Below are 72,089 nucleotides of genomic sequence, written 5' to 3'. Positions count from 1 at the left end.
CTAAACATACTGTTACTGAAGCTAAGTTTGTAATTTAAACTTAGTTTTAATAAATTTTGCAAAACTGCTTTCTTTTTATTTAAAATTGTTTTAATCTACTAAAAAATCTAGAAGAAATTCTAAAACTGTATAGATAAATCTACTATAACATTGCTAAATTTTTCATAATAAATACTTGGCCTTTACTCATTGCGAAGACGCAGTAAACACAAGCTACGATGCAATGAAACCTCGGTATCTAAACAGGCTGAAACAAAACAGGCCCGCCGTACAAAAACGAACTGTCATATATATATAGCAGAACTGTAGGGATAAATAAATTGTTGAATGCCATAGCGTAAACCAATGCATCCATTAACTCTAGTTTGAATGAATTTCGATATTGTCTTATTGTGTCAACTTCATCCATACGTTGGACGAAATAAGATGTATAAAAATATCCTCATCAGATGGCAGCACTGCTTTCATCGAATCAACTGTCATCCATATTCTTTTTTCAGTTTCATGTCGTACAAAATGTTTGCATTCAGAAACAGAAAAGATTTCAAAACTGGCAGTTATTGTAATTTCGATTGTGGTGATCGGAAGTAGCACGAAGAAGAATATTTAGGTGTTTCAATTTTTTATCAAAATGAATTTTTTTAATATTTATGTTTCACTTTTTAATATTACCAAATTCTATGCATTAACCAAACATGAAATTTTATTTTATAATGTTGCTTACCTAAATGCATTCAGTAAATGTATAAATTTATATGCAAGAAAGAAAGAACTATTGAGGTACTAATTTTATTTTAATATACACTACACTTTTTATTAAGAATTCTTTTATTATTATTAGTAGTAGTAGTAGTGTTAAAACTGTTTCCAACTTTTTTAGCTCTAAACATCAGAATAAAAATATAGGTTCATTTAAATTTCACGTATAAGTAAATATAAATGCTAATTCGAAGGGATTCTAGGAAGAGGATAAATAAATAAAGTATTAACCTTAATTAAAAATTATAATTAGCATAAATATTATAATTAATATAAAAAAATATTATCAAAAAAATTTTATGTGTACCTATGTGTGATTATGTATCTGAAATATATCATTCCATATTATTCTGAAATCTATCATTCTTTTAAGATTTCTCCCGAAAAATTCAATATTGAGTGTAAAATTATATTTTTATTTTAACATAATAATAATAATATGTATAGCTCACAAAAATGAAATATTTTAACTGTACAATGAGTTTTAAAACGGAAATACTTGTTTATGTATAAATGAAAGTTTCGTTGCTGAAAATATCTTATTCCCTTTCAGTATTATGTAATGGATTTACCTATACCTAGGCTTCTTATAATATTGTTTGCTTAAACTTGGACAAATTTTGATCAAACCAGGATAATTTGGGAAAAATACTCACAAGGGAGACTAAAATCTACTATAAAAAAGTACCTATGATTGAAAAATCTAAAAAAGAAGTTGTTAACAAAAAACAACAGAGGGTTAAAATATATCTTTCATAACTCCATTGATCATATCTTATTATTAGTATTTATCACTGATAAAAGCTTCCTTGAAAATTATTAAAAAGTGTTTCAATTTCGTTCACTTTCGTATTCCCTTTGTTATTTAATTTCGTATTTCACTTTGTCAGTGGAATACATATTTATAAATGAATAATCCTTTTTTAATTTATTAGCAAACATACGGTTCCTTTTTGCAAGTTTAGATATTATTAAATTTATTTAATCTACAGTACAAAATCGCAAATGACGAATTGCAGTTTGAATTTAATATGTGCGAAAATGAAGCTGCCAGTATAAGTTCCAATGTCACCAAGAAAAAGTGGAACAAGCTACCTAAAAATGAAATAAAAATATCTGGATCGCATAGCCTACATGCTGTTATAAATTATGTAAAAAAAAAATATCTAGATGAAGAAATAAAACATGCAAATTCATTAGGCCATATGCTACGGTTTTGGAGGAAGGCATCTATACAACATTAAAAGTACTTAGATTTTGATACAAGATGCTCAGATCGGCAACAGTATGTAACAGAGGGAATATTTTAATTATCAAATCGCCGTAACCCGAGGCAGCATTGATTTTTCATCTTATATATCTTATGTGTTAGACATTTTTAAGATTTTACCAAATAATTGGGACAGAATGAGAAACTGGTTGGGATGCATGGACAATATTATCAAACTGGCGTAAGTCCCAATCAAAGCATCCCCTGGTAAATCAATCTATGCCCACATGTTTGACAAAATAGAATGGTTATATACAAATATCGTCACTAGATGGCAGCATCATCATTAAAGAACCTGATTATGTCTACGTCAAAAAAAAAAAAAAAAAAAAAAAAAAAAAAAAAAAACGCATTTAGGAGCAGGAAATATTTCGGATAAAGTCGTTATTTATTTAATTTGGAAATTAATATAAGAACCATTTGCAACTTTGCAAGGACACTCGTAACGCTTGGTTCTTAATGAAAATGCTGAAAAAATTATAAAAAGCTAGCACTAATAAATATCATGAGGAAATTCCTACTAAATACAGGGGGAAAATGCATCATTTGTAAGGTTTTTTAGCCTAAAGGGGCGTTAGCCCAGAAGGCCTATCGGTCTCAAAACATTATTTTGCGTCGAATCTCTAAAAGCATTGAATTACTTTTCAGATTGTCAATTTGACCACTTTTCCAGAGTCAATTAAAAAGCATATTTTAGAGAAATCAGTAGATACTCAAATCTGATCAGGCAGTAAAATCAACAGGCAAATCCTGGGCTAACATTCAAAACACTTCGAAAAATTTTTGTAAAAAACGCCGCAAAGCGGCTGTGGCAAACTTCGGACTGCAAGCACGCCACAATTGCATGGCACATCATCTTAATAAAACTGGTATCCTTCCATCTAGTAGATGCCATTTTGTAATTCGGGCATCATGGATGCAGAGCATCTTATTATATGCCCAGAATTAGATAAAAAGTGTCAGAAACACGGTGAGATAAGCAAACTATACTGGAATGTCAGAGCTTTCATGAACTCCTTATAAAAACTAAATCTCCTTGTTGTTTGAATTTTTTATTTTTTACTTTTTTCCCCATGTTCATTTTTTATGGTTCTTACTTTAAATGTTTGTTCTTTGTTTGTTGATATATCATTCTTCTAGTGTGATACTTGATCTGTGTTATATATTTGGATTGATTCTTCCAATAAAGCATATGTAACAACACTTTTCAAATTGTTGCCACAAAATATTATCGCTTTGTATTATATTTAAAGAAATTAAATAATGAAGAATCTGCATGAATGTATGTATATTTCTCGCATTGTGAAAAAACAACGGTACCTAGAGCTATCAAATTTTGAATAACATAGTCCACCAACCGAATATGGGCACCTGGAAGCACAAATTTTGAATTTCCAATTTGATTTATTAGCAATTTCATATTTTGTAAAACTTTAACGAATTTTTGATTAATAAACTCGGTGATTTCAAAGCGAGCAGTGGCAACACTATATGGAGTAAAACATTATTATCTCCAGTGCGCGAGGTTGAGTATCAGAAATTCTAAAGATATGCTGTTTTTAAATAATTTTAGTCCAAAGGGGTGTTAGCCCAAATGCTTTCCAAACGTGTATGTGAAAAAAATGAAAAAAACGCCCCTTTGGGCATTATATAAGACCTCAAATCTTTAAGATTTTTTTTTTTTTTTTTTTTTTTTTTCAGTCATGCAAACACAAATTGTCTCATCAGCTTGAAATATTACTTAGTTTCGATGGGATTCATATTATTAATTTTAGATGTGAGGAGAAAATATGGCACAAATACACAGATACCTGCTTTAATTCAAATGAAAATCAATATGTCAATTTGAATATGTAGTATTGTTAACTAATAGCTATAAATTTCATAACGCAAGCGCATAAAGCTCAAGTTTTGGAAGTTTTTTTTGTACACCTTTCGTTTTATAAAGTGATTTACCTTGAAGACCCACTCAAGAAAATTATATTTCAATTATGTTTGGTCTTACGAGTCGTTCATTTCACTCAAAATCATTTCAAAATTGCGAAGCAAGCTGGATTGTTGGTGCTGCCATCTATGAACAATACTGATAACCATAAATATCTGATTCTTTGTGCTGAAATAAAACTTCATTTCTGTTGTAATTTTGCACTCTGTGTATATAAATTCAACATATATTTAAGAAAACGTTCTGTTACTCTAAAACTACCAAAAGCAGTCACGCGCAACGTTTTGCAGTAACATTTAAATCTGATCGAGATTTATTTTTAAAAATATAAGCGTAGTTTTATATTTGCGTTAAAATGCGACTAGCAGAAAAATTTTATTTTTTCTCAAAGTTAATGTTTCTTGATTATTTCATTAGTTCCTGCTTTATTTATTGCATTAAATAAACTTACAATGTGAAATATAAATAAATATGAAATAAAATTTTATTGCGTCCAGTATGCAAATGATTTATTTTAAATGAAGGATACCCAACGGGGTCGGTATGGACCACCAGAGGGTCGATAAAAATTTTAAAAACGCTCAATGATGATTAAACGGCCTTTTGAAAATCGATAACTGATTAAACAGAGCCAATTGATAGGCATAATAAAGATCCCTATGATTACAAAAAATATTAATAAAAATTGATAAATGATTATTTGTTGAAATAAAACTATATCATGAACATCTTGGGTTTAGATTCTAAAATTGATTTGTTTATAAAGAGATTAAACCAAAAAGAATCCCAATATTTTGTTTACTACTGTCCGTAACTGGAAAAGATTGAAGATATATTTCTTAGAAGATATTTTGCTATATATAGGCCACATGTAAAATTTTGCATCTTAATGTTCGCTTCCAAAACATTGAAGAGTTGAACATGTGAGCATGACTCATAGAGCAGCTGAACTGCGATGTATCTGATCTTGATATGATAATGCAAGAAGAGTTGATTGTATTGAAGGCGGAGGTTCAAGCACAAGTACAATTTAAAACACATAAATGTGCAAAGTTTTGAAATTTAACAGTCATCAGACAGAAGTATCCTAAAATAAAAGCTGTTACCGAACTAGTATGCTTGATATTTCCTTCTTTTTTCTATCTCTTAAGCAAAAACAGCTTCAAGCAAAAAGATCTTTTGCTTTTAAGTTATTTATGCTTAATTATTTGTATTCAGATTGTGTTGTAGGCTGTATATTATAGAGAAAATAATAAGAAAGTCGATGCAGAAAAGAGTTCTTTTGAAAATGTTCTATGCAAGAAAAAGTTTGGGAATCCCTGTTTTCAATGTTCTGAACTTTATTCTTTCAGTGCAGCTAAGGCGAAGAAAGTAAAACAACGATAATGTTACACAAAATATTAGTTCACACTTCTTACTGTATTTTCACTTTACAATTTATTATTTTTTCAAGTCAATTCTGTACAAAATAGACATAAGTTGAATTTTTCAGCTATTAAATTAAAAACTCACATAATTGAGGATTATTATCCTGAAAGCTGTGCTTTTATACAAGTTTAACAATTTAAAAATACAGAAGGTGATTACCCATATTTTAGAATGATTTCTTTAAAGAATATAAAAAAAGCAAATATTTCGCAATAAAATTTTCTGGAAACAGCTTATTTGAACTGAAATGTCGTTTGCTGCTGTTAAATTTATTCTTTTTTCATAATGTCGCATGTAAACATGCTGTACATTGCAGGATATGTTTTCGAGCTTTCCGAAGAGAAATATTCGTGTTCTGAAATTCAAAAACTTTGTGAAAGCCTACTATTAAAATTTCTAAATGCAAAACAAACAATTTTAATAATTGGTTTTGGAAAAACTGTCAAATATTGCTTTTACGTATAATGAAGACTCCAAAAGAATACACGAAGAAGGTAAGCGCTATTTTTAATGTTTCTAAAGTTAAATTGTTTCTTTAGACTGTAAAGTTAATTGTTTCTAAAGTTAAAAGTTTCGGCCATAAGAGAATAATCTGCCGAAACGGAAGTCAGTTGCAGAGTCTTTTAATACATCTGTAGCAACAATAAATAAAATAATAAACCGAGGTTTATAACTTAAAAAAGCAAAAAAATACTTCACCATGCTCTGCCGAGGATTTGGCTCAACACAGAACAGTTTATAGAAACCTGTATGAAAATTACTTAGCAGGATATAAATGGAAATACACTGCAACCCTCCACGAAGCATGAATTCACCTAAATGACTGCAGCCAAAATATATATATATATATTTATTTATTACCGAAAACGAAGAGAAAAATGTATATAATATTATAGTATTGGTTCCATCAACGTAAAAAACGTTAGAGAATTTATGATTGTCGCAGCGTTCTCTTATAGCGGGAAATTAAAAACACGAAGAGTGGAGACAAAGTTTAAAAAAATCCCAATTCAGCTATCAAGAGAAAGTTTTAAGACAGAAGAAATTAGATTTCTTTAATTGACTTTCAAAGAGGGAAATTTCCTCAAGAGAAAGCAATAAAAGTCATATTTCTGAAGGTACCTTTGCATTCCTTTCATAAATTAAGACTAGATAACAGGCATTAAGTACATAATTTTTAACATATTCCTGCGAAGTCCTTTGACATTTCATCTATGGATTGTTGCGTCTCTTCCGTCTCGTGAAAACAGCTCTTTGTAAGCACAAACCTACCCCGATTTTATGGACTCCGGAAAGTAAAGGAAGAGGAATGGAAATCAAATAACCAGGAAATTTAACGAAAAGCCCTTCTATCGCAGAAATCTCGATGCAGACTTATAGTTCACGAAAAAGGCTATCAAATCGAACATTTAAAAATAATTTTTACATTTTAAACGTCAATTAAACAGTCCCGAAGTCGTTCAAAAAGTGTAAAACACCCTCTATATTTCTTATTTTTTATAATTTTTTTTAAAAATCCGTGTTCTACTTTACCGTAAATTGTTTTAAAGATGAAAAATGAATTTCTATAGAGAAAAGCGGTTTGTTATTTAAAATGAGTGAAGGAATTAGCGTCTTAAATGTTATTCTGATATTTTATAATAAATCACAGAAAATGCTTCGCACTCTCATTCGTATTGTTACGAAATGTACAGGCGCGGTAAGATGGCTTCCCCGCAAAGCAGTTTTAGGGTTGCCATAAAATGGTAAAAGAAGGCAGGGTTGCCATATTTGGCGATAAATCGCCCATTTGGAGACAAAATTGGCGATATGCCGTGGGCGGATGGAGAACCTTCTGGAACGAATTCTTACCAGTTTAGCTCAGAATGTTCTCGAACACCAGACGAATGCTAAACCCTGCTGGTCCGCAGTCAGTGTGTGTGTTTCGTCTAGCGAGTCAGTCCGTACGGAGTCGATCGAGTTGACAGTCGGGCAGGTAGTGCCGAGTGGGCCGTCGAGTGCACCAAAGAAGTCTGTTAGTGTATCGCGGTTAGTACATCGAGAGAGCGTGATGAGCTCCAGGAACGCCTGAACCGAAGAGTCGGGAGCTGTGCTCGTGTGTCGTCGAGTGCATAGCGAGTTGTAGCGTGGAGAGTCTCGAGAGTACGTGGAGTTCCGAGAACGACCGAGAAGAGTCGGGAGCTTTACTTTAGTGCTTTGCTGTGAAGCTTTCTCCACCGTGATAGCCTGATAACCTGAAGGCTGTGTCGCTGATCGTGTCAGCGTGTTTATAGTAGTTCATCGACGACTGTAAAAATGTGTTTTGTAGCTGTCCTGACAATACTGGCCAATTAAGTGTGTTTCGATACTTCATCAAGTATCGTCGTTATTCACTCCAAATCTATGAACCTCGTACGAAAGTGAAGGAAGAAAATAACGTAACAACTGGTGTCAGAAGAAAAGAAAAACGCAACAGTATCTTACTTTTCATAACGCTAAACAAATTTCTTATGCATTGTAAAAACTGAAAATATTTTAAAATGAATAACATAGCACGGAAAACAGAATTAATTTGATTAAATCAGCTTACGTGGCACAATTATGTCTCTATCTTAATTTTAAAAAATTACTTGGGTTTTTAAAATAGAATACTTTGTTTTGATATGAGTTATTATTTATGTTTCGCACGAAAAATTAAATGTTATTATTAATTCAAGGATACCATATAGTTAAATTAAACAAATATTTATCATCTACTGTTCTAACATTTTGGTTTATTCTTGCTTATTATATTTAATTTGATTTATCCATTTTTTGAGACACATGTCGCAATTAAACTCTCGACGACTTTCTTTTACCTAATTTCCTTGATGATTCCTATATTTATGTTTGGAAAATTTTTGCGTTATGAATTTCGTTATGAAAAGACAAAATTACAAGAAGTTTGACCCTATTGGAATAAAAATGACTGGGATATTTAATTACAAAATATGCAATTTTTTATATCATTTTCAACTTGCATTTAGGGATCGTTTAATTCAGTTATGATAAATAATTCGACTCAACAAATTAAGTTTAGCAAAATATGCAGAAGTGTTTTAAATGACAAAAATATTCGTGTTTTGGCAATGCGAAATTTAAAACAAAATTAATTTTAGGCAAATAACGAAATCTTACTTTTAATGTTTAACTTTTAATCTAACTCCTGATTCCTATACTTATATTCAAGATAGTTTTATACTCTTTATGAAAAAATTAAAATGCAAGAAATTTGACTTCTTTTACGACAAAAATTGACCGGAGTATTTAATTCAAAATTTGCAATTTTCGATGTCATTTTCAGTTTGCTTTGAGAATCGGTTTATTAAGTTAGAATAATTCGTTATTAAATTAGAATAATATAATAATAATTAGAAGAGTTGTATGTCACACGTACAGGTATTTTTAAAGGATTTTTGAAAATTTATCTATTTCTAAAGATTTGAAATCCTCGTAGAAATTCCTCGTGAAGAAATATGTTCATCTTAATATGAATTCCTTCCTTCTCTTACTGATTATGAAAATAAATTATATAAATATCGAATTCAAGAATTTGTTACTCTTTTAATGAAGAATAAAAAAACAGAGCTTTGTCCGAAATAAACGACGAATAAAGATTTAAAACTTATTTTCTACTTCTTCAGTTGCTCATAATTTTATGATTTTATGATTTTGGAAATATTTTTTTAAGTTTTGCAAATTATGCAATTTTAAAATGATGTATAAGTTTCGTATAGCAATTATATTTGAATAAAAATACCGTAATCATTCAACTACGTATTTAAAAAGACAACAAACGAAACATAGTAACGACTATCTTTTAAAATACTGTACAAGTAATTCGTTGTCAAGCAAAACCAGACTATGATTGACACTTACTAGTGGGCGTATAACAAACGGCATAAGAAATAGTATCTTTTTTTTATCTTTCATTCTTTCATTTCTTTTAAAACTTTCATAAACTTCATTAAAACAGTATTTTGTTAGCTAAATTGTAGGTTTGTTTGTTTTAATTCCTTTATTTTATCTCGATTATTAAATAATGAAGAATGTATTCATGCATTTATATGTTCCTCGCATTGTGGGAAAACGGCGACTCCTAGAATCACCAGATTTTGTTCACACATAATACTCCATTCGAACATGTGAATTTCGAAGCCCGAAGTTTGAATTTAGAATTTGCTCTTTTATTTATTTCATGTTTTGGGTGAAACTTTGATTAACACATTCATAGATTTAAAGAATATGTTGCTACTTAGCAGAGATAATGATTTATATTTCAAATTTAACCAGAAAACCCAGCTATTTAGAAGAAATGTGTTGCCACTACCCGAAATAAAATGTTTTTATGTTCCACGTCCCAGCGTGTTGCCAATTTTGGCAAAGCGTATAATATTTCATTTTTCTTCTGTTACTGATTAAAAAACTAAGCGATTTAAAAGAAATAAATGTAGTTCATCTTTATCATTATTAATAACTAGATAAACGCGTGAAATTACATTAGCTAGACTAATTAAAATCGTTATGTATTTTTCCTCTTTATATTTAACTAGCCTAAATAGTTATTTATAATAACTTTTTGGGCCAATCGCCTAATATAACAACTATTTAGGGGAGGCTAATTGACTAAAAAATGTGTGGGTCTGCAAATAGTTATGACAAGGGTATTCTCACGTATTAAGAAATTAATGAATTTATTAAGCGACTTGCCTATAGATGGCGCTACGCATAGTTGATAATCTGTGGTTGTTTGAAGGACGTGTTTTGTTTACCTTAACCTCGATTACTAATTCAGAGCATGTCGTGCTCATCCTTGTCACGTAGCGTTGGGTCTGAGATTCATTTTGGAAAAGGTAAAACGCATGTTTCTAACAGCATAAATCAGTTGTTTCCTACCTGCTTTTCGCAGTTCGGCTGCCTTATAAGGGTTACTGGATTAGAATATTTTATTTAAACTACATTTCTGACGCCACAACTTTTTATGATCTTCGAATCTGGAATTGACTTCCGTTGGTTAAACTCTTCCGTTACCGTTTCCCCTACACATTGAATCTTCATAGCAATAGTTCACACCAGTTTTACAAAAGCTGGTTTTCAAATGTAAACACTATTCGATCAAAGCTAACGCTGAAAATTGTTGCAAAGTTTATACTAGTAATACGAAATTACTGAAATGTTTTATATTAGTAATTTTCATCGTTATTACGGTTTTTGTATTCATTTAGCTAGTTTTAGTAGAATTTGTAATTAATTTATATATATATATATATATATTCCAGTGCAATGCAGCACGTGACTTATTTGAAGAGAAAGCTACGCCGTAAAAACTAAAATACAGGTGCACGCTCATTTAATGCTTTAATAAATAGATATCTCGTAATTGTACTCGTTTGCTATCCAGAAAAATCGAGAAAATACCAGAATATTCTCGTGTACGATTAAAAAGTTTATAAAACCCGGATTGAAACACCTCAATTCAGTTGTTTATTTAGTTCTTGTTGTTTGTAGCGAATTCGCGGCGAGATCGGATTAGCTTTCTCTGTTTTGAATAGAGTTATATTAAAAGTTTTAGTAGTTTAAAATATAACTATTGTGAGATAATGCGATATTGTACGAATATCTCTAAGGGAATTTCAGCATTTTGTTTTATTTCTGGGGATAATAATAAATTTTATTCACTTTTCATGGGACTTGTGCATTCAATTTATTACAAACCCGTACACACACAACAGTATTTAATAAGCAGGGCATACAATAAAAACATTTCATGGTAACCCTTCTGAAAATGACTAATATTTATGATAACGTAATTTAATAATGGTATTAAACACTGCATGTTGTATCATATGCTGCCTAAGGCGACCACCTAATGTCCACAAAAGTCCTCAACGCATCTTTTATATTTCTATCTTTTATATCATATTTTCGCGGTTGGTTCTAGATATGCGCTTGAAGGTTCAAAAGTATTTTAAATATGTTTTGGCATTTTTAAACTTAAAAAAAAAAAATTGAAAGCTTTTAGATTTTATATTACGCCCAAAGGAAACTTTTTAAAAAATTTTATTATTACTATTATTTTATTTACAATATTTAAAAACAGCATATCTTTAGAATTTCCGATAGACAATCTCACGCTATGGAAATAATAATGGGTTCCCCCCCCCGTGCAGTGTTTACTTGTTAATTTGTGTAATAACTAATGGAATATCAAATTAGTTTATTTCCTTCTGCTGAAAAGCGTGATGCAGTAAAATGATGATTGAATAAACTGGTAATTTTTACAGTTGAAAACCAAATGCTTTCATTGATGTCCGTTTTGTGTTGCCGATCATGTTTTTACTTCCTTGTACGAAGTAAAAAGGAAGTATTGTAATCGCGAAAAGTTTCAGGCAACATATTTCAACGAAAATATCCATTCTGACCGCTATCGAATGCAATTTAACAATGTTTTTGCGTGATGTCTGTGCGTAAGGACAGAATAAAAGACACCTTTCCTCCAAAAAAATTATAAAACTGCTTTAAAATTAATTCTGAAGAGAATTTTTCGTGGCGTCTGTGCGACCATATGTACGTACGTGCGTATCTCGCATAACGTACGTACGTATCTCGCATAACTCAAAAACGAGTAGCCTCAGAACGTTGAAATTTTGTATATAGGACTGCTATAACATGTAGATGTGCACCTCGTATTTTGGTTGCAATCGGCCGCACCAAACGTATATAAATATATTTATATATATATCCACTCTGTTACCCGGCTCAGTGATCTCAGTATCTTTACTCTTATATGTTTGTAAATTGTACATTTTTTGCTTTAAAAATGATTGAATTATGTTGTTTTTATCTTCCGTTAAGGTTTTTATGCCTTTCGTAATTCGGAAGCAATATTTGTACAATTATCAACAATTTAAAAGCTGTTTAAGTGCGGTTAAGTTTTAAATAACATGGCGGACATATTTGCTTACATTTGAAACAGCAGAATTGTAGATTTGTTGCCAATCTAGAGAGACTAAGCTTCGCAACACAAAAATATCTCCTTCATTTATTATTGCGAATTAAATCATGCTTAATCCTTTCTGGAATTTTTTCGAGGAAATAAGTGTTTAAGATTTACTTCGTAATTTTTAATGCAAATATTTTGAGTTTTTATGTATTTTTGCCTTGTCGCGAAGTGAGAGCTGAATTAATTGAATGAGAAATACTAAATCGTCTGTGAAAACTGTTTCTTTTCTGTTTTGTTTGCTTAATTTCTTTCATACATCGTTTTAGCTTTATTATAGTATTTGAATAGAACATGTGGCAACGATAATTCTTCAAATGATATAAATTTTGTGCATTCAGAGTGTCGTTATAGTAAACAAATATAGTGAATTTTAAAGAGTGCATTTATTCTGTTGTGGTTTATGCGCTGTCGACGAAGTAGGTTTAATTCAATCCAATCAATTTAAATGAAATTCAAGAAAAAATGCGTATAATTTAATATTCCGTACAAGGAAGTCATGTGGTGTACACATCAGATTTTTTTTTTTAATGTGAAAACAATTTGTTTTTAACGTAGAGGTTTCGAATTTTTTGCACTTGTTTGTTGTTATACTATACTTTTGGTGAAATTGTAAATAAAATTAATATAAACATCTGCAGTTAATTTTTAAACCCATTTAAAGTAAGAAGTAGTTGGATTTTCTCTTTTTTTCGTTGTCCAGAGCATTAAAAAATGTTTGTTAAATCTTATTACACAGGAATCCAGTATCCCAAAAACGGTTTTCTGTAAAAGATCTCAAAGACTGAGAAAAAAAGATTAGAGTAAAAAAATATCAATATTTAAATATATAATAGTAAATTTTAAAAAATGACCTCTTTAAATAATTTAAAATTTTAATTAAGCAATCAGTTAAATAATATTTTTCTCACGAGCTTTGTTTGCAAAGTCCTTGCTAAAGTATAACACTGTTTGCACAACAAATTTAAACATGTTAAAAAATGTTTAAAAGGTACTTACTGTATCTTCTTAAGTATATCTATGTATATAAACATGCGTACCATATATATATTTACAGAAACTGTTATTGTTCCCAAAGTAATATTTCCACAAATTAATGTTATTTCACAAATATTTCCACAATTAATTTTCTATAATTAATATATTCCATTAGTCAATATTCTTCCACAGCAAATGTTTGCATAAGTTAATGTCATTCCATTAATTAATATATTTATGTACACGAGGCAATATATTTAAACAATAATGAAGTGCAAATTAAAAAAATTTTTTTGTTGAAACAAAGCTACTTTTAATTTACTGGCTTAACCAATTCTGAAAATTTTCGAACAAAATTTTCGCAGTTGCGTAAACATCACACAATATTTCTAAAGTACGCTAGTTTTAAACTAAATCAATATTTTCGTAGGCTTTCCCCAAATCAATCAAAAATGTTATTCTGTTCGGTATTTTTTAAAATAAACTCCCGGTGAATATTCAAGCAAGCCTTAAGATTCCGTTTTTGCCAGTTTCGAAACGACAGTTTAAATATTGTTGAAGGATATTTGGATTACCGCATAGAACAGAAAGGCTATTTGCCCAAGAGGGACGTCATCTTGGAAAACCTTTTAAATAGGTTGCTGGAGGAGGGTACTATTCGGCATTTCTTAATCTTTAACTCCAAACTGTATCTTTGCTTATGTTAACAAAGGAGATGATTTGTAGGTAATATAGTATATAAATTTATCGCTACATTAACAAATTGGGGTAGGCTTTCAATTTCTTTTAATAGAAACATATTGTTGCATTCTACGGGTTCGTGGATTTGGAGTGATTGACGACAAACTTGACGAATTATCAAAACACAATTTATTCGCCAGTAGTTAACAGAAAAGTCCCAAAGAAACACTGACAGTCGTCGAAAACTACGACAAACACGCTGAAGCAGCCATTAACACATCCTTCTGATTATCAGGCTATAATGGTGAAGACAGCTTCACGGCAAAACACTAAACATAGCTCCCGACTCGCTTGATCACTTTCGGAGGTCAACCGTGACCTTCGTGAATTTAGACCTTCTTCCAGTTCAACACACTCAAAATACTCTTCACGGTAAAACTCCCGATACACTCGACGATTCACTCTCTGCACACACAGTCTCGCGATGCACTAACTCGAAATACATACAAGCAGGGTTTATATAGCTTTTGGCCTGCCTTCGAGAGTAATCTGGGCCAAACCATAAGAATTCGTTCTAGAATGTTTTCCATCCGTGTATGGCATATCGCCAATTTTTTCGTCAAATAGGTGATTTCGCACCAAATCTGGCAACCTTGCCTTCCCTTCCCATTTTCCGGCAACCCTAAATGTGCTTCTTGGGGAAGCTATCTTACCGCTGCTGGGCATTTTGTAACAATATCAATAAGTAATTTGTAACAATATAAATAAGCTGTGGGTTGAACGGTATGTTTTTGCGCTTTCTGAATAGAAATATTCTTATTTCTTTATTTAAAAACGTTGTGAAATGCATAGTATTAAATTTTTTAAGTGCAAAATACGCAACATTATTAATCGGAATGGGAAAAAATGTCATTCATTATTTCTACATGGAAAGAAGACTCCAAACGAATGCCCGAAAAAAGCACGTACTGTTTCTAATGTTTCTAAAGTTAAAACTTTAGTAACAAAAGAAAATCCGCCGACGCAGAAATCATTTGAAAAGCCTTCAGATACATCTGTAGCAACAATAAGTAAAGAAATAAACCAAGATTTACTACTTAAAAAACCTAAAAAGCACAATGTTCACCAGCTTTTGCTGTGGCATGTGACTCAACGCAGAGCAGTTTGTAGAACCTTGTATGAAAACTATTTAGCAGGAGATGAATAGAAATACATTGCGACCCTTATGAAGCATGGTTCCGTCAATGCATAGGTTTCAATAAGGGGTTTTTGATTGCCCCAGGATTCTATTACAGTGGGAAACTGAAAATAAGGAGAATGAGAAAAATATTAAAAATCAACTCAACATACTATGAAAAGAAAGTTTTACGTCTGATGTTTACAGACTAAAAGTACAGACTAAAAATCGTACTAAAAATACGTAAATTACAGAAGAAATTCCATTTTTTTTATCCCAATTACTTTCAAAGAGTGAACCTTCACTAAGACAAAGCAGCAAGTCGTAATTCGAAAAGTACCACTGCGTTCTTTGAATATGTGAAGACTGACACAGCACATATACCTTTTCGAAGGACAAGGACACACACTGCATATATACCTTTTCAACGTATTCTCGCAAAATGACGTTTTACTTACGGACAATTGTGAATTTGGTCTCTTGAAAAGAGTTCTTTCTAACCGCAAACCCAGCACGTTTGGTGGACTCTGGAATGTAGTGGAAAAGGAATACAATTCAATATTCTGGAAATTTTACGAAAACCACTTTGGTCATGGAAATTAGACTAATAGTCCAGAAAAGGCTATCAGATGCAGACTAATAATCCAGAAAAAGCTATCAGATAGATGGTTTTAAAAATATTCTTTATATCTTAAACATTACTTAAACAGCTCCAAAATCGTACTAAAAATACGTAAATACCTCTGAATTGCATACGACAGTGAAGGGCACCTAGAACATCGTGTTCGCAACGGTTGCGTTGGGAGTAATTGCCAAAACATTACCAGTGTAGTTTTCCCCAATGCATTACTCGTTTCAGTAGGCTAGACAATAATAGTCTCTGTCCATGCACAGTAGTCTCATTCCGTAGACAATATTTAGATAACGAAATGAAGTCCAATCAGGCAGTCCAGGAACATAACGGAAGAATCTCTGATTATGGGCGTATAGTGCCGACTTACAAAAATACATCTTTACAAAATCCTAGAAAAGATTTTAAACTCTCGCTTTGTCTATTGTTTAGAGCAAAATAAGCATATATCACCGTACCAGAGTGGTTTCCGGGAAGACAGATTTACAAGGTATGACAATATAGCAACGCATTTTGGTGAATGGCATAACATGCACATGCCCGGGTCGTGGGCCAGCTACGGTGTGAAGGAAAGACACCCCATAACATGTTTGAACATGTCTGAGCGCTTAGGTACAGGCATTACGGATTTCTATTATTAAAACTGTAATAAAAATTCAGCAGTGGTCGAAAAATAGAGCAGCTAAGTTCTTTTCCAAGTTTGGTTAATGTGCGGAAGAAAATCATTGCATACTGAAATAATGGAGAAGAAGCCATGTTTTTAAATGCTTTTATGAATGGATTAAACGTTTCTGCTATGGACGGGATTCCATTGAAGATATTGCGGAATGTGGTAAGCCAACCTCTTTTTTCAATGACGAAGACATTTTAAAAGATGTGAACCAGAAAGTGGGATAATAAATGCAAACACATTCGATTATGCTTTGGTAATTTAATATGAAGGCTGTGCCGAGTAGGTCCAGAATACACCGAGGTGAGGTTCTGTTTCCTTCTCCATGATAACGCTAGGCACCCATTCGGCTCTTATTGTGAAACAATTTATGCCTGTAGAGAAATTGTTACCAAGATTCATCCGCCGTACTCACCTGATTTTGTTCCAACATAGATTGTTGTTGTTGTTCCCGCAACTCAAAGAGCTGTAAAAGATGTTAGAGCATTCTAGACGTTCAAAGCTTTTTGACGAGGATCCTCCGTGCCATACCGAAAGAGAACTTTGTCCGAAATTTTCAGGAATTACAATTCCACATTCTGACAATATACAGTCATTGTCAAAAACGCATTACAAATGACGGAGATTTCTACGAAAGAATATAAAAAATGTATTTTCCTGATTTAGGTAAGTATCTCTTATTTATGAACACATTCCCCACACTTTATCGTCATACCTTATCTTTTTTAAGAGAAATCACTTTATTTTCTCTAAATAAGGAGAAAGCCTGCGATAAAATTGAGTTGAAGTGTGCTGGTGTGGTAGCTTAACAATCTTTAGGCAAGATTTCTTAAAAGGCTGAATATTTTAACTTAAAAATGTTTCTTGCTGTTTGTTTGTTGATGTGTTTGATGTTCTTTTGTCTCGTTTACGAATCGGTGAGTTTAGTTGATATCCAATCATAAAGAGAGAGTGTACTAATCTGCGTAATTTGCGACTCTCCTTTGTCGGTGCATCGCATTCTGATTAAATACCCTAATTTTCTTCATCTCAGACTCCGATATTTTTTTTACGCAAAGCTTATCTAATATAGGATTATTAGCAAATCAACTCATTTTAATATATTTTATTTCCTTCGTTCTAAATTTTACAATGCATTTTTAATTGATTTTAGCGTTACTTTTCGCTACACCCAGAACTTAAATCAGAGTCGTAGTTTTCAGATTTCAGATTTCATATTACTACCAAATGAGCTTTTTATTAATTTACAGATACATACACGTTTCGAGAGCATTTGGGCTAACGTCACATTGTGCTAAAAATATTTAAAAGCAGCACATCTTTATAATTTCCGATAGACATTCTCGCGTGCTGGAGATAAAAATGTTTTATTCACTACAGTGTTGCCACTGTTAGCTTTGCAATTGTTGAATTTTTTAAAACAAAAATTCATTGAAGTTTTATAAAATATGAAATAGACAGTAAAACAAATTCCAATTTCGGGCTTCCAAATGCCCATGTTCGAGTGGAGGACTATGTTATTCAAAGTTTGATGACTCTAGGTACCATTGTTTTTTCACAATGGGAGAAACCTACATAGATTAATGTAGATTCTACACTACTTAGTTTCTTTAAATAAAATTTTTGGTGGCAACAATTTGAAAAGTGATTTAACGCAAAATGCCGTTTTGAGGCTTAAAACTCATTGGTCTAATATTAAAAATCAGTTATTAAATTTTATATTTTACTAAATTTTAATTTAAATTATTTGATTACTTTAATCATTTATTATTTAATTATTTTACTAATTAATTATTTTTTTTTTAATTCAAAGGGGCTTTGTCCTTGAGGGACTATTGTTTTCGTTTTGCGATTTTGCGTCGAATCACTCTGAATGTCCTTTTCACTTTTCAAACTGTTACCACCAAATATTATCGCCTTGTATTATATTTGAAGAAATTAAATAATTAAGAATCTGCATAAATGTATGTATGTTTCATGCATAGTGATAAAACAACGGTATCTAGAGCCGTCAAATTTTGAATGACGTAATCCGACTGCGAATATTGGCATCTGGAAGCACAAATTTTGTTTTATTATCGGTTTCATATTTTGTAAAACTTTAACGAATTTTTTATTAACAAACTCAAGGATTTCAAAGCGAGCAATGGCAACGTTGTACAGAAAAAACATTTTTATCACCAGTGCGTCAGACTCTGTATCGGAAATTCTAAAGATAAGCTCAATTTAAAATTATTTTGCAATATTGCTCTTTAACTGAATTTTATGGTTTAATTGCGAAGAACATGATATATAATAAATAAAGATAATACACAAAACGTCTAAAAAACGCCCCTTTGGACGTAATTTAAAATCGGTTAAAATCTGAAACCTTTCAGCATTTTTATATATATATATATATAATTGTAATTATTAACAATTTTATTAGTCACTCCATTTATTTATTCTTTCTCCTCTTTCCTGACGGTCTATCATAGGGCTCTGGCACTTCTAATTTTATAAATTAAGGCCTGGCTACACCAATGGCCGAGTGGTTAAGACAAATTTTATTTATTCAACACAATCGGGAGGGCCGGCTGCTAGATCAGTTCTCGTAATTTTCCCCGTGTGTAACCTGAATAAAGTCCATTTTACCTTAGGTAGCCCTCCATGAAAGCATTCTTTCTGTTAAGTAAATAGCCCTTTAGTGCTTTGCCTTATTCAGATAACCAAATTTAACTACAATTTACCTTGTGTTCTATATTTAATCAAGATTTTACTAAAAGTGATGTATACATCCCTCTATTCAAGTTTTAAATGTAATTAGTAAATTTTCAGTGATCTTTATTCTTATTTTCTTTCTTGTCATTTGATTTTATTTTTTAATCAGAATCTTTTACTGGAAGTTTTATTTTATTCATAAATATTTTTGTTGGTTTTAATAGATCGTTGTTTTTAATACCTTTTTACTTCTGTTCCATTTCTCTTTGTGTCAGCCCTCCCCCTCACTTTCAGGTTTGCAGTATTGGTTCACACTTTTTTATCATACCTGTTTTGAGATATTAAATACTCATCCTTTTTTGCAATTATACTGTTTGGTGCATCATAATCTTTTCAGATTTTTCGCCATAAAAATCTAACAACCAACTTGACTTTTGTTCTTAAAACTCAGAAGTTCTGCATATTAAAATTTGACGAATATCAGAAATTAATTTATTCTGGTTTTCAAAAGTTTCTTTTTCATTTATTAACAAGGAAGTTTTAATTAATCAATGCTCTATATCCGCATTTCTCAATTTGTGGTCCGCGGACCACAAATGACTCTACATGGACCACAAGGAATTCTCGAAACCTACTCTTTTGGTCTTCCCAGATTTCCAAAAAAGACAAACAATAAAATTCAAATTAACGACATATACCCAGTGGGGCAGATAGATCTTTTGCCGGCCCTTTCAGTGCGCCCCAAAAAATCAGCTTTATAAAATGTTAAAACCACGTATAGGGAAGTAAATAAAACTTCTGTGTTAATTTTTGAAATAAATCTTTAATTCCAACATTTTAAAATGCTATTTTGCTTGATTTTCTGCTATCAAAATCGTAGAGGACATACTAGAAGATACTTCATTACTCCGGTTGCTCTTCTCGAGAGGGTGCGATATTAAGATTTTCAGTTTTAATTCTTAGATGCTTCTTAACTGATTTGTATCTAGAAAAACTCCTCTCACAATAAGAAATAGTATTTTAGAATAACTTGTAAAAGTTCAAATCGACTACTATTCCATATCTTGATTTCGTCTTCCCAAGCAATAACAGAAATAAAACTCTAAAGTATTTCTCTCACAGTGAGGAACTCTTCCTTATTTATGTTATTAAGAACCTAATTTAAGTAACATTCGTATTTTTCATTCAAAAGTTTCAATCGATAGCAAGAAATCGAAGCTACTGAAGTCTCTGTGTAATTTCTTTGAATACGCTGTTCTTTGTGAAAACCATTCTCTTTTGAATTCAGACATCGTATCACAATTTATCTTGTGTTTCTTCACCTTCACCAGTGACTGAGTATATAAAATGGCTGAATAGTGGTAACTGGATTTCGGGTTAAATTCCCAAACACGGACTCGCAGGATTTTGTTACATACGCTACGTTACTCGTAAGGTAATTACGGTAACGTAGCGTATGTAACAATCTATTCATGATGCTTTGACGTGAATATGAGCCAATGCCCTTTTTGCAACGTGAATATTTGCCAGTTTCCACTTTTTTAAGTCCTTCGTGGGACCGTCCCTTCATAGGAGGCAAAGGTGGCCCACGCATTACGTGCCTCCAGAATCAAATGACCACCACTTCTGGCCTTAGTTGCGGCCAAGCCAAAGTCGGCTGAGGACCCGTCATTGGAAAAAAAAAAAAGTCTTTCGGGGAAAATTTTAGTCTTCTACGAAGACATCTCGCCCTTTACACAGATAACCGTAATGAGCTTGTAATCCAATATATCTCATTTAGTCATATAAGGTATTTTTCCCCTCCTTTCCGCATGCCTTCGTGGTGTAATTGGAAGCATACTCGACGAGTTTTCAAGAGGCCCAGGGTTCGAGTCCCGACGAGGGCACTGCAAAATTTCACGTCTCCTGCTTCAAAATACCCTAAAAGACTCTACAGTCTTTCTGCTCCGAAGATCCATTACCTCAGTAATATATCAAAATGAAAAATGCCAATCCCCAAAAATGTGTCTCCTGTAAGGGATCCCCCCCATCTAACTTCTTCATAGTATATATCACAGCATAGCTGAAAATTTCAGAGTTTGAAAATTACAGATACCAGCTGTTTATCGTTCTCCTGGCATTTTATGACATTTATTATCGGTTATTCAGCCTACGGACTTTTTATTCGATTCTTACCAACAAAAATCTCATTAAGGGGAGAACCACATTTATTTATTTTTTCAGTTAATTACATAACGATTATCCAAGCTCTAATACCCTTGGATTATTAAAAGAAATGTAAATTTTCTTTCATTGACTTAACAATTTCTTATCGATTTAAAATTAAACGGATTTTATTTAACTGTATTTTAAAAATATAAATATACTAGTAGTAACATATGCTACAAAATTGCTTTCGAAAGGGACAAGAGTGAAGGAGGCAGCAAAATATTCTAATATATAAAAGTGGTTTCTTCTTTAAAAAAGTTTGAGAAACGCTGCTCAATATGATTAATAAAACTTTGCTTCATATTGAGAAACACCCAGTCTTGTATTATTTCATTCATTTTAGATAATATTGCTACTTTCCATTGGTTATTTTGGATCATTCATTTTGTATTCTCTCATTTTGAATTCTGTCATGCTTATATTTTATTGTTTCAAAACCTGATAAATTCTTTTAAAATATTTCAGCAATTTTTGTTATAGATTTCATATTTACTGGTCGCATATTAAAAGTAAATTGATGAATATATAATCACATATGCATTTTCTAAACAAGCTGTGATATTAAAATATTAAAACAACATAAATTCTAAGAAAATTTTATTGAAAAATTCAAGCATACGGTTTTTAGATAATTCTTATTGCGTTGATTCAGAATACTGTTATAAACAATCATATGTTAAATGGCACTCAAAAGGATTCTGGGAGAGGGCATTGTAATCTAAAAATTTCAGATTACAGTCTAACACATCGAAATTTCACCATTAAAATTTCAAGAATTTAAAAAAAAAAAAAAAACTAATTTTCAAATAAAAAAAATTCAGTGAGGGAAAATATTAAATCAAAAACAAAATTTTAAATTACAAATTTTTAAATTATAAAATTAAAAATGTTCACAATCCTGGTTTGGTATGCAGATTTCAATTATGATAGGACCGATCGGTTAAAGATTTAGTCCCTCAGAAATTAAAGATGTACAACATAAAATCTTATGTTTAAAATGCAATTTCAAATTGATAGAAAAAAGTTGCTGCATCCTGAAAAGTTGCTGTGTGTAAAGTTGCTTATTCCTTGTTAAATTAACGTCACAAGGAAACTTATAAGCTTTTTTAATAAAGAACAATCTTAATTATTCAAGATGCAGCTGTGCATTAATGTCGTTAGATGGTCTGCGCATGAAGCTTGCGGCAGTTATTTCTCTTGAGAGCAATATTTTCTATTTTGCCAGGGTCCAAAAAATGCCTCGTAAATGCTGTTTTCAAGGAGTTTAACAAAATTCTTTCGTGGAGTTTAAAAAGGTTTAATTCTTTCAATGGGTTTCATTTCCTATTAATAAAATATTCATCCTATTTTAAAAACAATTCACTATTATTTTACTTTTGAGTGTGAAATTGGCGGATATATTTGATAACAAATTTACGAATTTAAATTATTTTTCTAAACCTATTAGGAATTTGTTTCGAATTAATTGAAACATAATAAATAGTTTATTAACCGACATTTTTATTCTGCAAGAGCCACTTAAAAAAATTAGAGTTTTTTCCCAAGAAAGGAGGGAAAGAGGAGAGTCTTTGTTCTTATTTATTCAGAGGGTTTAAAATTTCTAAAAACTAAGCTTCAGAGCCATTAATATTTTGCGGACGGGCTGGCTGCATGGGCGTTTTCATGGTTTTCCTCATGCATACCGTGTATACGAGCCAGCTCCCTTAGAAAGTCCTCCATGAAGGCATCCCCCCTTAGGCAGATAGCACTCAAGTGTTTTGCCGTAATCAAATAAACCAAAACAAACCAATCACAGCCATTAATAGAAAGCAGTCAAGAACATTGATTAAAAATAATAATGAAATATATACTATTTACATATGTGTGTGTTTGTATATATATAAAATAAAGAAATTTTTAAAATAAATATTTTAATTAAGTTGTAATTTACTGACTACAAGTAAATTTTAAAATAATGTGACTGAATTTATTGTAGAAATACATAAAGAATATATTTGCATAAATTTAATTTGTAACTTAACAATTAACATGCAGCAAGAAAGCACAGTACACTTATTTTTAAAAAAGAATAGATAGAAGTAAAAATTATTAATTATTTAGAGAATAATTACATTTTTGTAAACTTTTTCAAATACTTTAATATGCTGTGGATGTAAAATAAAAATTCAAAGTAACAAAAATGCAACATGGGAGATTTATCGCGCATAACTGCTTGCGCAGTATTATCATTGGAATACTTTCTTCCTGTTTAACACGGGACAATCTTGATCCTGAAAATTTTCTATTATTCAATGGAAGATTTATTTCTTTTTAAATCTACTGTGAAAAGAGGCTAAGCGTCATATCCTCTCGGTTGATACTAATCAGAACAACCCATGGCGTGATAAGATGATGATAGACGTCCGCTATTTTTCTCCTTTTTTGTTTATTTGTTTATTTCTTCATTGAAAATTGGGAATTACTGAGAACTGATACTCGAGAGGCGCTACAGGGTTGTTTCAGCAGTTGCGAGTTCATTTTCCCTTATTTTTACCCGCGAGCTATATTTCTGCCTGTTTGTTCACCGCGTCAAATGCCGAGCGTTGTTTCGGAAAAAATTAAACGAAGGAAGAGCTACAGGAAGTTAGGTTGTTTGGTCGCTGTTACGTCACTGGAAACTTGGATTGAATCTTAGGAAGATCGTTCAGTAAGGGCGGAATCAAAACAGCATGGCGGGTGTGTGGCAGCATTTGACGTGCTGCCTTCGTTTGAAATATACTCCTGAGGAAGCGCAACAGCATCGAAAAAGTAAGAAAATTGACAAAATGTTGAGGAAGGATAAAAATATAATGAGGCGACAAGTGAAATTGTTATTGCTGGGCGCTGGTGAAAGTGGCAAAAGTACCTTCCTAAAGCAAATGAAAATTATTCATGGTGATAACTTTGATACAGATTCCGTAGCACAGTATAAAGCAACTATATATCAAAATACGATAAAAGGAATGAAAGTTTTGGTAGATGCTAGAGCGAAACTTGGAATACCATGGGAAAATCCTGAAAGTTCTAAATATGCTAATCATGTGTTAATGTACGAGAACTACATGACTTTGGATTTGAAGACTTTTCAAGATTTCGCCTATTCTGTGCAAGAACTTTGGAAAGACCAGTCAGTTAGGACTGCCTATCATAGGAGAAGGGAATTTCAACTAGTGAGATATATTGTACTATTTACTGTTTTAATTTCTTTATTTTTAGTGTTTATTTGATAATGATATTTTATGTAAATAATCTTACATTTACAATAATTATAAATTTTCATAGTTGTTTGAAATGAAAATTTTAATTCATGACAAGCGAGTTTAATTAGAAAAATATATGACCTGACTGCACATAAATTTGAATAGATTAGATAAAGTTTCGTGCTTAATTAAAATATATGAATAAAATTGATTTTATCAAATGAGCTGGATATTTATGCACTTAATATTATTGGACATATTTTTCAGTTAAAATTTTTGTTTCAGATTTTGAAAATTAGGGCGTTTTGTAAAAATACGAGTTTATGTAACTCACTTTTCATATGCTGTATTTTCTCTCTATATATATTTTAAATTGGCTCTAGTGTAGAATTGAGTGCCCCTTCGATTAGCGACAATTTTTTGTAAAATTTTGTCGATGAAATCTTTTTTCTGGTTACCATAATAGTGTAACTTTGCTTTAGCCTCCTGAATTTTTTTAAATAAAAATAGATTGATGTGTACATGGACAAATTTAAACAGTGCGCAATGCCTAGTTTGTGCAATTCTGGGATTTTTTTTTAAGCGAAAACAGATCGATGTGTACATGGACACAGAGTTTATGCAATTCTTTGACTTTTTATTTTGGTTTTGTGTAGAGGCCAGCTTGAAATCATGTCTTCCTGGCGCCGATCTTGGCGTCAAAAAAGAATCGCCAAAAAACAAGGGGCACCCAATTGTAAACTTTTACCTATAAATTGTTTGAAATAATGCTTTTAAGAAATTTAATCTCTGGACATTTAAGCTCACATGTGTATTTAAATATGGCACACAGATAAGTGGATCAAGTATTTTTAAAGGTATTCCTGTTAGTACAGATCAATGTACTTTCAGGTTTATTCGTAATTCTGTAAATAAAATAGTTTGTGGGAAAATGTTAAAGAGTGCAGCTAAGTCCCCTTTTCAATGTTTGATGTATCCCATACATCTCAAATATATTCTGTATTAAAAGGTTGCATTATCTGACTTGCTAAATTAAAAACTTTTCTTTTTTGCTGATTTTATTAAAGTTAGCTGCTTAAACAGCCTGCTTTCCTTTCAAATATGAAAGACATTAATAAATTCTGTTATGCATAAAAAAAATCAATGCAAAATATAAATGGAATGTTCGTAACTGTCAAAGAAATGCAAACTGTAGTTAATATTTCTGCAGACTTCTGTTATGATTAAAAATTATACATATGTAAAGAAATGCTGGTGAATTTTTTAAAGTAAAATTCTTTTTTGGTTATAAATCTCATTAAAAAAAGTGCATTTCAAGTCTATTAAATAACAATGAAATATTTTATCATTTATTTAAACCTACTAATGTTTCTCTCTTCAAATGTCCATAATATGCATGATAATTCTGTATAAGCAGATAACCTTAACTTGTTCTATAATTGCAGCGTAGCTAGGATGGGGCAAGGGGTGCGCCTGACCCCGGGTGCCAAATTGACGTTACGAAATTTTAGAGTGAAATATTTTCCATTCTTGGCACAGAGAAAGGGGCGCAAAATTTTCAGTTGTCCCCGGGTGCTGAAAACCCTGGCTGCGCCTCTGAATTGCAGTAATTTAATACATGCAAATTTATAGTATAATAATATACCATGTTTTATTACATTAGAAATTCAGATGCTTATATTTGTTTAATTAGATCTTAATATATCTGCTTAGAAGTTAAAAAAAAAGTGTAGTGAGAGTACTTACAGAGAATTCGCTGTACTTTTTTTTTTTTTTTTATGTGTGTGTGGCTATTTGTGTTTTCAAATTATTTTGGTCTTCTGTAGATGTGATTCTCTTAGAAAGATCTTTAATACTGTTGTTCATGTTTTCAGAAATACTGCTTTCTAAACCGTACATAAAAAAGAAAAGAATATTTTTCTTAATAACAATAATGATTGTTGCCATTCAACAACAAGAAAAGTAATAAAAACATGAGTTGAAAATCATAAGTGAAGAAGTAGTTAAGTTTTAAATAATGACATTAATTATTGTACAATCTTTAACATACCCTTTATTTTGCCATTATAAATAATTCAATCATCTCTGTTTGTTGTTTTTCAGTTTTGGCTTTGATTTCTTCATTTTAATTATAGATATATCAAATACAGATCTTAGGCCATCTTAGTAGCTGCCTTATTTGCCAATGTATAAGACACTCTTATGTTATATACATTTTTTAAAGATAAAATTCTGTTATTCATCCTTATAATTCCGCCAAGTTATCATTTTCTCAGTTGGGGATGACCTTGGTTTTTAATCAGGTTTGAAGCAATCTCCCTCCTTTTTCTAAATTACAGAAATGACTGAAATTCTTCGTGAAACTGTTCTGTTGTCTAAGTGTTTAAGTCTTTTAGGGAATCCTTGGTTAGAGAAACGTTCTTTGTCAAAGATAAGTCTATTTGCTTGATTATGGCAAAGCTTATGAAGATCTTGCCTTAGATAGGTGTATTTGTTGAGGACTTTTCTGAAGGAAACTTGTGTTTATTCGTAATATACTTGCAGATTTTGTACAACTAGCCCATTTTTCTAGGAACCAAACTCTGCTGTTCCATTATTCAGTGGCCTTGTTTACTGAGCTACAGACAGGCATCTGAAGGATATGGAGGATGTATTACAGATGAAAATATAGAGCTCAATATGACCAAACATTATAGTTATTCTTTTACAGTTATAAATTGCTTTAATGGTGATTAGGAGGGTATATGGTAATATGAGGGTAATTATGCATCATTTTTAAATGATTTTTTTAAATTTAATATTACTTATCTTCCTGTTTTCTTTTTTATCCTATAGGGTGATAATGTTCTGTATTTCTTTGAAAATTTGACCAGATTAGCTAGTCCGGTAAGTAAAATTCATTGCAATTTCTTTATTCAATTATCTATTGCATTTGTAAAAATCTGAGTAATTGAGGAAATATTTGGATGTATAGATAATCAGCATGTTTATTAGCAATTTCGCTTTTTAATCAGTAGTATAAATTTATCACAGTTTGAAGTAATTTAGATTAATTGTTTTCAACATGAATTAGTTATCTTAAAATTCTGTTTTTATTTCATTTATAGAATTGATAAGGGGAAATACATCAATATATATTTGGCAGAATATAAGGAGCTTTCTGTTAATCTACATCTCTATAAAGTCATGGAAAAATATCCACCATGTTACCAAAAAGTACTTATGTGACAACCTAGGTACCTTATTTGCTGACATACGAGATTTATTAGCATATAAGATATACTGAAATTTATTAGCATTATTATTAGTTAGAATTCGCAAAAAAATTTTGGTCAGGCAGAAAAGGAATAAAGTACTTGTTGTAATGATAACACTTTATACAAAGAAAACAGAACTTTTACATTAAAAAATTAGCATTTATTCATCAGATTACGCCCAGAAATTCATCATCACTGGTGCCAAAGTCGTATATTCAATTATTTTCTCATTCGTTGTCACTGTTGCTGTTTGTCACTTTCATTATATAATGTCATCTTCACTTCCATCTAGCACCTTGCTAATTCCATACACTAAAAATGACAATTTCTTCAGAAGTCCACCTGGATACTTTCTGTAACCACATGTTTATACCCTCTCCATAAATCCATCCTTTGGGATAAATATAAATTCTATGCAGAATTGTACATTTAGGCAGCATTTTTCATTTAAAGACTAAAAAGGAAGGAGTTCTAAAATATTGGCACAACATGCAAGAATAACGGTATAGCACATCATCTCGTTACCAGAAATCTTTTATTACTGTCTTAGCACCTTTAACATCCACTGTTCTGTTTGATGGTACACTGCACAAAAAAAAGAGGGGTCAGTTCTATATCTCCTGTTCTACTGGGCTGAATGACGAAATTCAACTTGCATTTTTCATGTCTTGAAAGCGCGACTTAGGATACGCATTAGATTTATATATACCATTGACATAAAATCGGAATTTTTCTGAAATAACATACCAAGTTTTGTAAAAATCATGCGAGTAGTTTCTAAAAAAATAGCTCTCAAAATTTTAGGTCCTCAATGTTAATTGAGTTTGGTATATATTTATTAATCTCTTTTTTTATTAAACTTATTTGTTTCTTCCTTTCACATTTAGAAATTTAGGTTCAAATAAATTCACCCATTTTCTACGATTTGTTTTTAAAATTTGTATTTTTAAATAATTTTTATAAAATTATTATCTTAAAGTAGACTGATTTCTAAGCATACCTGCAAAAAATTGGATTTTATTCAAAATTTCTGAAGATATACGTGAATTTATATATTGGCGCGTTTTAAAATTTGGCATATTTGTTGAAAACGATGAAACATCAAATGTGGTTTAGACACTTTGCTAAAATTATTTGGAAGTAGAAACACTTCGACCTTTTTTCCATCATGAACAATGTAAAAAGGTACGAACGAGGTGCCCTTTTTTCCTGCTCCAGGGGAAAAAAATTGGTTGCCACTTATTATTAAGAGATTTTCCAAGTGAATTATTCTTGGTCCAAACTGAAAAAATTGTCAAGATAAATTTTTGAATTTGTCCATAATTTTCGCAGCAAATTTTACAAAATTTAATATCTAGGCATAATTTGAGTCATAGAATCGAAATATGGAAAAAATTGGTATGTTATTTCAGAAAAAAATCTGATTTTGTGTCAAAATACCTGTGTTAGAACAATGCTATATATAAATCTAATATATATGCTAAGTCGTCCTTTCGAGACATGAAAAACGCAATTTGCATTTTGTCAATCGGCCCAGCAGAACGGGAAATGTAGAACTGTCCCCCCCTTTTTTTTCCTCCCGCAGTGTGCATCAGATATTAGACTATTTGTCCATGTTTCCTATTTTTCCCATCTTAACACTTTCTGCCCCTCAAGTTTATAATGTATTTGTGGAATTTTGTGATCTTACTTTCATATTCAAATGGCTATTTTTGTGTTACTGTAGTACTGGTACACATGTAGAGACCATTTCTCTTCAGGAATTTCTCACACCACGACATCAATAGGCATATCTATCACTAAGTTTCTTGCTTCATTTAAAATCATTTTTGTTGAAACAGTAATCACAATTTTTCCTGTGATTTATTATCCTGTTCTTAACATGTTTCTCAAGTTTTAACGCAATTTACAAGCACATGAGTGTAAAGTTTTTTCTTTCTTATCTGCATTTTCTAACTCCATCTTGTGCTTCTTCCATTCTTGTATTACCTTTTCAATCAGAGGTGGACCAAAACCCCATTCAGCTGCTTTATTTCCATGCCGAGAAGCATAATTCACAATTTCAAATTTAAATGGAATACTGCATGGCAGGTAACAAAAAATGGGGACACCAGTACTTTGTCATCATATTAGATAGACAGATGTAGTCCCACATTTTCCACCATGTCGGAATATTCTTCACGGTTTAGCAAGGAATGCAAAGGAGTAATAATGAGAGTAATGTTAGAAAAAATGCGGACATTGCTGTGAGAGTGTACTATACAACTGTGCTAGAAGAGAAATTAAGCAACATCATGTAGATCCAGCCCATGGATCTGTGTGATGTCGCTTAATTTCTCCTTTTACACAGTTGTACAGTACATCCCCATAGCAATACGCAGTTCTTTTTTAGAGAGTCTTCTGTCAGTGTTCTACTTTTAACTTTTTATGCAACACTTAGTTTTTCTGTGTAAAAGCAGATATGAACGATAAAAGAAATGTATTACACACTGAATGACGCTGTTATGCTACTTAAGTTTCACTTATTGTAGAATCTTAGTTTTATCACAAGAGATATTGTGATTCCAATGAACCATCACCGAGATGCTTTCGTTAAACTGGCAAACCAGAAGAGCCCTTTGATCTTTGGATTATGGTAACTTATCGATTTGTTGGCGAAAATTTGGCGACCAACTCTGCTACAGCAACCCCCTATTTTTTTTTTCGCCGCCATTTTGTCTTCACAAAGTAAAGACATGTTTCTTTTCTTTTTATTTACTCAACACTTTTTCCAACAATCTGCTAGCCGAATTACACTTATGCTAGAAATTTTATGGAACAAAACTGCTTAATCATGACAAATATTAACTGCAAAATTGGGGAAAAGTGCACAATCGCAAACTCCTTGTGCGTTTTTCAGAATAGCACATACACATAAACCATTTACACGTCGACTTATTTTTACTTAAAAAAACATCCCAGAATTGCACAAAAATGGCATTGCACACACTCTTAACTTTATCCATCTACACTGCTTTTTTCTCATAAATTAAAAAAATTTGCACGAAAATGCAAAAAAATTCTGTGAATCTTTAAACTCAGTAAAAAGCACATATATGAAATTACCTGATTGCGAAAAAGTATATACCCTTTCCAAGGATGAACATTTTCACGTATAAAATAAGTAAAATATCCAAAAACTTTTACCTCTAAATTATCTATTATATTATAAACGTCACCAACGAATTTATACCGCAAACATTATAAATGGTTACAAATACTTAGTGTCAAATATTTAAATTATTTCCATACACGTTTACTTCAACTGAAACGTATACCAAATTTCTACAAACATAAAATTCACAAAATAACTATCATTTAATTAAAATATCACTAAACCATGTACACATCGACTTATTTTTACTTAAAAATACATCCCAGAATTGCACAAAAATGGCATTTTGCACACTCTTCACTATATCCATGTACACTGCTTTTTTCTCATAAATTAGGAAATTTTCACGAAAATCCATGAAAATTTTGTGAATCTTTAAATTCTGTAAAAAGGACATATATGAAATTACCTGATCGCAAAAAAGTATATATCCTTTCCAAGGATGGACATTTGCACGTATTAAATAAATAAAATATCCAAAAACTTTTACCTCTAAATTATCTATTATAAACGTCACCAACAAATTTATAACAAAACATTAAAAATGATTACAAATACTTAGTGTCAAATACTTATTCTTTCCATGCACATTTACTTCTATTCAAACGTATTCCAAAATACTACAAACATATAACTCTCAAAATCACGATCATTAAATTAAAATATAATTAAATTAAAAAACACTACTTAAAATATAAATAAGCACATACATTAAATTAGTAAAAATTAGCTTACAATCCTAATTACTTTAAACTAAATCATTGCTAATAACAATTTTCCAATAATACCATATTAATTTATTTACTCCTTACATTTAGAACAATGCATAAAAATAATATCCTCAAATAATTAAAAATACTAACTTACCTAATCTTCTACAGAATCTTGAGTGCATGGCGGATCACAAAATGTCCATTTTCACCAGGTTTCTTGCACCGCCATTCAAACTATCTATAATATTCTTCCTTTCACACAATCTCATTTCATTCCCACATATTGGACATTCATACTTATCCGCAATTAAGGAATTCTTTTCAATTACACATAAACGTAATAAAAATTTCGGATTTACTTTATATACGGCCATGGAATCCAAATATTAAACAACACTATTTCACAGAACATAGAATGAAACTACTGCTATAAAGTACAGCAGATATTTTTACAAATATACCCCCTTTTCCGATTAAAGAACAGTGATTCGTCCGTTAATGTCACATGACATATCTCATGATCTCTCATTTCCCTCACACAAAATAATGCCTAATCGGAACTGAGTACTTCTCACATTATTCCCAAAGTCCTAGGTAGTAACCTTTATCGCTTCCAAAATGTCACCAAACTACCTGTTACCATATTCCAAAGATCAGCCGAGCCCTTTTATTTTAAAGTGTCAAGTATAAGTTAAACAAACAAATGTGAGTTGTGTAGACATGGCAGCTGCCATGATTTGTTGCTTACATTTTAAAAGGTTATAATAAAGAAAGAATATTATCATTTTTAATTGTAAGTGGGGCTAAAGTGAGTGGCAGTGCAGAAAGGTAAAAAAAAAAAAAAAAAGTTAGATGACTTTGAAAGAAAATAGCTTCCTAACCACTCATGTATTTGGTTGCTGTGGTTTGTAATATGTCTTGATTGGTATGGTACGATTTCAAATGAGAAATTGTGCTATTTATTTGTATTAATTTACACTAAATGTGCACATTACTAAACCAGAATTTTTTACAATTTTATCCATGTTTATAAAAATGATGCACTGAAGCAATCCTGCATTGCTCCTGAATAAGTGCTATGAAAGTTATTTTTTAAGCTTCTTTCAGCATCGTGGCCCATAGTCTAACATGTGGGTTGAAAACAAACTACATTATGCTACATAGTATTCATACATATGCACTACATTGTATACATGTGATGAAAATTTAGTTCGTTGCAGATAATTTGATATTAGATGAGTGCTTGACTATTGAAGGCATTAATTATTCTGCAGTCACAAGTGGATTGAAATTAGATCAAGTTAGATCACTAAAATATTGATTACACGGGAGAAGATGATGGGAGCTTTAGAAGAATTACAAAATGACTTGATAGTCCAAACATATCTTTATTATTTATTGATTACTCTGTGGCACAGTATATCACAATGGGGACAATCTGCACTCCCTGATTTTGATTGATGCATCAAAATTTTAACAAAGAATAGAAGCAGCCAAGCAAGAGACATCCTTTAACTAGCTTAGCTAACAAGCATAGGCAATAAAAGAGGAGGCACAGTTAGTTGCAGTACTATTTATGAGCTTGGATATTTGTTTAGTTCTAGATAGCGATTGGATAAAAGTTTTTCAGCACTGCCGATGCAGCAAGGAAATCATAGATGCCCTGAAGGGGTTGTGCTTTAATTGAAAATTAGTAATTTAAAAATGTCTGTTGTCAATTTGTTCAATTAAGTTTTACTATGAAACTATTGCAAAGTAAGTTTTTTTCGTATTTCGATATTTTACGTATGCAATTTATTTGGAATTTTTAGGAAGTACTGTCAATGAAATATTAAAAATCTATTGCTTTTTACTGGCTCAAAACAGTGTTATCAACATTTGTAATAAAGGCAACCATTCTCTATACCTGGTGAAGAAAAAATATTTAATAGTAATTTCCTTATGAATCAACTTGCATCTTAGAAGAGGATAAAGTTATATCCTCGACTTATAAAACACAAGCAGATTTTAAGCTACATTTTGGAGTAAGAAAGTGTGTCTTATTGGCTGGGAAATATGATATGTGCATAGCATCCCCCCCCGAGACTGCTTATCACTTCTCTTGATATATTCATCAGTGTGTGTGTAGATTATGAGCCTTCCTATGAGAATTTCAGTGTTTTAGCATAATGCATACTGCACTTTTTGCCACCTTTGGCAAAATCTTAGACTTGGCCTTTCTGAATGCTTCGAGAATAATGTAGCTTGTTTAAATGCATTGTGTGTCTCATTTCCCCTTCATTTTAGGATTTTGTGACCAAGGTTATGTCTGATGCTGAGTTAGTGCAATTCTTTAATTTTTTTAGCAAAAACAGATTGCTATGCACATGGGAAGAACAACGTATGTATGTCTTGTATGGAAAAAGAATTTAAAAAGAAATAGGCCAGTCTATGTGCATTGTTGAAATAGTACTAAAGGAATTTTAAGAATTCATTTTTTAAATGTATTAAATATAATTATGAAACCATTTCATCTATCCTTCCCTGAATGCATAAAAAATTTTGTTCCTTAATTATTAAGGATTGCAACCTTCTACTCATTAGATAAAACTATCAAGGAAATGTCTTGCTGATGCTTAAGAAATGTAATAGACAAAGCTGCTTTGGTATCTTAAGTATCTAGGCAAATTATTCTGGAAGGTGTAATCTAGATGTAAAATTCATTATTCGGTTGAGATTTATTATATTAAATTTCTTGCATAAACTTGATTACAAATATGCACTTAATTTAAAAATGAACTATGTTATTAAAATGATTTCTGTATTGATTGTAATATTTAAGGAGACAGTTATATGATTCAGAGATTCTGAATCTATGACTCATAACCTTAAAAGATGCAAGATGTGTGTAGTGTTAATTTGAGAAAGGTATGGGTATATCAATTAAAAATTAGAAGCCTAGTATATTAGTGTAAATTATTGTTTACAATAAATATGAAAAATCATTTTAAAAGATTAAAGGTAATTATCCTTAATTTGAAATTTCCTAAATTGTCATAACTTACTGGAAGCTGATCACCTAGAGCTGGCATTATGTCTCAAGATGATTAAAACGCAATGATATTTTTAGAGCAAATTCTGGCTAATCTAAAAAAAACATTAGTTTGGATAACAACAGTTATGCAAACTTTTAAAAAACTGAAACAGATTCCTTTGTCCCAGGGTACTGCAAAAAGTAATTATTTTATGAATATGGGCATTTTTTTCTAAAGAGTACTTTTCTTGTGAGTTGATTTCGAGTACATATTTTTCCTCTTTGGCTTTTTGCTAAAATTGTTTTTGCATATCGTAATTTCATTAATAAAAAATCACAATTTCTAACAGTTGAAAATAAGTCTGGATACTGTTCTGTTATCAGGACCAGATAATGAAATGTATGTATGCATTCATGTGTATATGCATATAAACATGTATGAAAATACACACATGCATACATTATATTTTTTAATCCGGTCCGCAGAACAGTACCTAAGTCTGTTAGTATGTTAATTTGAAAATTTCATATTTTCCATGTCTAAAGATTACAGAATTATATAAATATGTGCAGATTTATTTAGTTGTATTTTATGGATACTGATCTGTTATCGGGGATCAGATTCAGAAATCTATGTATTGATATATGCATTGCATATATGCAAGTACGAATATACATATATGTGTGTGTATACTATGCACATACATACACAGGTGCATACATTCCAAGAAAGCTTTAAAATTCTGCATTAAGGAATATAAATTTTATCCCAGGGAAAGAAGTTACAACTTTGATCATTGAATCTTTATTTGTAATTTCATCTTGTAATTGTAATTTTATTTTTCTATATTCTCTTATTTAGCTAATATTATTTAAAGTAGGTATATATTATAAATATATTTTCTTAAATCTTAGGTTTAGCAAAACCTATCAAATTCGGTAAAAATTTTTAATTTAATTTTCACAACATGAAAGTATCTGTATACTGTATTTTATTATTACGTGTTCTTCATCTTTGTAATTTTCACTTTGTTTTTCTCAATAGTAATACTTATGGAGTAGGTCCTTGATTATCTAAAGTAAATAAGTAGAAAATAAAAACTTTGAGACAGTTCTGTTTTATCTGTCTAAAGCTAGAGCTAAGCTTTTGGGTTTTAACATTAAAGTAGAAACTTAAAAATTGTTTTTAAAAAAAACTTAAAAAATATATGTGCTTTTGTGCTATGTACATGATGTGCACAAAAAAAGCACATGGAAAACATCTGAGTTTAATAGGCTTGACCATGTGCTAGGGCTTATTTACATGCACCTTTTTTTATGCTGTGGATAGAATTAATGAAAACTTTGCATAATTTGTGCCTCATTTGTAGATTTTGAACATAGTTTACAAAATTTTTTTTATTTGTTTTTCGAAACTTGCACTCTTAATACCTGATCACAAAAAGGACGTTTTTATCTATTCTATACACAATAGATATGTTGGAATTTTTTAGAAAAGAGTATACAGCAAACCATTGTCAGATAAATATGATATGGGTTGATTAAGGATTTTGGACATCAAGAATTTAGACAGCTCAATCAAAGACTATTACTACAATCTTAGTATTTTTAACACGTTTGCTGCCAAGCAATCTACGAAGCCTACTTCGACCTATGACATAACTCGTGGTTGGCAGTGCACATGTTGAATGTGTAATAAATTGAAAATATCACCCACAGATATTGATATAGAGAATTTGTTTTTCATATGATTACTTCACAAGTTGAAAGGACTTCATACTAATAACTGGATCAAACAGAACCACATTAGTTCTAAGCTTGTAGTGCTGTTCAGCATACTATAGATGTGTATGAAACCTAATCCAAAAGGTCTCTAATTCTACGAACATTTTATAATTTAGCAGCTTGTAAAATTTTAAATGTAGTCTGAGAAATCTGTATAACCTCTTCCTTTAAACCTCATACTAACTGAACTTAATTTAAACATAATACAATCAAAAGTCGTTAATCCGGAAGGATCTATAATCCGGGCCTCAAAGCTATAAACTTTCTTTGCATGCGTTAACGCGTGCGCATAATACGTTTACGCATGTGCGTTTAATGTGTAACTGAGGGTATAAGCTAAGCTCAAATTATCTAATTATCTATTTCAGTTAATGTTGCAGATCGCGTTGTTCCTTAATCTTCGAATTGGATCCGGCTTATTATTTTTTGCAGACTGTTAGAGCAATTTTATAAAAGTAAGCTTGAACTTTCGATTATGTCAAATAGAATTTCCGATGCTGGAGCTGCCAAACGATCTACAAAGCAAAAGTATGTTTCAATGTCCATCAAACAAAAAGTAGAATTGCTGCAAAAAATGGATAAAGGCATATCTTTTGTTTCTCTAACCATTCCCAAATCTGTTTATCAATTTCACGCTGCTTTGCGGGGAGGGGGGACATTGTGGTGCGCAATGAACTGGAAGTTGATCTGTCAGCACTATCCTTATCTTCAGGGTAGATGTTTTTATTTTATTTGGCTTATAATTCCTTACTAAATGTAGTATTTCATCTCAATGTACTCCGTCTTTGATATGATTTAAATCAAATTCCTCGTCATTATAATTCGCTTCCGATGGTGAAGAAAGTGAAACAGAGGTTATTGAAAACGAAAAAATTTCGATTGACAAATTAGTCAGTATTCTCGAGACAGCAATTATAGGAGAGCAGCGAAACTTTGTAACTGAACAAGAAATTTTGTCTGTTTATAGAATTAAAGAGAAAGTATTATCACATAAAACGAAGCAACTTAAACAACTTACATTGAAAAAAATGTTTAATAAAGTAAGCAAATAAATATTAAGCTTCTTTTTTTTAAAAAATTTGATACCCTTTAGATGACAATTGTTCTTTATTTCATAAATTACAGTTTCATATTTTTAATTTTATAATTTCTGCATGCTATCCTACCAGATTTAAACTAATGATCTATAATCCGGAAAAATCGATAATCAGGAATCGCCGAAGTCTCGACGAGTCTGGATTAAAGACTTTTGACTGTATACACATTTACATTATTTTCTCAAAATGTGATTAAAAAATTATTCAATTCTTAATACATTAGATAACAGAAGTTATGTAACTGCTGTCACATTGAGCATTTATAAATTCTTCCCCACCCCCTCCCTCTTTTTTTTTTTTAAATCTGGATTACTTGATTATCCAAATCAAATTCAGTTTAAATTAATTTAGACAATTAAGGTTCTACTGCATATATATATTATGAAGGTTGAACCGGAGGCCATATATTTTAATTGCGAGGGGGGAGTAAATCATATTAGTTTTTTGTTATAGTCTTATGAACCGTTTCGTCTGAAATTAGTGTGAAATGAGGGTTACATTTCAGTTTTACTATGGCAAGGAATGCTATGGTAATGCTAAAATTTATGGCAGTTTTTAGTTCTGGCTTAAATTTGTTGATGTATACTTTGCTATTAATGAATGTATATAATTTTTTTTTCCTGAATTCAGAATTTTTTCATGAAACTGAAGTAGTTTTATTAAAAATAGCTTTTTGTTATACTAATTCATTACCATAATGTTGGTTTTTATTGAAAGCATAGCAACTAGAGCAGAAATAATATCTACTAGCTGGTGAATGCTAATGCATTTCTAAGAAGTTATAAACCAAGTCTGTGTGTAGAGTCATATCATTAAAGTGATACAAAGGGCATTTTGAGATTTTTAAAGTGACATCAATTCTGTGATGTAAGGGGAGAAAGTAATCATGATCACGTTTTAATTTGAACTGTGTAAATTAATAATCAAGCAGAACAGTACATCTTTTCTTTGTGAAATGTTTTTCATTTATGGCCATATGAAATTTTGTAAAATTCCATATACTGTTGGAAAATATGCTTTGACAAAGGGTTTTTTTTAAATAAAGAACAAGCGATTGTAGTTACACTTCTGAATAATATGTTTATAATATTATAAGCCTGAATTATTATTGCATTTTGAGGAAAAACAATTTAATTTTGTTGGCAACAACCAAAAAATATCCCATTATGATCTCAGATTCGAGATACTGTATTCTATTCGTTTTGTAGTTTTAAAAATTTGAGTTAAAAAAGAGTAACATTTTATGTTAGAGTAATGCTGGTTTTAATACTGAAGTTGAAAAAACATTTCATTATTAGAACATGTACATTTTCTACATTTGAACAAATTACAGTTAATATTATAATGACCATCAGCACTACTTTCCTTCCAGTGTAAAAATGTACTAGAAATTTCTAGCATAGTTCTCAAATTTTTCAGTTTCGAAAGTAAATGTTTGAAAAGTTAACGGAATAACTTTTATTTTTAGTGATTCTTCTTGCTGACAAATGTTTCATTATTTTTCAGGGCTATGTGCCTTCAAATCTTGATATCTTGCATGCAAGAGCAGCTACAAAAACAATAAATGAATATCTCACACTCATCAATAACATTCCCTTCCGTTTTGTTGATGTAGGAGGCCAAAGATCTCAACGTCAAAAATGGGTTCAGTGCTTTGAAGATGTGACATCTATATTGTTTCTTGTGTCGTCGTCAGAATTTGATCAAGTTCTGCTTGAAGATAGAACTACCAATCGCATACTAGAGTCAAAAAATATTTTTGACACTATTATTAATAACCGATGTTTTTCAGAAGTATCTGTGATCTTGTTTATGAACAAAACAGATTTGTTACAAGAGAAACTGTCTCGTAAAGATGTGGACATTCGTCAGTATTTTCCAGAGTTTACAGGGGACCCATATAATGTTGAAGCTGTACAAATGTTTTTTGTGAATATGTTTGACCAAATCAGAAGAGATAGGAAAAGACCTTTTTATTATCATTTTACAACTGCCATTGATACTGAGAATATCAAGGTTGTTTTTAGTGCTGTCAAAGATACTATATTGCAAAAAAATATTAATCAGTTAATGCTTCAATAGCCGAGTCATACAGGAGTTCTCTTGGATTGTAAAATGTTTTGTACATTGACAGAGTATTTTTATAGTTTAGAGATTTTATTCTATTCACATTTTCTGTGTGTATCTTGTACTATTTTTATATCTTGTACACTGAATTGAAATTTCTAATTAGTATATTGTTTTACATACATTAATTCATTATTTTTCATCGAGAAGTGGAATGTCATCATTGTTTTTCATCATTATTTTCAAGAACAAGTAACTACTTATGTAGTGTGTTCTCTTAAAAATCACGAACAAAATTTCTGAAAAGAAGTATGTATAAAATGATATTGAATATATCAATGTGATTATTTACATTAGTTTACTTACTCTCAAAGTTTACAGAAATATTATTTTTCTACTTTTATGACATATTTCATGAGAAATTAAAAAAAAATATTAGAATAAACACTTTTTAAAAACTTTAGTTTGTCAAAATTTATATGGTGTGAAATTATCTCGTTATTCTTAGGTTCTTTTAATAAGACAAAGCATGGTATACTTTCAGTTTTATAGTGTACACTGAAGTATGATTATATAAACTAACTTTTTAGAGTTGATTGTTTTTGAAGCATTTTCATCATGATTGAATATTTTAATCATTAATGTGAACCACTTCAGTCAGAATATTATACTTCTACTCGTGCAATCTTGGAGACTGCTAACATAAATTATATGCAGATTAAATGCTTTGTTAAATACGATCAAGCTAGTAATATTGTTTCTTAGAATGAAGAATGAATAATGCTGATAGCATAGGAGTACAGATTATCAATTAGTTAAAAACTGATATTGTTTCTTGTTTAAATGAAGTTATTAGCAACTAGGGAAACATGTTAATATATTTGTTATGAAACCCTTTCACAAAATCTCTTAATTTTGCAAGATAATAGTGTTTTTATACATTCAGTTTTGAATACCAGCCAAAAGTGAAGCAAAGTTGATAGAACTCTTATCTTTCGCATAAATGTTACCAAAAATATCTAAAATTTTCTCATACTATCTATTTTAAAAATATTTATAATTATACTGTAAAAGTGTTTATAGTATATTAATATTTTTAGATACAATGTTTATTATATATAGTAGTTCTTAAATTGTTAATTTGCAAGGAATATTTAGCAGTTTAATTTAAAAAATTTTGCAAAAGAAAATGTTTTGATTAAAAATTAAATTTGCTGATCTGTCGTAGGGTTTAAAAAAAAATGTATCCCTGCCCTAAAATAGTATATTTAAGATGTGAGCAGTAGATAATTTGCATGAATATTTTATTATTACTGATAAATAATGTGTAAGTTTTACACTTAACTAGAAGAAAAATTTTCAAGCATTTTGGAATCGTGTATTATCGGAGAAATTTAGAATTTTTTAATTCCAGTTGTTGAATGGTGCTATTATTTATATATATTGTTAAAACATTTATGTTCCTCATCCTTTATACATTTTAAATCAAAACTAGTGTTTAGCAAGTAGCATAATTACTGTGACATCAGCTAAATGTATGAAAATATCAATATATAAAATATATGGACATAAAATTTATGTCCCAAATTGCTTGAAGGATTATATTTGCAAGTCCTTTAGACAGTTTTAAAGTGTATGCATATATTATTAATTATGCATAAACTTCTTTGTATAAGATATAGTAGAAGTTTATTTTAAATGTTTTATTTTAGCTGTGCTTGCACATAAAAACATGACCTTAATAATTATTTTTTTATCTATAAGATGAATGAATATAAGTTTTGAGAAAAATATTACCTTTTTAATTTAGTCAAGACAAGCAAAAAAAAAAAAAAAAAAAAAAAGTATTTTTATATTAGAACAAATATTTATTATTATGGAACAAAAGCAAATGCTATGTTAATCATTTTTATATACATAAACCTGTTATGACATTAATGTTTGATGAACAGAGGCAGCTTATTTTGTAATATATCATGATATGACTTTCATTTAATGGAAGTTAATTGCCTTTTTTTTATTATTTATAATACACTAAAGTATGTTTCATTCCAAAAATATTTAAATTCTGACTTTTTTCCTTGCCACTTAATTTATTTGTCTTTTTTATTAACTATGATTTAGTGTGAAGACTTTTAAAGTATGTATTGCTCAGAAGCTCATAAAATTTATTTACTTTTTAAATATTCCATGACATTGGGTATTTCTATGTAGGAACATTTGTACTGAAGTCCTTGCAATCTGAACATCGTGCAAAATTATTTGCAGTTAACTTGCATAGCACAGCATTTCTTCATAGACATTGTTTACATTATCATATTCAATTTAATTTTCATTTTTTAGAATAAGGTCTGAGCACGAAATTGAGAAACTCCTTGTTACTGAAAACAAGGGCAATACTGAAAACAAACTCATTTTCCTGGATGCCAAAGCTATGTTCTTTCAAACTTGTGTATTTTTTGGGATATCAAACTCAACTGTCATACCATTTTGTAGAATTCATCCTCATCATGTCCATTGTAAGATGTTGCAATCATATTTCTCATTTTCAGTGTACAATCAAAAGGAACATATTTCCTGCAATTCAATTAGTGTTGAAAAAATAGTGATAAGTACCCAAACCAAACTGATGTTATTCTTCAGTGTCAAATTTCTTTTATCTATGAAGAAAAAAAAAATTTTTTTTGATCGGACCTACAAATCAAAATAATGCGCTTAAATTTCCATGTAAACATTTGTGTGATGTTGGTTCTAATTATCACTCAGCGGCAAAGATATAAATTTGGTAACAATTCTTTTCATTTTCAGTTGTGGAATGCAGTTTGTATGTATTAAGATAGTGTAGCATTTTCCCCTTACAATTTCTGAGCTGTTACTGAAGAAGGAAAAAATTGTTTACAGAATACTTATTTCTAACTGGTTTATGAATTTTGTGGTACTGCAAATTTACTTGTCAAGTATTAATATTTTTAAAGTCATGTATTATGTAAGTTGGGGAAGGGCGGGTTACTGTAATTTCATACATCATTTTAACAATCCTTAACAAACAGGCAAAAAAAAAAGAATAATAGAAACAAAATATGAAGTGCTACTAGTTTTTTACCATAAGTCTTTTCCTAAAATTTATGCATCATATCCTGTTTCTTTGCATATGCAACAAATATCATTGTGATAAGTTTTCTTTTGAATTATATGATCATGTTTGGTATATGAAACATATTTCAAGAAGATGTCTGCCTTTTGCAGCATCAGAATATGAAAACAAAAGCATAACATTTTAAACTCTCGTGGACCATAAAATTTCATGTTTATAAGAATTTCACATCAACTTCATGTGTAGATTCACCCAGAATGTAGTGGAAATTGTGAAAATGTTCTGCATTGCAGGATTTCTCTGAACAATTTATTTGAAGTTACTGTATTGTTTCTAATTGTTATTTTACTGTATATTTAAAAATAAGTTTTAGTAATATAATTTTATCTTTAAATTTGGTTACATGATATTATATATAAGTGTATTATTGGCTTAGTATATTTATCAGTAATGTGAAATGTTATTGCAATCAATGTACATAGTTATTCAAAATTATTCACCCACTTCCAGATGAACATAATTTCATATATTTTAAAACTGCTTTAATTTTGTTTACAACAAATTAAAAAGGAAATTTATAATTTTTATAAAATTTATCATAATAGTTGGTGTAGTGTATTTTTCCATAGCTGCATGGATTTCTTTAGGGTTATATCATGTGGATTATCACTGATATTTTTCATAAAGTGAAATAAGGAATTTCATATAATGAATTTTTATATAATGTATGTTTCTCATGTAATGGATGAAAACAAATCATACAGAATACATATTGATTTCCTTTTCAAATATTGCTATGTTTAAATTCTGAAAAAGTATTTGAAATAAGGTGAATTATTTTGAATAAGCTTTTAATTTTTTCCGTGACAGTTTTGATTCTTTAAAAATGATTTTTATTTTGCTCTGTGTGTGTCTGTATTTATAATAATTTTTCCTTATCTTGAAAAATAATGTGCTTATTGCATATTAATCTTTCCAAAGAACATTATTCATAAATTAATACTGATCATAGTAGTTTAAAGAACACTGGTGACACCAATGGTTATACAGCAGTGGGAGTTGCAATTTATTATCCAATGGTAATTATATCAAAGCTTTTGATAACTGGGAGCCATCTGTCAAGGAATGAAGCAACTTGATCATTTTAGAGGCATCTATCTAACATAAATGTTTCTTTTTTCATTTCTGTGATAGAAGTTGTAGATTTTATGCTCTAGATTTGTAGGATGGGTGCCACTCTGTGCTTTTATTGTCTGAGCCATCTTCTGTTACGTATTGCTATAATTTTATTGATTTCGGTGCATAAAGAAGCTGTGTTAGTAGAAAATATTTCAAGTAAAAAAGCTCATTTGGAAATTTCCTAGTTTTTACATATGGTATGTATATACCATATTTACTCATATATGTCCCCTTAGTTTTCATCATGCGATTTAGAAACTTCTGATTTATGGTAAGTGTAAAATGTGTGTATAAATTTTACACTTATCATAATTGAAATGCATAACACTATTCCTATGCTTTTTAATGTGTTACGCTTAGCATTAAAGCCATCTCTTCAGAAATAGGATACACTGCATATTTTTCCTTCCAGTTTCGGTAAAATTTGTAGGGAAAGGGAGAAAATATGAAAGTAAATATTTTGTTATATATGTGTTTATATATATATAAGATCAAATATATAAATCAAAATTCTACTTTAAATTTTCAATAGTACCTTAGTTTTCCATTTTAATTTGGTTATTTTTCATTTCTATCCTAAAAATAGAAACTGCTTTTAGTAAATCACTCCAAACTATTTCATTTCAGAACTAATTTCTATTACATTCTTGCAATAAATGGGATGTGATGGGGAGTTTTCATGCAGTAATATCCTGATACAATAATAGCACTGATACAACATAAACTTGACTCGGCCATGTCTCAGTTTAGAAATATTTTATAAAGTTCACAACAAATTGCTCTGAAGAAATTTTGAATGAGATTGAGATCCAATAAATCAAGTGATGCTCGCATAGAATATCATGTAGTGCTAAGATAAAACAGAAAAGATTGTGCTGGAAAGAAAGTTACCTCATCTAAACAAAGTCTCTTCTCTATTACTTCATATGCTGTCCACTCTTCTTTGTATAGTATAATAAAATTAAGTTTGTTATTTATTAGTTTTTCCACTGATTTTGTATTATGAGCTTATGTACATCATACTGTTGTAAAGTTTAAGCAATCATCTGTGAAGAGCACTTTAATTCATTTTACATCAATTTCTGTAGTGAAAATAGTCTTGATTTCCAACATTTCAGGTGACAAATAGTTTCAGGTGAATTCAGGAATAAATTATATTTGAGGGCTAAATTTTCACTATTTATAATCAGCTTATTCAGGAGGTAGTTCAAAATAATCCTTTTGTTTGTCATCATAGCAGTTTGAAGTATACATTAATAACATTTTGTAGTAACAGTACTGTATACAATTACAAACTTGACTGTGTTTAAAAAATCAGAGTTAAAGTTTTACAATTTATGGCAGTCTTTACATTTGTACTTAAAATATTTTAAATAGGAGACGAGGTTGTATTTATTCTGGAAGGAACATATCTCTTCCAAAACAGTAGGAAAAAACTGGAAGAAATTAACTGATACATCTGCAAGACTCCTTGAAATGATAAATGATACTTCCTTGTTTAGCGACTTCCAAGACTGAATTGCTAATCTACCGAGGTGTCTCACTAACTCTTGAAGCACGAAGGTAAAAATAAACAACACAGTGTATAATAATAACAATAAAACTCGCATGTTCTTTCCTAAGAATATTTTTAATAATTTTTAAGAGAAGGCCGTATATATAAAACTGCTTTCAACAATTAATCAAAACATCTTTTTTTTTCCTTAAGTACTCTGTCCACATATATTCTGAAAGATATAATTCAAGGTAATGCCAAGCCATGTCCCATTGTTTTTCATTATGCCACTTGAGTAAAACCTTGCATTTTTTCTTAGTTCAGTGTGAACACCCATTGTTGGATCTACAAAATTGTACTTATGATTCATGGTAAAGTGACTGTAACCAGCTTCAAGTCGCTCCATTTGTACTCTTTCCAGCAGTTTGAATAGATCATTAATCCATTTTGTACATGTCGAATAATTTTATCCGTAAATTACCAGCATAACTATTCAAGATTTGAAAGACAAAGCACTCACCATCTTGTTGGCAGATTCCTCCCAAAATCCACTATTGTGGGTGTACTCTACCACTGTTTTCAAGGTGGACAAACAAATTTACACCTATTTCAACTATTTTATTGAGACTGCCTATTCGCACATTGAATCTTTGCATCAGATGTAGGGAACAGATGTCCTGCATGTAATTATTCCAATAAATTACAGCAACTTCATGCATATTAAGCTGTTTGTAATACCATTTGATGGACGTCAACTCCTCTACCAAAGAATACATAAATCTAATAGCAGTGGTGAATGATATTCTGGAACCACTGAACCACTTCCAACATGGAGGCACTTTTTTTTTTTTTACAATTTTTAAGAGTGCACCTCCATTTTTTACTTGAAAGTGATATAGCATATACCTCTTTATTTGCTAAATTAAGGCTTGTTAATCACGTATTCACAAAAAAGCAAGAAATATTTTTAAAAAACTGAATTTGGAACCTTTAGCAAGAATGAAATACAATGCTAATATAAGAAGCAAGAGGAGAGAGCTAAAATGTAATATGTAACAAAATATAAGAATACATGGCAAGATATCTCGATTCAGTGTCGGAGGCCGTTATAATAAGGAAGTACCTGGTAAACTTACTAATAACAATTTCACTCTCTTGAAAATAAATGTTTTATTATTTTTGCAATAAAATGTGAAGTAATTAGTTTTGCCTCAAAATTCCATGCAATGAAAGTGTTTAAATCGATTAGAAATATAGTTGTTATATATGAATGAAAAAGAAGCATAATAGTATGAAATAAAAGAAAAAAAGTCACTTTTTCCTATATACTTTTCTCTGCCATGAAAGAACTTGCTAAGAGTGCACAATTTCCAAAATCTTATTTTAAAGATTCCATTTATAATACATTAAATCTTGTATGATAGAAAAGAATTTTATTTATTTAGTTTTATGTGAACTGTGTAATGTATAGTTGAGATTTCTTTTTTAATTTTCCCATTCAGAATTACAAAATAATGTACTATATACAATAGCAAAAAAGTTATATTTTGTTTGATTGTTTTAATTTAGATTCAGTTTTGTAATTTTTTAATTCAATTTTCTTTTCTGTTTGTTCTAAATAATTGCATTAATTTGCAGTTTTTGTTATTGTTGAACTGAAATCCAACTTTGAAATCTGCCTAAATTCACAGATGAGAAAGCAGATCTTATTGCAATCAAAAATAAAATACATACATAATTAAGAAAATAATGAATAAAAAAAAAAGTTTTTTTGTAAGCATGCAAATGTGGCTAAAATATGTAGAAAAAGGAAATATCTAAGTTTGTAAATATTATTTGCAGTTTCTGTTGATCATAAGTTTTATTTATAAAAAATCAAATTCTTTCAAGCTTAATATTATATGCAAATGCTTTATTCAGAACAAAAAATAAATATTTGTAAAGAAATTTTCTGTAGATATATATGTATGTGTATGTTCAAATTTTAAGATTATTTATTATAAATGAATATTTTAAAAGTGCCTTGGGACATTTTCCTAAATTTTCAAAGAATAGCATATCGTTTATCAATTCTAAAATTAACTTCTTCATAGTATACGATCAATCCATGACCGTGTAGTTGCTTCGTCCAAATAATGTAAGGTTGAGTGTTTCAAATTTATTCAGCTTTTTTTTTGTGTGTGTGCAATATACTAAATTTATATGTTTAAATATTTGTCTAGCAGGTTTATTAACATAGCAACTGCTATGTTAAAGTACTGAAAGATTATGTTATGTATATTCAAATCAAAGTATTTCTTTATCTTAAATTTCAAAAAGCATTAATAATTGCATATTAAGATTTGTTGTATAAATGTATGGGATCAAATTTACTTGTTTTGTTTTTGTTGTCATATATTTAGAGGTTTTACATTTAGAAGCTAATTCTCTTGCCAAATGTATATTATAAGTGTTGTGCTTATAAAGGTATACAAAATACCATTTTTATAACTTTACAAATTGACATTTTGTTTGTTTTGTATATTTTTACATAACTGCTTGTTTTAGAAATAAAGCATATCCTTTATTTTCTTAGTATTTAATATAGAATATTTAATTGTATAAATATGTGCATTTCATGTATACATAATCTGTCAATAGTTAATTTAAAATTTAATTTTGTATTAAAGAATGTTTGATTGGAGCTAATTGTTTCCTAACATGAAACTGCAGCTAAAATAAGTTTCTTACTATTAAGAAGCATAAAAAATAGCCTTATATTTTTAATTTTTTAAATAAAATCCAAAAATCATTTATTAAGGTCCCAAAATCATTAAGCAAAATAATTTTATTTCAATCTCGCATGTAATTTCATCGCGTCATAAACTGTTTTATCTCGCATTAATATATTGTCACCTTCAAATATTACTTGTAAAAAAGTGCCATAAATTTTAATCAAAATTTCAACATTTTTATTAAGGCATATGCTATTGAAGATGTGTAATGATGTATGTCAGTAATTGAATATTTCTGCTTTTAGAATATATTTAATTCTTTTTTTTTTTAATCACAGGAGTTGTTTTTGAAATTTATATTGCAAACTGTCCTCTATTATGAGTATTATTACTTAACGAAAAGGTACCAAAGATTAACTATTATCCATGTTATATACTTAACCTTTATGCTGAAAATCTTTTTAATTTGTGAAGTATGTAATTTTTCATTTTTAATACTTGAAGTATGAATTTTTAATGTTAATAATCCTTAAATCAAATTATTTTTCTCAAATTCAGAGTGCAAAATAATATCTCTAAGAGAAAGAAGTGTAATAAAATTGAGTTAGAAAGAGATTCAGAAGGGCTCTTAAGCCATGTAACATATTTTTTAGAGCTTTAAGAAATTATTACTGACTATCGGAATTTCTCTATGAATCCTTCAAATGTAGTAACAAGTTTTTAAGTTCCATTCCAATTTTGATCAAGAATATCCATGATTGATAAAATCTGAACATCTTTTATCACTGCTCATTGCGATCATGCTTTGAAATAGGGCTTTTAGGTAAGAAATTTTTTAAGTCTTCTCGGGTTTTTTTATTCTCTGAAGATTTTACGTGGTCACAAACCTTCATACCGAATTTAGTTTTCAAATCTGAACCTAAGGTTATGGCTGCCAACTTTTACTAAGCAACATGGCCTTCATTTTGTGCAAAGAAATGTTAACTTGAGGATTGTTGCTATTTGCATATTTACAATGCAGTGGAACATTCCTGTTATTCAGCTTATCTTTTGTTTCATTGAGAGGTTTATGAGATTTCCTATTGATTATTTAAACAGAGATGTATTGGCATTGATATGGTTACAGAATTATTATTTGTTAAAAATTCTCAATGTATTCATTGATTTCATTCAGAGTTTTTTAGCATAAAATAACTTTGCTGTTGTGTGTAACGTTTGTTGCAATTTCGTTAAGCTTGTACTATAAATATTTTCATCACAGACCTATGTTATGTCTGTGCAGTTATTTTGTAGTCTAGCTTATGACTACTAATTTCATCATTTAAAGCTAATTAAAAATTTTCTGTTTTGCCACAATTTATTATATGATGAACCCTATCCACTTCTGTGATACTTTTAGTTAATATTCTGAGAAAATGTTCCATGACTTTTATTTATGTGTCAGTATCTGGTTTGAAATATTTAGCTTTATTGACATAATTGTGTCGTTGAATTTTATAAAATTTGCTATGGTTCTCTAATTTAACCATGCTAACTGTATTTATAGCTTGAACAGCATCCCTGTTTTTCCCCCTTCCCTGCTTAACATTTTCTTGTGCTGTATTTGGGATTCATTTAATCGTTCTTATAAATTTTTATTTTAGTAAGTCTGAAAACATATGATTTTTACTTTCCCAACAACATGTACAACTAATCCTTAAACTAAGAACCCTATTGGTTTCAGATCCTGTCAACACCATCACCATGTGCTGTAAAAAGCCTGTGTATACCTTTTTACTCTGTAAATGAGATTAGCTATTAATCCAGTGAATCTCAACCTGTTTTGTCCCATGTACTCTTTTCACTATTTCTAGATTATTCCCCTCCCACTTTTCAAGTCTAAGAATATACATGTGTATTCATTTAGATTTTAGTATGTTTTCCAAATTTAAAAAAAAGTACAGAAAATGTTGATAAATATCAAAACTTTGGATAAAAGTAGTTTTTTGTATTCATTAGTTAAAACTAAATACTTACAGCTAAATAAAAAGCTGACTGCATTCCCATTTGAAACCATAAAATTTCCTTTGCCTTATTTGAGAACTCCTATACTAGTCTTTTAGTGATTAGAAATCTGAATAATACATAAACTAACACTGTTTTTGTATTTTTACAGTTAACACAAAAGTTTTTTATAAAATCATAAAAAAATACTTGTATATACTGTATTTATTTCTGTTCATCACTTATATGCAAGAAGAAATGTCTGTCTATTAGTAACTATATAAATTTTGTTCATTATAATGCAAAACAATAGATGTAATATGTATTAATAAATCCTAGACAAAAAATTGTAAATGAAAAATTTTGTTTATAGTTCAGTATTTATGATATTGATGAAACACCTTAGTATCTACATTAATTTCATATATTCATGTGTTCATATACCATACAAATTTCTACAAGTTATAAATGTTCACATATTTCTTGAAAAATATTCCTAGGATACCTTTAGTAGTTTTTTAAGCTGACTCAGTTCTTTTAATTTTTCTTTATGTATATTCAAAAAAAAATATTTGTATATATAGAACTGTTCAGTTCTAATCCACAATGTTCTAAAGGGTCAGCAAGTATATTTGTAACATATTCATTGCTTCTACTGCAAAGGGGATATAGAATGTATAAGTAGATAAGAGTGATGCATTTTTAATTCAGTGTACATAGCTTTACAGTAAAGCCTGTTATATTTCAAACGATAGGTTCTTACTTGTTTTATAAGTGTTGCATTGTGAAGAGTATAGTCTGTGTCATTCTGCATGATTCTTAGTGAAGATACTTTCATATTATGGGTTGTTCCATTTAGATACTAATTATTGTTTGTCATGTAGATTAATTTTATTGTAATGCTTTTAGTATTGGAGTGATTATTGCTTTTGTTACATTTTATTAGGTATACATCATCAGAATTAGTGAATATAGCAACTTCAAAATTGCCATAAATTTAATGAAAGATGCCTTAATATATTTTCTTCATGTGATATTTTTTCTTTAATTCCAACGAAAAGAATATATCATATTTAAGCGATAAGCATGTAGTTGGTTCCAAGGAATAACACCGTCCCTACATAATAAGGCTATTTTCTGTTTAAAATGTATTGATGTACAGGTCTTTAAGTGTTCTGGTATTTTTTACTTTTTTTTTTTTTTTTTTTTTTTTTTTCCTGTAGTACTTTGAATTTTAATAGTTAAGTTTTTCCCTGGATGTAAACTCAGAATTAAGTCATTTAGATCATACTATTCTTTAATTTTTTTTGTAAAAATACTCTGCCACTGCATTCAAGATATTAATAAATAATGGGCAAATCAGAGTTCTAACATATCTTTGCATTTTATTTGAATTGTCAACATTAATTTAAATAATTTCGTTTTCTTTAAAAATATCATTATTGCAAAAAGTTTTGAAAATTTTTCAAGTGTGTCTCTCTGTGTATTTACTTTTTTACTTTCCACAATGAAGAAAACAATTTTGCAGAACATTTAAAATATGGTGTGTTAAAGCATAGAGATTTGAAAAGTTTTTTAAGTCCATATCTTAAATTTTAATTAACATATTCAAAGTCATTTTGAAGTGTTTAATCTATCACTTAAGAAATCACGCTTTTAAGAAATTTATTCATTTCCCAAATTCAACACATTAGTAGGCCCATCATAAGCATTATTGTATATAGATTGAATAAGCATTTTGTGTATGATTCAAAATTTAAAGTGTTAACTGTGCAAATTGATAAGCACCTGCTGCCCGAAGCAGTGAAAATGCCCATCAATAGCCACATTTTTGGATGTAGAAAAGTATTTTATAACCTTTGCCGGATATTGCTGAGTGGCCAACTGTGTAAAGTGGTGATATTTTAATCCCATATTCTGTTCTTGATGGACGAGTATGCTACCTGCATCATGGTGTCATTCATGTGTAATACAAATATGAGCCATCAGAAAATATCCCCAAAAGGTATCTTTTACCATTGGCAAGTACATTTAATATGCTTTGCCACTTTTAAGTAATTAATTGACTATTGATGGACATTTGGAACACAATATGCCAATATCTGAATATTCAGTTAACTTGAATTAAGTGCTAAACTTAATATTTGTACTTTTTAAATATCGTAACCTGCCTTTTAAGTCAGAAATTTTAAATAAAAGACAAGCTTATTGTATTTTTAGTAGTGTTTTGAACTTATTTTTAAAAGTTTGTAATAGCAAGTTTGCTATTCATTTTTAGGAACTGTATGAATGTTTCAGAATTTCATATGCCTTCAAAATAACTAAGAAATTTTTGTTAAAACATTTTAAATTATGTCGTATGTCAATACTGTTGTGCACTGTACGTATAAAATGAACCAATTCTGTGAACAAAGTGTGTGAAAAAAACAATTATTGTCTAATATAGTTACATCCTGTCATTAAAGTTGGAAGTTAATTGCTTATAAATTAAGAAATTGTAATTTTAAATAGATCATTAAGTTATAGGATATCATAAAAATGTGTGTGTTATATCAAATTAAATTTGTTACTTAGTGCGGAAATTATAATGAATTAAGTGAAAACATTAAAAAATTTGTCTTATTTTTGAAAAAAAAATATTGGATAAATATAATTGTTTTGTGCAGTTAATAGCGAATTTCTTTTTTCTGTCACATGAGAAGAGTATAAAAGACCATCTTCTCCTTCTAATGTGTATTTTGTTTCTATGTTTATGTTAATAATTTCTGTAAATGTTTTATGTAATACACTAGTGTTTTGTGTATATTTTGTCAAGATTTTTCGTTTGCGTTATTTTCGCAGACGAGAAATGCACTCGCAGCCATTTTTGATTTTTAATGTACATGCTAATCGTTTGCCATTATTTTTAGTGTGATACAATTAAAAACAATTTATATTTTTTATGTAATGACATTTTGCTGATATTATGTATATTGGAAAATTGTAATAAACATTCCGGTGCAATATGCACGTGTGGCTTTCATTTTCTTTTCACTCTTTCCACAAATTATTTATATTAAAGTTAAATGTCGACTTCCAAGTAAAAAGGTGTCGTCTCTTGACATATGCGACAAATGCAAATATAACAGCTTTTTGTTTGCGTGGTTAAGAGCTTTACGTATTTAAAAATCTATAGTTGTATGTCCATTTAAAAAAAAAAAAAAAAACACCGTACTGATAGTTTTTAGTTTTTTGATCGCAATAAAATATTTTGAAAGTCTTGATATCCATTATCGTCCAGTTTTCATTTATCATTCCCTGCTGTTGGTATTCGAAATAGTAAATTTCGGATTTAATGCTATAAAAGGTTGAATTTAATACCAGATGAGAAACAAAAGCCATAAGTGATGCAAAAAAAAGTAGTTCTCAGGTTAATTTACGTATGAAAGGTATTATAAAAAATGCCTTTTTATATGTTAATTTAACTTGCAATTCTTAATAGTGTGTTTTTAATTATGGCAAAGCACAATAGGGCTATCTGCCTGAGGGAAGAGATGTCTTCGTGGAGGACTTTCTAAGGGAAACTGGCTCGTATACACGTTACACATGGGAAAAACACCCATGCAGCCGGCCCGTTCGCGGGATTCGAACCGAACTACCAGTGTTCAGCAACCTTACCGCTCGGCCGCTGGTGGGCCTCAATTTTTAATAGAAAAAACTACTGAAGTCATTGCTGTCCAAATACAGGTGACTAATTGCGTTAGGTGAATGTATATAAAATTTTGTATTGCGACATGAAATAAAACTATATGAATCTTTTGGAAAAGGTATCAAAAATGTGATTATCTTCTAGAACTATAAAGTTTGTTCTTGTATGAAGTCATTGACTCTTAAGTCTGCTCAAAAGAAAACTTCCTTACTACCGTTGTGTCTTTATTTCTCTCACTTCCGAAAGTAAGTGATGTCAGCGTTGGGAAGAGCGTAAATTGTTGTCTACTGACATTGCTAGAAACAATAGAGAATGTGTCCTGCTCGAACAGCTGTAAAACCATCTTTGTATTTATGAGGTTGTTTAGTGGGATAATAAATCTTATTCTTTCCTCAAAAGTCGTTTTTAACTCTTGAGGATATTGAGTCACACCCACTGGTATACAAAGTCTTTAAGCAATAAATCGTATTGGTAACTGAACCGAAATCGGTTGAGAAAATATATAATAAACACTTGAGGAATGAAACCAGAATCTCATCCAGCTAAGCTGTTGATAAATCCTGCTTCATACTCTTATGTTGAAAAACTGATGGGAGGAGATTCGCCTGTCGCAGTTTAACAACTAATCAAAACATTTAACATAGATAGCCCCTTATTAAAAACTGACAATTCCAAAGAGATGATCAGCCAGAGGATTGAATCGTCCTCTCTAAATATCCTTGAGTAGAATACTGATATATGTAGGTTGCTTGTATACAACAGAAACCAAGATCGTTGCTGTGTATTTCTTCCACTTTATAAGCAAAGAGATTTTTTTTTTTTTTTTTTTTTTTTCAGTTTTCATGATTTTCAGAGTATTTAATTTCAGAAAAAGTTGCTCCTATAGAGAATAATTATAAAATAACTGAATGATATTCTATTTCTTTAACATGTGAGCGAAAATAAATGAATGTAAGCTACTACATATCGTGCAAAGTTCAAACAACAATCAGGTTTTCGCCTGAAGTTGAACTGCAAAGACCTGGATAGGGGTACATCAGATGGTACTAAAGAGATGACGAAATTAACAGATTTCCAATAACCAGATAAAATGTGCAGACTCCTTTAAAAGCAGTTACACTCTGCTAAATGCAGTGACACAAATAAATCACTGTCAAAGATTAAAGGATAACAAGTATGGTGTTTTTCAGGTAAAATCACGTCGAACGGCGGTGCATATTTTGTCCATTGCATGTGGCCGAATTCAAATGAAATTGTTAATCAGTTATTGCGACAGAACAATCCATTCCTCTGCCACTGCTATTTTTATATCTTGAACAGCTGCCGGTGGATGTGGATATATCGCAGAGCGTTCACTCAGAGCATCCCATATGTTTTCAAAGGGGTTTGAATCGGGAGGATAAACAAGTCAGTCCTATTGAACTGTGTCCCCACTTCCCAACACTGCGGTGTTACTCTGAAGATAAATTCATGCCTTAGTGGCCCCTTTGAATAAAACCACGTGATGTAAGATTATTACATTTACACATTGTTATAGAAGTCAATTGTCGTCAACTTTGTATGTGCATCCAGCATAACCCTTCTCAGACGAGATTACTTCTTGCCTCATCTCTCTATTTTAGTAGCGTTTCGAGTTTATGATCATGTCAGAATAGCTGACGTCCAGAATCACTGTAGAGGTTGAATCTATTATAGTCAGTAAACTGTAGTTACTAATGCTGCTTCTTGTTTTCTTTGAATCAGTTAGGTGATGACTACGATAGACAGATGCTACAAGAGCACAGCATGCTGGTCTACTTGATAAAGGTAAATCACTTACCTTTATCAAGTAGTCTGACCACAGTAAACTATGAGATCTTATGCCTATATCTCTTACGCAACTAATTTACAGAGACTTGACCTACAGCTCTGCCTTGATCCTCGAGTCTATAAAAAACGATCATTACTTCACGTTATTCTTCGCTGGCTATCAACACTAGTCCTTCAAAGAGTTGTATATATGACTCTGAAAAGGCGTCCGTGTAAGATCCCTGGATCAGTGTCGAACTCCTTAGCCATATTTCTGAAATGATACCATTCCTTCATCCTCGAAATTATTTTACATAATGCAAAATCGCTTATATGTGTCCAGGTGGCCATTTCCTGCAGTACGAAATGAAACTCATTACATTATTGTAATAATCGTGCTCACACATATGAAAATAGGAACTTTTGAGTATATGTCATGGCATCACCTCTGATATTGTAACTCTAAAATTTTAATATGCGTTAAATTTCAGTTAAAAAATTTACAGCTATGCAAACGGCATGGGCTAATACGTTTAATTTCGAAGTTGGACTAAGAAAGTTTTGCACGCCAGTGTAAATATTACGCTTCAAAATCTAGGGAAATCACGAACCAATAAATAAATAAATAAGAGTGCTGAAGGTATCCTTTTTCCCTTCTGAAGATATAACTGAACTGGCTGTTCTTTGGAGCTGCGTCCTGTCAACACTATCCATCTCCGCATTCTTCTTCAAATCTGACGCTGTGCATTGGTGGACAACAGGCAATTTGAAGCAAAATATTAGTAACAACGGTATTAATAGCATAGTGTTCCAACAAGGAGACCAGAAAAAGGGAACGATATATGCAGCTATGTCTTTGGGAGAGAAAGAAAACTTTCCGTAATTATTATAAAGATTAGTAATCGCTTTACTCTATATTTAGGTTGTAATAAATTATTATTAGTTTCCCTCTCATTCAAATAAATAGATAATAATAAACATCAGTTTTATATAGTGCTGTTTGCGAAAATTGCAACATCACGACGGAATCATGCACATAAGCTGAAACTAACAGGAAAGGAAAAGTTGGTTTTAATATGCCAAATGATTAGAATTTAAAAATGACAGTGCATCCGTGGACTGAGCCACTGCTCCTGAAATCTTTCTTAGCCGTATTAATAAAGGGCCGTAGTGGAGTGTTAAAAATAATATTTCGTTACATGCCAGGGGTAAGCCGTTCTAAGAAAAATCATTGTGCTTCATCCACGACAAAAGGCTCAATATACGCAAGTTAACGTCATTTGAATAGAGGCAAATGATCGGACTGCGAGTAGGAGGAGCTTTCTACTGTGAAATAACAGCTCATATGTGGTATAATGCTTCGTCAGTGTTGCGTGTGTAGAAGCAGTGAGCTTAAAAGTACCGGATAAGTCTCGGCAATGGAACACTAAACGTAACGTCAGCGCCGGATGACAGGAATCTGAATCTCATGATATTAGCGGTCCTTATATAGCTTCATCTAAATTTGTTGGTGCAACGTTAGAGCACTGCTTCAACTACGTCATTGTCAGCTTCCATAATTTGCCGGCTTCTGTCCGCTGTGTACTGCATTTCTTTGTCCAGGATTTTCCTACCGAAAAACAACGATGCATGCAGTACAATGTGCTCATCAACACCGCCACTGGCAAGAGATCCTTTTTTTCCAATTGATCCTGCTTCGATTTGGAGTATAACAATAGGTCGAATAAATGTTATACACACTATAGGAACGAATGATGTCTTACGGTATGCATTATCCAGCTTCATACTGGACGATCACCAAATGCGATAGTCTAACGCCACTGAATATGATGAGCAATTTCGTCTCCTAAGACCTGAAAGTACTCGCATCAGGGGCGTAGCTAGAGGGGGGCAAGAGGGGGCATCTGTCCCCGGGCGCAGAATCCAAGGGGCGCCAAACTGATGTCACCACATTTTAGAATTAAATGTTTTCCATCTTTGGCAAGCATTAGGGGGCGCGAAATCTTCAGTTGTCCATGGGCACTGAAAACCCTAGCTACGACTCTGACTCGCATTAGCAGGAAGTTTGAGAACACCTTATACACCAGGAAGTTTGAGAATCTAAAAGTCATACTCCTCATTCGAAGGATTCCCTGGAGGTGTGTTTCGACAGAACAATACCCATCCCAATATTGCTAAACATGCTGATGGCATCTTAGCATGTCAGATCCCTTCCTTCCTTGGCCTGCCCATTCACCAGACATGTCGCCCAGTGTATTTGTCTAAGACAACCTTTTTCTTGCATTGACCCCTTTAAAAATATAGTTTTCTTCATCGAGCCCCTCCTATTTTTCTGTATAATATATATTGGTGAAATATCCAGCTGCGGTAAGATAGCTTCCCCGTAAAGCGGATTTAGGGCTACCAGAAAGGGCAAGGAAAGGCATGGTTGACAGATTTGGCGCAAAATCGCAAATTTGTCGACACAATTTGCGATATGCCATAGACGGAGCGAGAACATTCTAGGATGACTTCCTACTGGTTTCCCCGAGAATGCTCCTGAAGACAGGTCAAAAGCTATATATATCCTGCCTGTACGCGGAATAGATTAGTATATTGAGTTCAATAGTAGTGTCTTGAGTTCAGAGATCAGCTCGAGAGCGATCGACCGAGTCGGAAGCTGTACTTTAGTACTTTGCCGTGAAGCTGTCTTCACCGTTATAGCCTGAAGGCTGTGTTGCTGATTATTTCAGCACATTTGTCGTAGTTTTTCGACAACTTAAGAACTGTCCTGTGTAATACTGACAAATAAATTTCTTCATCAAATGTTCTCATCAATCACTCCAAATCCACGAATCCGTAGAACGCAAGAATGTAATACAATTGTGCTTACATATATTATTTAGAGATAACATTTAGACTAAGAATATAAACAAAAGTTATGAAAAAAAGCATTTATTAGACTTTATTATTTTTAATTTTAAAAATATAAATAAGTTTTCAGACATAAAAATAACAGATTCTAATTGTCCAAGGTCGCTTTTTAACACAAAAATAACAGATTTTAATTGGCCAAAAGGTCGATTTTAATCAATGTGATGACTGTGCTTGATGTGTTGATGCAATATTTGACGTAAAACTTCTTAACTTAATTCTTAAATCCCCTCATTCAGAAATATTCAACGTGTTTCTTATTTCCCGTCTTAAGTTATTTACTTAACTAAAGCTTGCTTCCATTGGGTAAGAATAGGGAAACGTCAATAATATTGGTCCAGTAACAGCTTTAATTTTGGGATATTTTTCTCGGAGGACTTTTTCAAAGTTATCAGCTTTATATCCATAAAAATAGTTATAAGTTTTTTTTATTAATTATTAGTTTTTATTAATTTAGTTTTTATTGATACAGTTTTCATACTCAGTGGGATCTTGATTATGACGATCAGTTATTGGTGCATCTTCGGCCATCTACTCCTTTCGGAACCCATGGTCTAAGCTTTCTTATTTCTCAGGTATACGTTCAAAACCTGTTTGATTCAATGCCACGATGAGAGAAGCTTTTATTGCAGTGCTTGGTGGCATCATCAAATGCTGATTTTGAGCACTTAATATTTTTGTGTTAGTTTGTAAATTTAATAGTTACTTTGTATCACTACAAGTCGTAACGTGGAATAAATTTCAATTAATTTTGATTATTTCTTTATGGTGTTAAAATTTTCACTAACAGAAGTATATAAACCATTCTGCACTTAATAACGTATTATTACTTCAGTTATTTAAATAATTAAGTTATTTTGACTTATTTGCATCGAGGTAGACGCTACGCTTTTTGCCGCTCCTAAATTCCACAGCCTTGTGCTGCTAAAATTTCGTAAGTTTTAAATTCCATTTCTCCATCTGGTCACATCGACGGTATCGGCTCTGTGACCAGCTTTGCATTTCATCATGATTAAAGTTACCAGCATTTACATGTTTAAAATGAATATATCTTCCCATCACAGGATTTAAAAAAAAAAAAAATTCTAATAAAATATTTGAGTAATTCAAAATTTCTGCAACATGCACAAATATTTAATGCATTATTATTATTTTTTATGAAATAAATAGTAAGGATTTGTTCTCATTTAATGGTGATATTAAATTATTTTTGGTCTTTAATTGTTTCATAATGTAATAAAAGCTAGAAGGCGTAGAACAACGCTCCATTGTTTTTTACAAGATCCCGACTCAGATTCAATGTTCAGCAGATATATAATTACTAACTAGATATTAATTACTGACAGATCCAGAATAAATATACGAATTCTAATATGCGTGCATACTTAATTCTCCCATTTGAATATTCTGAGCAAATGTCTCTCTCCATTTGACTTATTCTGTGTATTAATAGAGGTGGAAGTACCTTTTTTTTTTTTTTTTTTTTTTTTTTTTTTTTTTTTTTAGTTTACATATAATATTTCATAAAGCTTTTAATAATGCGTTAAGTGTTGTTTTCAAAGTTATTTAGTTTTTTTAACTAATTGTAAAAATAAAAAGAAATATAACACTATTTATGAAAATAGTAAATAGTAATTTTTATTTACTTACTTACTTATTTTATTCCTTTTTTATTAATTAATTTATTTATATTTATTTTTTTATTTGTAAAAATAAGTAGAATTTGTTGGATGGAGTGCAAGAAAGGGTTTTTGAGTTACAAAATGAATAAATTTTTTCCTTATACTTCGCAAATATTTTACTTTTCCAATGGAGGGCCCTTAACTTTTATTGCAACTAAGCTTTAATTATGGCATTCCTCTATGCTATAAAGAGAGATTACTGTCTCTATCGCCCTATATATATATATGTAATAAAAGTAATTATTATTAACTAACTTTGCAGCAATTGCGCAAGTAATAATAACTTGTATTCGCACTAAATGGATTTAAGTTCATACAACACTATATATGTAATAAATATATTCAGGAACAGGAATTTTGATTGCGTAGTAGTGTTGATCCATAATGACTAGGAAAATTGGAGGCGAATGCAGATTAAATCTTCAGTTTTATTTTCGGCAACATGTTGCGGGTACACACAAGTCGACACATTAAATGTGCCCTGTTCCAAAGGGCTTACATTTTTGATAATTTTGTAGCAAGAAAGAAGCAGCAGACAGACTGCAGTCCAACTAAGGCAAAGCCTGGAAAGCAAGTGCATATTGTTCAGGATGAAATCTCACGCCAGACTGAGTAAGTTTCGGTTCTCAAAGCATTTTGATTGGATGGTTAATATTGCTGTAAAATTATTATTGGCTGTTAAGAGTTTTAGTTACGTTTACATCATTAGAATTATGTATATATGTAATGTGACATAGATTTTTCTCGAAATGACGCAGTGCAGAGAGGGGTTACTATTTATAGACTAGAGAAGGGAAATTTACGTTGCTAATTTAATCTTTTGTATATTCTTTTTCTTACATAAATATGGTGTCACCGGTGGTAATGACTGCTGAACACTAGTAGTTCGACCCGCTTTCAAATCTTGGCAAATGGCCTAGCTGCTTGGGCATTATCGTAGTTTACCTCACTTATAAAATATTTATACGAGCAAGTGTACCTTAGAAAGTCCTCCATGAAGGCATCCCTTCTCTTAGACAAATTGCCTTTATGTACTTTACCATAGTCAAATAAAGCAAACCTATATAAACATATACTACATAAACACTATAAATGTAAAGTTATCTCTGTTGACTTTTTCTCTCTTAAGTCACTTTAAGTCTTTAAAAAGCGAGGGGGATTTGTTTTAGAATAACGGTCTGTTGTTTCCATTTTATGCTATACTTAAAGTGATTCTTAAGCAGAGAATATGTGTCTAAAGCAAACAAGGCAATGGATAAGGAAAACAAAAGACGAAGCTGATAGATATTCATATGGAAAACTAAGTAATTCTGTTCCCAAACTGCATATTACAAAACGGTTTTTCAATCAAAAATAACTAATTTGAATTTCAATTATTTGCGTACATGAAACATAATATTCTTTGTGGAGTTAACTGTATTTAATTTCACAACCTATTGTTCTACGGAACGAAAAGGAATATTTAGTAGGCATTTTTATGACGCATTTAATAAATTATTTTGTTTCAAAATATGGAAAATAATACCCTGTTATTGATATACATCTACGCATGCAACAAAAATGAAAATTTTCAGCTTACAACGCTATGTAAAATAATTTATGAATGCTTGCGCATATCACTAACGTTCCTAGAAACAAGGAATATAAATTGCAACTGTAAAAAATGGATTCCAAATGTGCCACGCAATTAGCAAATTTAACAACCATTACTTTAAAAAGAGTAAAATTATTGACGAATGTCATAAATATCTGAATACGAGACATCTATATATTAAACAACTTTTCCCACAGTAACGTTGGTTGTAATGCTTTTAATGTACAAATTCTGACAGTCGAGCTGCTTGAAGGTAACTTCTGTTAGTTTTATTTGTTTGCTTCTTCCCTCTCTGCCTTTGATCTTTTCCTCCGTTTTTCTTCTTTTATCTCTAACTGTGTGTTTTATCAATGAATAAATAATAAGTTGTAATGGTAAAAAATTAATTTTTTTCATGCTGATACAAGGGTATTTTAATAGCAGCTTAATTTCAGCCATATAGTGGATGAATTTTAAATGCCAATGATTTCGAAAAGAATTATTCTTCAGATACAAATTATTGTAACCAACAGTGATGGTTCGAAATTCACTGAATCCCTTTTTTGGAAATTATATCCTAGTAAAGTAAAAAGCTAACAACTGCTAGATTTCTAGTAGATGTGCATTCTCTTGCTCCGGTTAATATTAGGTAATTTGAAAGAATTTTTTGTACTTTGGGAGCCGTAGACCCACTTGAGTACTCAATGCTGACCATCGGGTTGCACGACTTACCCGGGAAATAGAACACAGAGAATTGACTCTAGAAGACTGAAAACGAGTAGCATGGAGTGATTGAGTCTTGATTCCGACTACTTTATGTTGATGGGAGACTGAGAATACGGCGTCAGGCTCATGAAGCCATGGATATGCTAGGTTGGAACCGTACAAATCCATGGCTGCTCAGTCATGGTCTGGGGTGTTTTCTCTTGGCAAAGTTTGCGATCTCTTGTATTTGTATTTCTCTATGCGATTCGGTACGTAGAGTTGCTGGGCGATCACATCCATCCATTTATGTTGTCTTGTCATTCACACGGAAATGGAGTAATCCAACAAGACAACTGTACCTCTCACAGATCCCGGTTGACTCCTGGTTGGATGAGTATTTCTCTGTTTCTCTGCCATGAATTGGCCACCTTGAAGCTCTGACTTAATCCTATTGAGCACCTTTGGAATATTTGGGAGAAAGCATACAACAATAGCCTACCCTTCCTGAATTATGGACAGCTGTAGCTGATGTTTGGCTTTGATATAGAACGCTAATTCGTTAAGTCGTTAAATCTAAGCCTGTCGTGTGGCAACCGTTGGCAAGGCACGATGAGGTCTATCTTGTTATTAACTAGCTATCCCTAATTCAGTGGCACTTCATTGTATATAAAGAATTAAACAGTTATTGAAACAATTAATGTATTAAAACATCAGTGTTAGAAAGCTAATTGCATGGCTTTGTTGCTTCTTAATTAATGAAACAATATGAATTATAACTGCATTGTATTTCAATAAAGCATTGCAAAGAATATTTTCACTGAATTTTTATAGACAAAAACCCTTTTATTTTTATTTTTTATTATTTGTGATTTGAATTAATAAATTATCAAGCATGATGAAAATAAAAACGAAATTTCTACAAATTATTTATTTTCTATGAACATCACTTTAATTAAATAAATTTGCATGACTAATTAAATCATTTTTGAAGTTAATGCTTTTCAAAATTTAGCTCAGTCTGTAAGATGACACAGAATTTGACAATGACTTTTTTAACAATGCTCTTTTAAAGAAATATACTCAAACTTGTTCATATTAAATTTCTAGGTTTTTATTATATATATATATGTCATAATAAAAGCACAAGGAAAAGACGGAACACTGTAGATGCGTGCTTAGATCCATATTGAAGAAGAATTTTGATTGCGTAGTATGCTAGTAATGCTAACTTGGTAATATCTAAAGAACTTGGCAGTCGAAGCAGTTTTAATTCCATTTTTATTTCCAATTGATATTTGTGGCCACAATCACTTGGCACTCTAGTCGTGCCTTTCCACAGAAGATTTACATTTTTGATATTTTTGAGATAGAAAGCAAGCCAGCGAAATTACATCTTAGCAGAGTAGAGGGCAAAAGCTGAAGTGCGTAGTTATGAAAGATGGAAGTACGTGAAGAGAAAAGTTTTGGTTTACAAGGCCAGTTTCAGTTCTTAATTATTACGTCATCAGAGTTGCGCGGGCCATAGAGTGATCTAGAAATGACGCAATGCAGAGAAGTTATTACGATTTTAGAATAAAGAGGAAGAATTAATGTTTTTAGTTATTCTGATTCATATAATTTTATCTTACATATATATATATATATATTCATTTAAAAGATATAAAGTTGGTACATTCTAGCATTTTATTTTATTTAGCTTTTCAAAATTTTCATGCTATGTTCTGGCCAGTTTATTACATGATATGAAGAAATTATGGGCTTCTTTCATTTTTATATGGTACACCAGAAATGGTCTCATATTGTAGTTCTTGACATTTAAAATCTCATATATGACCTCTGCAAAAAAAAACATTTAAAGCTATTTATCAAGTTGTAGAGACATTAGGTATTTTTTGGAAGCAGGCATGATGAAAAATGAGCAATCCCTTCGCCGGGAATCGAACCACGGACCTCTGGAAACCGGCTCAGTGTGCAGACCACTACATCACGAAGGCACGCCAAGAAGGTGGAAAAAATACCTTATAACGTATATTCTAAACGCTACTAGAAAAGAGAAGAAAAGATATAAAGGAAAAATTATAATGTATATGAGTTTGCTCAGTGTTGAAGTTTAATTTTTCTTAAACACGTTTTTCATAGTGAAAATTTTTCTGTGCTTAGCTCTTGAAGAATCAACAGAATGAGGACTTTCATCAAGTTGTGGATAACTTGCTTTTGTATTTATCTCTGCAAATCCAGTAGCCGATCGAATTTGAAAAGTAAGTGTACCTCTGAAGTATACCAATTTATACACTAATAATAATTTATGCATTGATATAATATTAAGTAATTTGCCTTCTTAATTTGAAGCCTGTCTAACCTATGATTTATGAGACAAATGCATAAAAACAGTATGATTCATGCTTATTTATGAATAATTCGTAGCACATAATAGTTTAGTAAATATGAAATTAAAGGGGAGTTAAAAAACATTATCTTTTTCATACTTGAAAAAAGAAAGACTACCCCCAATCAAAATAAGCTTTCTTTTCTAATTTTACTTTATTGGCATTTTTGCAAAATTACCCCTTTCCATCAATATTTTCTTAAACAATATTAAATGAGCAAATCCTAGAAATAATTAATATTTTTCCTTGATCAAAATTTCAAAGAAATATTTTTATGCATTTTCATAACAATTCAAAATTTAAATGCACGAATTTTTAAACAGAAAATGGAGTTCAATCTAAATCTGGTTTAAAGATGTCCTTGATTTAATGGAAAAAAATCGGAATGTATAAAACCCGACGCCGCAATATCCACTGCGTTTTATAAAAGACCATATGCAATCATTTTCAATATTGAGCTTGTTTTCATATTGTGATATTATTTGTAATAAAATTTTTACTACGCTAATAAGGATATATACATTTTTCTCATTCTCAAGTACAGAAATGTTACTTTGTAATTTTTTATCAAATTTTGAAATTTTGGAAAATAATGATGATGTTACTGATGTTAAAATCTCTACGTGAGGCAATTTTTTCATCTGACACTTTTTCTTTTACAATAATTGAAAATTCTTTTCCAAAATAATGTTTATTTTATCTTTTACTTTTTACAAAATCAGTTTTTATTTTACCTTGTTGGTTTTTGGTAAATAAATTTTCAATTTTTACTTTCTTCCTTTTCCTAGTAAGACTTTGTAGATTGGAATTTATATAGTCTTCAGATTGTTATTCCTAGTTTTCTTGAATGGCATTCTTAATTTTTAATTTATTGAATTTTAGATAGGCAAATACCCATTTCATAGCCGCCCAGACCATATAGGGGCTAGGGGAGCCTGACTGTGATACCGAAAGGTCTGGGTTCGAATCCCGAAGAAGGCATGGTTGTAACTGTCCTTCCCTTCATAGGTGGGCCCACCAGCGGCCGAGCGGTAACGTCGCTGAACACTGGTAGTTCGGTCTGAGGTTCGAATCCCGCGAACGGGCTGGCTGCATGGGTGTTTTCGTGGTTTTCCCCATGTGTAACGTGTATACGAGCCAGTTTCCCTAAAAAAGTCCTCCACGAAGGCATCCCTCCCTTAAGGCAGATAGCCCTCGAGTGCTTTGCCGTAATCTAATAAACCAAACCAAACCAAACAGGATTCATAAATAGTCCTTCTTTCCTTTTGTTTATGTTATTATATACATATGCATGCATGTATGTAAGTATACGTATATGTATAACATATAAGCTATAAAATTGTAAAAACAAGCTGCTAACATTATCAGACACTATCGCCCGAAAAGCAAGCATTTGATAATAAGATATTTTTAAAGTTATAAGCGTCCATGCGTTATTTGAAAAGTAACACATCATAAAAGTGATCCGACGCAAAAGTGAGGATAAGCATTGACGTGTTATAGGGCCTTTTTTTAAGCGATATTTGTTATCGTTCGAAAAACAAACATTCAACAACATAATACTATTTTTAAGCGTTATAAACGTCCGTGCGTTGTAAGCATCTTAAAAATAAGTTACACGAGTTATAATCTTATATCCGTTATTTGAAAAATGGTGCACTGCAAAAGTGATTCGACGGAAAATTGAAGATAAATTATATGCGTTATTAGGCGATATACACAATTGTCCGAAGAGCAAACATTCGACTTGATATTTTTGAGCTTTATACACGTTATTTGAAATAAGCCTTATAGTCATGAGTTATTAGCCTTATAAGCAGTATATGTTATCGTACGGAAAACAAATATTCAGCAACATGATATTTTTTAGCGTTATAAGCTTCCGCCCGTTATAAAAGTAAGTTATACGCTGCGAAATTGATTCGAAGAAAAGGTGAGGATAAATTATAAGCAATTTGAAGCGATATACGTTATCATCCAGAAAACAAACTTTCAATAACATATTTTTGAGTTATGCGCGTTATAAAAATAAATTATAAGCGCTATATACGCTGTAAGCATGAAAAGAATCATTGGCAGAATTAAGATACTTACAGAAATTTGAAATACCGATTCTATTGGTAGTTCTATAGCATGGAAGTGGCTAGCTTCTGTATAATATAGATATATAAGAACTTCAGATTTGGAAAGTGTAGTGAGGATAGATACAGCAGTGAGGATCGATCTTCCGTTGATAAACAAGTAAATAAATACTTTTAAAAGATTGAAAAAGAAACATTTAACACTTAAATTTTAATCTTTAAAAAATAAATTTTTAGTTGTTAGAGTAATAATCAAGAGATTATAAATGAACGTATCATTTTTAATCACATTTCTTTCATTTGATGCAGATACATAAAAATAATATTTTATTTTATCATTAATTTAGGAATTAACTAATAAGTGAAATCACTAATCTAAATTTGTTTGAAAGTAAAAGAAACTGAGATATTGCAGAAGAATTTGTTTATTTTTAAGTTTTCCTACAGAAAACTCTTAATTCTTTCTCTTGACTCTTTTCTAACCGAGTTATTAATTTTACTTAAATATAGTCAAAACTGACAAAATAATTTTGAAATTATATGAATTTTTGTTTTACACTGTAACATCTATATTAAATGTCACTAGATTGCAATTTCCTTCCATATTTGTTTCCGGTGTTGTATTATGTCATCGTGTTTAATTACGACTTCTGCATTTCAAATTGCGGTCAGAAAGGAAGTGAAACATTTTTTGTAGTAAACTACCTCACAGGAAATGAAAAACTTTTATAATTATCTTCGAAATTGCTGGTTTAACAAGAATGTTTCTTCACCATTAAAAGTTTTCGAAAGAGTACAAGCAGTTTATAACTACGAAGCTTAAAATTAAAGTACACTGCGGGGGTGAAAAAAAAAATATCTGAAATGTTTCAGATTTTAAATTACGTCCAAAGGGGCGTTTTTTAACATTTTGTGTGTTACCTTTCTTTATTAAATATCGTGTTCCTCGCACTTAAACCATAAGATCCAGTGCAACAGCAATATCGCAAAATAGTTTTAAAACGAGCATATCTTTAGAATTTCCGATACAGAGACTCACGCGCTGGAGATAAAAATGTTTTTTCTGCACAACGTTGCCATTGCTCGCTTTGAAATCCTTGAGTTTGTTAATCAAAAATTCGTCAAAGTTTTAAAAAATAGGAAATCGATCATAAAACAAATTTCAATTTCAAATTTGGTCTTCCACATGCTCATATTCGTTGGAGGATTACGTTATTCAAAATTCGATGACTCTATGTACCGTTGTTTTATCACAATACGAGAAATATACATACATTTATGCAGATTTTTCATTATTTAATTTCTTCAAATATAATGCAGGACTCTAACATTTTGTGGTAACAGTTTGAAAAGTGAACCGACATTTATGAGTCCGACGCAAAATGCCAAAACGAAACTAATAGTCCTTCGGGATTCAAATCCCTTTGGACTAAAAAAGAAGAAGAAGAGGGTGGATGGGGACAGTTCTATATCTCCCGTTCTACTGTGCCGATTGACAAAATTTAAATTGCGTTTTTCATGTCTCGAAAGCGCGACTTAAGATATGTATTAGATTTATATATAGCATTGTTCTAACATAGGTATTTTGACACAAAATCAGACTTTTTCTCAAATAACGTACCATTTTTGTAATTATGCCTAGATATCAAATTTTGTAAAATTTGTTGCGAAATTTACGGAGAAATTTCAAAATTAATCTTGGTGCAATTTTTTTCAGTTTGCGCCAAGAATAATTCACTTGGCGAACTTCTTAATATATGGCAACCAATTTTCCTTTCCCTTCCATTATGCCGGAGCGGAAAAAAAGGCACCTCGTTCCTACCTTTTTACATTGTACATGATGGAAAAAAGTCACATCGTTCCTACTTTCAAATAATTTTAGCAAAGTGTCTAAACCACATTTGATGTTTTATCGCTTTCCACAAATATGCCAAATTTCAAAACGCGCCAATATATAAATTCACGTAAATCTTCGGCAATTTTGTATAAAAAACTCTAATTTTTTGCAGATATGCTCAAAAATACATCTAATTTAAGATGATGGTAAAACTTTTATAGATTATAATTCAAAATTGTTTTCGAAAATTCTTTTTAAATAATTTTAAAATGCAAATTTTAAAAATAAATCATAAAAAATGGACGAATTTTATTTGGAATGAACCTAAATTTCGAAATATGAAAGGAAGAATCAAATAAGTTTAATAAAAAAGAGAGATTAATAAATATATACCGAAATCAATTAACATTGAGAAGCTAAAATTTTGAGGGCTAATTTTTTAAAAACTACTCGTGCGATTTTTACAAAACTTGTACTATTACTTATACTAGTTTGGCGTACTTTGGGTCGTAGAATCGAAATATGGAAAAAAATTGGTATGTTATTTCAGAAAAAGTCCGATTTTGTGCCTATATTAGAAAAAGGCTATATATGAACCTAATATATATCCTAAGTCGCGCTTTCGAGACTTAAAAAACACAAGTTAAATTTCGTCAATCGGCCCAGTAGAACGGGAGATATAGAATTGTCGCCTCCCCCTTTTTTTTCCTCGCAGTGTACAATTTTCACTACTTTAATATATTTTTCAGGGACTTTTACCTTAAAAACCAAGTGTAATTTATTTTTTGTTACGAACTATTTTCCTAGCCATTGACTAATATTCCGACACCCCCCTTCGTATTGCTTTAAATTCAAATGTCAATAAAGATTGTAGTCATTTTTAATTCCCAAGGGATAGTTTTATTTGCTTACCTGTCTCATCCCACTTTTCATAATGCAAGATAAATTTTGTGATCTCTTTTCGCCAATAGAATCATGTTTGCATATTGGTACGGAAAATATGAATTTTTTGGCCCCAAACGGATTTATATTTGGTTACATTATAAGGTATTTCTCCCGCCTTCTTAGCATGCTTTCGTGGTGTAGTGGTCAGCACGCTCGACGCGTATTCAAGAGGTCCGTGGTTCGAGTCTCGACGAGAGCATTGCTCATTTTTCATCTTTTCTGCTTCGAAATAATCTAATGTTTCTACAACTTTCCCGCAAACAAGCTCACTTTGAGAGTCTGCTTAATTGTCAATTTCTCTCTATAAACAATCTCGCTTTGCAAACTTTGTGATCTCTGTAAATTCGAAAAAGTCGTATTTGACACCTAAGAAGTGACATCGAACCTTCCTCTAGAGGTAAAATAGCACCTCGACGGAGCGACTTTTCACTCTAGGTACCTTCTCATCTGAAAAAAGGAGGTGACTCATTTTCGTTCTTGAGAGTGGAAGATATTACATGATATTCGAAAGAAACCACACACACTAAAAGGAGTTACAATAATTTTGTTTACTCCTTAAAGGGCTGATCTTTATACTTATTATAGATAGGATAAAATTAGTGTATTGCAAACTATGAAAGTCTGCATTTTCTGTTTGTTTCCTGGCTGAAGCATAGTTTTAGATTTCTGGTTAACACTATCTGTTGAAAAAATGTTTTACACTACTTGCACCCTATAGGATCACTAAGCACTGTTTATAGAGGTAATGAGACTTTTAATGTCTAAAAGACCTCATTAATTAGTTCATTTAAAATACAGAAAAGTTTAAAAATAAAATATATTTTATTCTCTCTTTCTAAATACGTATATATATATATATATATATTTCTAATATATATATTTCTAAATTTCTAATATATAATTTCTATATATATATATTTCTAAATACGTATATATATATATATATATAGTGTTCCCATAAGTCCTTACTGGACCTTTACTTCCGCAACTGTTGCTCGTAGATATACACCTCCAACCACAAAAATGTTTCAAATAACATAAATATATAAATTTTGGCATTTTAAATTTAAAAAATCAAATTTGTAAAGGCTATGAAATCTAAATTATATACATTACTCCGCTCCCTGTCTTATATTTAGAAAAAAATCTGAAGTGAACACCACATGACTTCCTTGTATGACCTGCTAAATTATACATAACATTTTGCTGAAGTTCATTTAAGCTTATTTCCTCGAATTTCATTAGAGACATATTTCTCATTCAATTAATTCATTTCTCACTTCACGGCAAGGCATAAAATCTCAAAATATCTTCGTTAAACATTGAAAAATAAAGAAAAGCATAAAACACCAAAATGCAGATAAAACAGTTTTTTAAAAAATTACTATTAAAATTACACTTTTTACGCAAAAACAAGCAATTCAGGGAGCGGGCAAGATAGCATATTTTTCGATGCACAAACCTGAAAGTTACTACTTTACTTAGATAATAATTAAATAATTAATAATAATTATTTCACAATTTTATTAAACAATATTAAAGTTTACTATTGACATGACATAAGTAACCAAAACTAATGCTGTACAGCATCATGCTAGAACTAAATCAACAAAAATAATTCTTTTTTCCAGCTCTCATAAAGAAAAACATTTGCGAACATCCATACAATGCCAGTACCTTGGAATCCTACGTCGATCGTCTCATCAACATGACCAGATTTGTTTTGCCGGATCGGATGACATTTTTAACAGATGAAGTACGAGGACATGGCAGCCTGTATGGAATATCCAGACTTTTCAGGGGTAGTATTAAAGGCTTTACTACACTGAGACGGGAAGGAGAAGTGTCATTGTCATGCCCTAACACTTCAAAAGAGCTCCTAGAATTAAACTTGACACTCTCGTCAGATGATATATCCGTAAAACACCACTGGACATACAAAGTGCTCTTTGTTTCATTTCATGGGACTGTAGATATGTTCATCCGCGATTTGGCTGTTAAGCTCACTGTAAAACAGGCATGGTAAGAAATATATACTACTCAACTGAAAACCTAATAATCCCAATATTATTAGTTATGTCTAGTTACTATGTACTAGTTATGTCTGCAATCAGAAAGGATTTTATGGTTTAAAATAATTCCAAGACAAGACCGGCGCCAGAGACACAATGCAACCAGAATGGCCACACTGGGTAACAAAATTTAGGTTGGCAATATTTTTAGAATTTAGAGATTCATCGAGTAATAAAATTTAGA

At 30.8% G+C, this 72,089-nt stretch overlaps 1 protein-coding gene across 2 annotated transcripts; it reads left to right on the top strand.

The window, feature by feature from the left end:
- The first annotated feature begins 23,617 nt into the window (after positions 1-23,617).
- Positions 23,618-53,241, top strand: LOC118181202 (guanine nucleotide-binding protein subunit alpha homolog). 2 transcript variants are annotated; one of them, XM_035350278.2, is made up of 3 exons: positions 23,618-24,665; positions 27,519-27,569; positions 39,209-53,241. In XM_035350278.2, the coding sequence occupies exons 1-3, from the start codon at positions 24,174-24,176 to the stop codon at positions 39,782-39,784; spliced, it is 1,119 nt and encodes a 372-aa protein (XP_035206169.1). In that variant the 5' UTR covers positions 23,618-24,173; the 3' UTR covers positions 39,785-53,241. The 2 variants fall into 2 exon arrangements, with proteins under 2 accessions (XP_035206169.1, XP_035206170.1); XM_035350279.2 differs by having other exon boundaries at positions 23,638-24,653.
- Positions 53,242-72,089: the final 18,848 nt, after the last annotated feature.

The sequence above is a fragment of the Stegodyphus dumicola genome, chromosome 3 (genome assembly GCF_044657685.1).
Source record: "Stegodyphus dumicola isolate Sdum_Otavi_A_Nest chromosome 3, ASM4465768v1".
NCBI classification, from domain to species: Eukaryota; Metazoa; Arthropoda; class Arachnida; order Araneae; family Eresidae; genus Stegodyphus; species Stegodyphus dumicola.
This window is presented reverse-complemented; position numbering and strand designations above follow the sequence as displayed.

Coding starts and splice junctions, on each gene's coding strand:
- LOC118181202 (XM_035350278.2), top strand. CDS start 24,174: ATGGCGGGTGTGTGGCAGCATTTGACGTGCTGCCTTCGTTTGAAATAT. Junction 24,666..27,518: donor TTCAACTAGTGAGATATATT/GTACTATTTACT, acceptor TTTATCCTATAG/GGTGATAATGTTCTGTATTT. Junction 27,570..39,208: donor TGACCAGATTAGCTAGTCCG/GTAAGTAAAATT, acceptor ATTATTTTTCAG/GGCTATGTGCCTTCAAATCT.